At 45.2% G+C, this 69191-nt stretch overlaps 6 protein-coding genes across 17 annotated transcripts; 2 read left to right on the top strand and 4 right to left on the bottom strand.

Moving 5' to 3' along the window:
* Positions 1-1095: 1095 nt before the first annotated feature.
* LOC119227847 (cytosolic 5'-nucleotidase 1A-like) lies at positions 1096-6797 on the top strand. The gene is made up of 6 exons (XM_037487010.2): positions 1096-1982; positions 2676-2843; positions 3053-3182; positions 4780-4902; positions 4992-5176; positions 5505-6797. Exons 1-6 carry the CDS (start codon positions 1875-1877, stop codon positions 5874-5876), a joined length of 1086 nt encoding a protein of 361 aa, XP_037342907.1. The 5' UTR covers positions 1096-1874; the 3' UTR covers positions 5877-6797.
* A 6111-nt stretch (positions 6798-12908) lies between these two features.
* Positions 12909-13875, bottom strand: LOC119227855 (interferon alpha-inducible protein 27-like protein 2A). Its single transcript, XM_037487027.2, has 4 exons — positions 13791-13875; positions 13682-13711; positions 13240-13401; positions 12909-13128 (listed from the first exon to the last, which is right to left on the bottom strand). The coding sequence occupies exons 1-4, from the start codon at positions 13798-13800 to the stop codon at positions 13031-13033; spliced, it is 300 nt and encodes a 99-aa protein (XP_037342924.1). The 5' UTR covers positions 13801-13875; the 3' UTR covers positions 12909-13030.
* An 11050-nt stretch (positions 13876-24925) lies between these two features.
* zfyve21 (zinc finger, FYVE domain containing 21) lies at positions 24926-30611 on the bottom strand. 4 transcript variants are annotated; one of them, XM_037487012.2, is made up of 9 exons: positions 30372-30610; positions 28848-28898; positions 28302-28470; positions 27958-28033; positions 27641-27732; positions 27377-27430; positions 26714-26844; positions 26273-26297; positions 24926-26230 (listed from the first exon to the last, which is right to left on the bottom strand). In XM_037487012.2, the coding sequence occupies exons 1-9, from the start codon at positions 30495-30497 to the stop codon at positions 26046-26048; spliced, it is 909 nt and encodes a 302-aa protein (XP_037342909.1). In that variant the 5' UTR covers positions 30498-30610; the 3' UTR covers positions 24926-26045. The 4 variants fall into 4 exon arrangements, with proteins under 4 accessions (XP_037342909.1, XP_037342910.1, XP_037342912.1 ...); XM_037487013.2 differs by lacking the exon at positions 27377-27430; XM_037487015.2 differs by having other exon boundaries at positions 26089-26297; positions 30372-30611.
* A 580-nt stretch (positions 30612-31191) lies between these two features.
* Positions 31192-54968, bottom strand: klc1a (kinesin light chain 1a). Of its 6 annotated transcripts, none has more exons than XM_037486987.2 (16): positions 54509-54968; positions 50443-50710; positions 49604-49834; positions 49258-49336; positions 47593-47821; positions 46848-46935; positions 45443-45544; positions 43319-43492; positions 43076-43175; positions 42772-42824; positions 42402-42469; positions 42049-42157; positions 41594-41755; positions 37306-37448; positions 35284-35350; positions 31192-34451 (listed from the first exon to the last, which is right to left on the bottom strand). In XM_037486987.2, exons 2-16 carry the CDS (start codon positions 50707-50709, stop codon positions 34356-34358), a joined length of 1968 nt encoding a protein of 655 aa, XP_037342884.2. In that variant the 5' UTR covers position 50710; positions 54509-54968; the 3' UTR covers positions 31192-34355. The 6 variants fall into 6 exon arrangements, with proteins under 6 accessions (XP_037342884.2, XP_037342886.2, XP_037342887.2 ...); XM_037486989.2 differs by having other exon boundaries at positions 41621-41755; XM_037486990.2 differs by lacking the exon at positions 35284-35350 and having other exon boundaries at positions 31193-34451; positions 54509-54967.
* Positions 54969-55646: 678 nt separating this feature from the next.
* Positions 55647-59062, bottom strand: LOC119227853 (cytochrome c oxidase assembly factor 8). The gene is made up of 5 exons (XM_037487022.2): positions 58766-59062; positions 57456-57653; positions 56676-56739; positions 56207-56297; positions 55647-55785 (listed from the first exon to the last, which is right to left on the bottom strand). The coding sequence occupies exons 1-5, from the start codon at positions 58904-58906 to the stop codon at positions 55674-55676; spliced, it is 606 nt and encodes a 201-aa protein (XP_037342919.1). The 5' UTR covers positions 58907-59062; the 3' UTR covers positions 55647-55673.
* Positions 57970-65981, top strand: bag5 (BCL2 associated athanogene 5). Of its 4 annotated transcripts, none has more exons than XM_037487003.2 (3): positions 57970-58125; positions 63194-64084; positions 64731-65981. In XM_037487003.2, exons 2-3 carry the CDS (start codon positions 63228-63230, stop codon positions 65269-65271), a joined length of 1398 nt encoding a protein of 465 aa, XP_037342900.2. In that variant the 5' UTR covers positions 57970-58125; positions 63194-63227; the 3' UTR covers positions 65272-65981. The 4 variants fall into 4 exon arrangements, with proteins under 4 accessions (XP_037342900.2, XP_037342899.2, XP_037342898.2 ...); XM_037487002.2 differs by lacking the exon at positions 57970-58125 and adding an exon at positions 59269-59869; XM_037487001.2 differs by lacking the exon at positions 57970-58125 and adding an exon at positions 59890-60477.
* The last annotated feature ends 3210 nt before the right edge of the window (positions 65982-69191 follow it).

Below are 69191 nucleotides of genomic sequence, written 5' to 3'. Positions count from 1 at the left end.
CGTTTTTTTTAAAGGTGGGAGGCTTAATTCAAACAGAAAAAGTCATATATTTTTTTACCAGTGATAATTCATCTTGATTCCCAATTACACATTCTGTAGAGGAATATATTCACTAGACAGCTCCCATCCCAAATATGAGGTATTTCATAACCCCAAAACTGCTGTTTTCAGATCAACTTCCTCTTTCACATCCTCTTTGTCTGAAACCCCCCCCCCCCCCCCCCAGCAATGAATGAAGCAGTGAGGTCTGCAGGGACGACGGTCCTCCACTTCACTCTAGTGGCTCTGATCGTGTAACGCAGGCTCAACTGGGCTGTTTCAATCAGGGTCACAAATATACATACTTTGAATCTGAAGGGTTTCAGGGTTGTTCGGCTCTCATTCTTTCAAATGGAGCTGCTGAAACACGTGGGTGTTTTATTACTAATTATAATAAAATACTTTTAAAAAACAAGATCCTCAGGTTCCACGCAACAAAAGACACAATCCAGAAAGCGGCCCTCTCTTCAGCGCGAGGTCGCGTCCGAACAAGATCCTGGTGATTTTGCAGCGGCTGTTAAATAGCATGGAACAGACGGGCGTAATGGCCCCCCGGCTGCTTTGTAATTTGATACACTTTCGATGGCGATGCCTAGAAAGAACGCAAAGTACCACAGCAAATCAACACTAAGTAGGAAACAATCTTCATAAAAATAACTGTTTGACATAACCTTGATCTCAACAGTCATTTTACACTAGTTCTGTAATGATACATATAGATTATGGCTGCATGTACCCATCCGGTTAAGTCTTGATTCGTTTTTAGTTCTTTGAGGCCCTGCAGGAATATCTGTTCAGTATCTACTTGCCAGCAAAGTATTTGTAGTTGGTGAATTGCCTGTTTGTTCTTATGAACTCTGACATCATTCATTCCATACGTACGCTCTTCAAAGAGAAGCCTTTCATCTTTGCACCGCGCAACACCGGCCTGTTTCACATTAGCGCCGTATTTGGAGGGCTATGTGTACAGTCTGGTGTCCCCTGCAGGCGAGATGTGGGCGTCCCAGCCAATCTGACTCCCTGGTCGTTGCCTGGCAACTCGGGCCGACGTCACTCATTCAACCCGAAAAGATCCTACAAGGTTTTTATACAAAAAGGGGCGAGAATGAGTGAACGATCGACGCAAATGAGCCGGGACGGACTTCATTTCCCACAAAAAACAAACCAATAACAACCACCGTCCCTTGAAATGATCTATTTTATTGCTCCTACGTTCCAGGACGAGCGACTGCAGCTCTCTGCTCGGCGAGCTGAAGCCCGAGTGCATCGCCGGCATCGTGACTCAGCAGCGCTCTGACGTCGCCCGGCCCTGTTCTGTCCGAAAAGGCTGCGTCGACCAGTTGCCGCAAGCACCGGAGTCACGTGGTCTGCTGCCCTGCTCCAGGAGATTAGACACCGAAAGCGTTAACAAAAGGGGCGGATGCAATACGGCTTGAAGTCATCGGCGTGTGTGTGTGAGTGCCAGGAGAACACAGTAGAAAAAGACCGGCACAGAAAGGGGGCTGAACAAGGGACACAGTGCGCACAATGCTGGATGTAACAGGAAGGGATCCTCTCTGCACACCTCGCTTTTACTCTGCGACATTCACTCGTTCTCTTCCCTTGGCCTGTGAGGGCATCGGGCCCAGTCTCTGCTGCAGTGGGAGTGATCTCATCCTCTCCGTGCATTGAATGCCCAATATGAAGAGCATGGTGAATACAGAAGACTGAGTAAGTGCTTGGACGGCAACTCCTGCTAAGGGGAGATAGAGTGGGAGTGAGAGAGAGAGAGAGAGAGACTACATAAGGTATCAGGGTAAACGCTGGAACTGAGAGCGGTGAGCCCGAGAAGTAAGATGAGTCTGACGGGCCCCCAGGACCTCACCGCCAGCGGCAGCCGGGCCCCCCGTGGAGCCACCGGGACGGAGGCGAAGCCCTCCACCCCCACCAGAAAACCCAAACCGGTGAGTACTGTTGTCAATGTATTAGACGTGAATATAACTTTCTTGTGGAGCAGAATCACGTTGCTCGTACTGCTCGTGAAACGCCTGCAAACACACACACTCCAGGGTAGCAAAAGTTAGCTGGGCGAAACGGGATACGGTGGATCGGCTTCATGGTGCCGGACACACACCGGGTGAAGCTCACGGGGTTCTTGTTTCCGGGTCATCGGCCCCCGGTTCCCCGCGAGGGCAGACACAAACTACCGTGACCATCAGGAACTCACGTTTGCATGAAGTTGTCTTCTGGCAAAATATGACATGAGCTCTTTAAGCAGTTTTAATCCTGTATGTATTTCCTCCCCGCCCCCCCCCATGTATATCCTAGTTTTTGAAGGGTCTATTTTTAAGTTCAGCCCACCAACTATAAGGTATTTCAAAACAACATCAATATTTGTCATAGTTATTGGCGAGTGATTAGCACAGTGTGTTATATCTGTCGTCCGAGCCTCCAAAGAGTTAACGGCCTGGTATGTGGGCCTCCACTATCGCGGCCCTCCAGAGGACCGCGTTTCATGTCACACTGTCGCCTCGATTCTGTTGAGAAGTTACAACTCCGGACGACGAACCCTCTCGCTCAAATCCGTGTCTGTGAGCGGAACAAGTCCGACTGAGGGGGAAAACGTTTATTTTGAACCCTGAAAAAACCCTCCGCAGCCCAAGCCGGAGAACGCCGTCACCATCGGCGTGTCGGCCCGAGTCCTCTTCAACATGGAGACGGAGCAGCAGATCTACGAGCAGCAGGGCCTGGAGGAGTACATCAGGTATCAGGTGGAGCACGAGGCGCAGCCCTTCAGCCCCGGACCCGCCTTCTCCTTCGTGAAGGTCAGAGAAACAGACGCATGGACTCCCTCCAAAAGTGTGTGTGTGTGTGGGGGGGGGGGTCGGTTATTATGTGTTAGGTCTGTGTGTCTCAGTCTGTGTGGCGGCGGTGACGTGATTAATAAGCAGGAAGCGACAACCCACTCACGCACGCACACACTCTCACGCACACAATCCGTCCCCGCTGGCCGTGTGCTTTGTTGTGCCGCCAGGCTCTGGAGGCCGTGAACGCGCAGCTGAGGGAGCTTTACCCCGAGAGCGAGGAGCTCTTTGACGTGGTGCTCATGACAAACAACCACGCGTACGTCGGCCTGAGACTCATCAACACCATCAACCATCACCGTGAGTGACTCGTACAGACCGGTCTGAACGCCGCTATGCTGATGTTGGCTCGTTCCAAAAATCTAAATGTGGCAAAATGTGCAATAAAACATTTGGGGACAGTATTCAGAACATCGATATGAGTCATTCAAGCAGCAGACTTCATCTGGATATTCTGAATTAGGTTTGTGATCTTCACCCCTGTTTAATAAGTACTTTTTTAGCAGTTTAAAAAAAAAACTTTTAAAAACTTGCACAACAACAATAGTCAACGTCAATACACATTGTGCCTCCTTTCATGTGGGCGACAATAATCTTGTTTTCCTCTTCTCATTTTAAGATGTAATGTAGCAGCAATGAACAATTTGACATTGGTGTGGTAAATGCTCTCCTACTGTAATTTTGTGATAACATTGTGTTGCTTGGTGCTGAATTAGTGTTGATGAAGTTGATGCTCCGGCTGCTGTCCGTGGTGCTGAGTGACATCTGGTCAACGTGTGCCGCATGCTGTGAACAAAAAGTTTCCGTCGGCACAAACGCAACAAAGTTGTGGTCTTAAGAACTGGATTTTGTAGTGTGAGAAGTGTAGTTCTTAGTGTCTTTGGGGTTTTAATTAGCTGATTCTGTTATACATTTTCTTGGTAACTGCTTTCAGTCACTGTGCTTTGACTTTAAAGCTTACAGAAACATTAGAGCTGTATAGTAAGCTAACCTGGCCCCTCTGCACCCGAGTCAATAATATGCCCAAATCTACCACTTTACTCAAGACAGATCCTAGTTTTATATTTGAGTAACCCTCACCAGTTCACCTGTCGTACAAAGATCAAAGGTGACACAATGAATACATTAATTAGGACATACATAAGGCAGACTGAGTGGTCAGCGCTTTACATTCCAGGGAAATAGGCTGAATATAAAGGTTTACATTCATAAGTCACACTTCCTCCTTTGGCCTTTGAGCCTCGGAGCGTAAAATAGGCAGCGACACGGATTGTTGTGGTATAAAATAAGCTTTATTTTTTATTGAGTACAATCATTGAGGCTTTTCTCACCTCTTCATGCTGCTCTCTCCATCCGCTCCTCAGTGGCTACTGCTCTTTATTGGGGAGAGATTAAGCACAGCCTGGGGCTGATTGGACCTAATCTGGGAAGCCCCCCCCCCGCCCCCCCTCGCTGGGTTCCCCCTGTGCAGCCGGGAAAACCCCGCCCCACCACCGCGGCCCATTTATGGAGACAGTCAGAAAATAGGCCTGCAAGACGTAGGTCTCCATATAGACACGGGAGGGAGTTGACCCTTGTGACCCGGATGCACCTGTTCTCCCAGAGTTCATCTGTAGATGCCATTACAAAGACAATCATCTGCGCTTGAGACTGCTCGTCGGCTTATAATATTACATCCAATGTCATCAAAACCTGCATCTGCAGGAGATATAACATTTCACCACATCAGACTCCGAGGGTCCACGGGATAAAAATCACTCAGCGCTTTTCTTTCATCTCACTCCGAGTTTCCTCCTCATTCGTCCCGGGTTTTTCTTTTCTTTTTCACCCCTGTGACCGGCTCGTGCGTGTCCTCAAACGTTGGTTTCCCCGATCTTTTACTCCCTCCTCTCCGCAGAGCTGTTCATTGAGCGCTTCTGTATGACGGGAGGGAACAGTCCCATCGGCTACTTGAAGGCGTACCACACCAACCTTTACCTGTCAGCCGACCCGGTCAAAGTTCGGGAAGCTCTGGAAGAAGGTCATTCATTCATTCATTCACCTTCTCCCTTGTCTGCCGTACTTGTGAGACACATTTTTCACACGCGTGTTTCTCCGCAACACATTTAGGAATAGCAGCGGCCACCATGTTCACCCCAGAGAAGATGACGGAGGTGTCCGAGACTCAGCTACGCGTCGCCTTCGACGGCGACGCCGTCCTCTTCTCCGACGAGTCGGAGCGCATTTACAAGGCCCACGGACTGGACAAGTTCTTCGAGCACGAGAAGGCCCACGAGAACAAGCTCCTGGACCATGTACAGTATACACGTTTGCTTTATTTAAATGTATTCATCATTTGGTTTTTTCTTAATTAAACTAATTGTGTTTTACACGGGCCAGACGGCTTATTTCTCGCCCCCGTCTGGCTTCTGTTAGTGATGTCACCACATTTAACAGCACTGTTATTATACCAATAGGAATCACAGCCATTACAATGAAAGTAAGTCCCACGTTGTCATGAAGCAGAACGGCTGCACAGGGAGCACAGCGCGTCGTGATCCGCTTTCGTAGAGAGACCCACAAAAGTGTAGAAGCCACCAAATGGAGAACGCGGGCTCACTCCGCGCCTTCTTCTCCCTGCAGGGGCCGCTGAAAGGTTTCCTGGAGGCTTTGGGAAAGCTGCAGAAGAAGTTTTACGGCAAAGGCCAGCGCATGGAGTGCCCCATCCGGACCTACCTGGTGACGGCTCGCAGCGCGGCCAGCTCCGGTACCAGGGCCCTGAAAACGCTGCGCTCCTGGGGCCTGGAGATCGACGAGGCTCTCTTCCTGGCGGGGGCGCCGAAGGGCCCCATGCTGGAGAAGATCAGGCCGCACATTTTCTTCGACGACCAGATGTTTCACGTGGAGGGGGCAGCAGAGATGGGGACGGTGGCTTGCCACGTGCCCTACGGGGTGGCTCAGAGGGTCACCAGGAGAGAAATGAATGGCGGAGAGACTTCTTCAGCACCCAAGTAGCCTGGAGATCGACGTCTGAAGGCACCGGAGACCGGAGGGAAGGTTTCATTTGGGCCGTCGGCGCATGAAGATGTTTTAACTGCATTTAAAACTACAGGATTCAGACCAAAATGAACTACTTCTTTATTGATTCACTGACATGAAAACATTTGAACTAAATAGAGAGGATGAACCGACATGTGTTCTTAGCCTGTAATTGTCCTTTGAAAGACCTACTAAATTACTTTAAACATTAATAAAGTTATTAGTTAAAGCGTACAAGCCATAACGAAGATGGCCTTATTTGAATCAGTGCAACTCAAAGCTTTTTATAATAATAATTAAATTTTTTACTTGCATATCAGCAGCCCCTTGTATTATTTTCTGTACTTCAATATATGTGTTCCTTTAAAAAACAAAAATGCCAGTAAACACAAAGCATATTCAAGCAGAGCTAAATATTGGGCGTGAAAAGAGTTTAACATAAATGTAACATTTTATTGCTCGTCTGTCTGTCTCAAACCGGTGCCTTTTTCCTCAGTATTGATGGACATTTTGCATCAATCCAGCATGTTAATGGTACACTGTACGTGGTTGATATGAATGCATTTCAAGATAAGAACTTGATTATTTTACTTCTTTATTTACAATTTCTGCTTGAAGACAGTATATATGGTATAATATATGATATAATATATATTTACTAAAATGCTTCATGTGCAATATGTATTTCTGCTACTCGTGCCTAAAGTTCCGAAAGGTTCGATGTCACCTTTTGTTGCCTGTTTGTCTCATTTTGTAATTTAGTTGTGTTGTTATTGGCACTGTAAGATCAACTTTAGATAAAATAATGAGCATTGTGAACTGATGCAATAAAGTTTTTGGGTTTCAAGATTTAAAGTAAAAATGACTAAATTAAATAATAAAATTTGCAACACCGTGGTGTTTATTAAATTTGCTGCAGAGCTGAATTAACTTTCAATCTCTCACAGTCAACAATTAGAAGAAAAATCAAGGGCTAACAAATTAATTTATGAGGGAAAAATAATAATTCCTGACAGCAGGGGGAGACAACACTGAACTGCCCCTTCAACGTTATACTGTTTATTCATTTAGATTTCTTTAAGCATAAAACAAAAACAATGGACATGGTAATGCTTCAAACGAAATATTTACATACGACAGAAGCCGCATGTTCATGAAGGTAGATTTGTGTCTTTATTATGCAAACCAAAAACCAGCAAATTTCTTGCATTGCAAGCAAAAATTAAGTTTGTAAGTAAAAATATTAGGGCTGTAAAATGATCAAAAAATTGTAATCAAATTAATCCGAATTTTCAGTGGATTAATCAGGATTAATCACTATTTGCAATTACACCTGAATCCTAACCATTTTTTCTTTCTGAAATGCATACCAAAGATAGATACATGAATAGATACATGATTTTTACATAAATACATGTTATTGATATTTGACTTGGTTTAATTAATTCCAGAAAATAATGAAAGCAATGTTATTTGATAAGTTACAGACTGATTGCATGGCTCTAGAAGGGTCTCCAGCCTCTGCAGTTTATCCCACTCTGCTGCGGTCGGCAAAACGAGTTTGTGCTGCTGATGGTCCAGGGCTGCGATGACCAGACACGTCAACCCTCCCTATATTTACGGGAGACTCCCGAATTTCAAAGCCCCTCCCAAAAATCTCCCGGACCGACCTTTCTCCCGGATTTCTCCTGATTTCCACCCGAACAACAATATTGCTCCACCATCCGTCACTGGCCGCGCCGTTTCAGACCGAACAATAATAAAGGTTACACCTTGAAGTCGAGCGCGGCAATTAGAACGGAAAAAGATGAGACTGGCGCTGCAAATAAAACCGCTAGCACCCCCCCCCCCCTGCCTGCAGGTGGCAGTAATGTGTTGTATAAGATGAAGTGCATTCCCTAGAGGAAGAGGTTCTTTCCGGACCTGAATAATTTGTCACACTGCGCATGCGTGAAATGTGTTGAAAAAAATGGACGTAATTAACAACAAATAACTAATTAATATCGTTAACTCGCTATTTTTGACAGCCCTAAAAAATATATAAACTAAGAAATAATTATTTGTTAGTTTTGCTTATGAAGCTATTGTTTTTGGTCTCAAAAAAATAACTTTTGCTCTCGAAACAAAAACTATTGGTCTCGAAAAAAAACACTTCTCGTCTCGGATCCAAATTTATTGATTTATTGAACCAAATATTTCAGTGGTCAGAGATGAAAAACTTGATGTTGGAGCAAATGAAGTGGTGAGGTTTTCCAACACGAATTGGCAAAACTTGTTTGGCCAGAGTTCCTGCGACTCCTGCCCCGGCTGCAGCCACCGGGCCAGCTGGCCCCAGACCAGCCGCACCTGTAGAGCAGGGGATTACGTCACCATTATGACACACGTCATGGCTGGACCATACCCAGTGAGCACAAGATGTAATTTCAACGTTGAAATATGGTTGAAATCGGGTTGAAATGAGGTCTGAACGTCCAAGGCCTCATTTCGTCTTTTCAACCGGCCAAAAAGTGTGTGAAACATCAACGTGCTAGAAAAGGGTACATTTCTTGATTATGTGTCATGTTGTAACGTAAGGTTGAAAGAGAGACGATAATATCATTAAGATTATCATAATAATGAATGAACTGGTCGGCGAAATTTGGTCTACGCAAAGACGTGATTTCAATGCATTTAAGAGGTTTCTTAAAACGTCATGAATATGGAAATACGGAGTGTTTCGTTGTTTCAACGTCTATTCGTAGACGTTGAAAAGACGTCTATGTTTAGACCCGTTTTCAACGTGATTTTTAATATCGGTGGTAAACGTACAAATGTGGACGTAATTTCTTTTTGAACCAATAAAATGATGCTATAGCACAAAGTAGAGGACGACATTTTACCGTATTAAAAATCACGTTGATATGTGGTCTAAACATAGACGTCTATTCAACGTCTTTTCCACCAAAAAATGCTCAGTGGGATTGTATAAGTACAGCTGATGCACATTCCTCATTAGGATGTATGGGCATTCTTTATGGGGCAGCAACAACTGATCATATACCCGTTTCTATGTCAATAAATCTCCCGTGGATCTCCCAGAACTAACTAGCAATGGGATAAGTGTCAATGAAGAAAAACTAAACTGGTCAACTCTCACTAAGGAGGACCTGTTGGTCCGCAATGACCACGCAAAGCGAACATTGAGACACAGTGGCGAGAACATACATTTATGAATTCAAGTGTATCAGCGCTTACCTCCAGGCTGCGGAAAAGCCGTGACGCTCCCTGCAGCAACCCCCCCCCCCCCCAGTTGGCCACCAGTTGGCCACTGGGGGTAGGGGGGGTTTGCCATACCTGCGGCCCAGGAGGTGGCCACGGCGACTCCCGCCACGGCAACTCCTGCCGCGGCGACTCCTGCCGCTGCGCACGGACAACACGGACAACACGGCAGAGATGTGCATCATTAGACAGGAATAATGCATGATTTCATGAAATTGCTTGTCTCGTTTCTTGTTATTGAGTCTGTGTCCCTGTGGTTGAAATGCACTTATTGTCGCTTTGGATAAAAGTAGAGCTGCAACTAACGATTATTTTAAAAATCGATTAATCTGTTGATTATTTGTTATTTGTGAATCGGATTAAAAAATGTAAAACATTAATTTCCAACCCTTTATTGAACAAGTAGAACTGACAGTGCAAAACATATTTAGAAAGTGCACAAACAGATTGCTCCTTGAACATCCCTAAGTAAGCAAATAAAATGGACTAACACAAAAAACATACACAGATCGCATGATGTATACTTTATGATACAACAGCATGAATTCCAAACAATTAATAGGTTAAAATGAACTGAGGAACACACCTGCTTAGATATGCGTGTCACTTCAGAAAGACGTAAGAGAGCACATAATGAGCCTGTGAATAGAATTCCAACAGTGACGTCCAGTCATGAGCACTGCCTACCGTGCCAAAATTAAAAGCTAATGTTAGCAGAGATTGTTTGCTCAACGGTGCTAGGCCGAGTTTTATTAATGTACAAAAAACACAAAGTGGAGCATCATGGCTGTTTGCTTGAACTGGGTCGTCTTTATTGAACGCAGGCTCAATTGACCTCTCCTAGGTCACATGCCCATTCAGGGGCATCCTATTGGCTGCCGCTTAACACACAACACTGCATACAGCATATGAATAGAAAAGTAAATACAACAGATTGTGACAATGGAGGGCATATACTCTTACATGTTAACACATATAATTGTATTTAATAAACTTGGGAACACACCTGCGTAGATATGCGTGTCACTTCAGAAAGACGTAAGAGAGCACATAATGAGCCTGTGAATAGAATTCCAACAGTGACGTGCAGTCATTAGCACTGCCTACCGTGATAAATTTAAAACATAAAATTGAATATTAAATAATTGCATTTAATAAGCTGTTTATTGTTGTGGTTTATATATAAAATATGTGTGTTATTTCAATTGTTTTGACGTTACTCACCAAATACAAAAGAAATGGTAGAATAAGCATTGTTTTTACTGTCCGTTCACTGCGGACGAGTGAAAATATGTAAATAAATTACGTTATATAACGTAATCGATCAACGTTACGTAGCAAACATGGACAAAAAATGAGATGTTACTGGACATTTGCGCAGCTGACGTCAATACATCAGTTACGTATGAAGGTAGATTTGTGTGTATTGTGTATAAAAAAATGGCCGCTGCTGTACGCTCCTCCTCCACCTTCTTCACCTCCTCCTCCACCTTTCCTGAGCCGATTGAAAAACTTTATTTACCCACTTATGACAGCGTCCCCTTGTGTAGCTACAGCGGCTAGCTAGCCATCTACCTTCTACTGACGTTTATTTAAGTCCGTGTTTCCAGGGTTCGAAATGAGGGAGGTCTGGGGGGGTCCCGGACCCCCCATAAGCCATTGGGGACCCCCCATAAGAATTTATTTTTAGATTTTGGGGAGTCCCCGAAAAAATATTTTTAACATATCTCCATAATAATTGCTTATTATAGTAAAATATTTGGAGGTGGTGTTCCTATATCAAAAGTTGCATTAACTTAGATGATAAGAAGAGTGCGTTTGTCAACGTTTCTTGCTGTACGTGTATGAGCCAAACAAACTGCCAGCTAACAGCAGACATGTAGCAGTTAGCTAGACTTGTTATTCAAAGCTAGCAAACTAACCTAATGGTCCAGTCAGTGATTACGAAAGATAGCGAGACCCGGTGCTAATACGGTACAGGTGTCTTAACGGCCGTTATCTACCAGACCGAATAGTAACTCTGATTTCGGAGCCTTATTTAGATGCCACTTAAATGCCTCCCGCTTCTCCCTGATGCTCCGAAAACGGACGTTAGAGGGAAGTGACACAGCGCCGCACGGGACGCTAGTAAACACTACACTAGACAGCAGGTAACGTAGCCTACCGTTAGCTAGCAGCTGAAGTATATATATATTTTAAACCACGGTTAAAATACTGACAGCTAAACGGTGTAAAGGTGTGTCTGTGTTTCACTGAACAGTCTGTAGCTGCCGTTGTCTGAAAAACACAGATGTTGCGTTCACTTAGCGCTTGTTCGCCTCGCCAGACTTGTGCTGCATTCGAAGTTGTTGTAAAATAACCTTTTCCCATTGTTTTTGTCGTTTAACAGTAATTTACTGGTGAAATACGTTTTTGTTATAAGTTATTGTTATTACATTATTAATATATTCATTTAATGTTGAGCTCACTATCGTTTCCTTTTTTTTTACTAACTAAAAAAAAAGAAGCAGCGGTGCCCTGTAGGTCTTCTGTCACGGTTTGGGTCTGCTTGTCTTATTTTGTAGTTTTCTTGTGTCTCGTGTCTCTGGGTGAGCTTCACTTCCTGTCCTGTGATTGCCTGATTGCTTCCACCTGTGTCCAATCACCTGCACCTCCCTTGTGTATTTAAGCCCTGTGTGCCTGTTGTCCCTTGTCGCGTCATGGTCCTTGTCTAGTGTTTGTCTAGTTGTTTTCCACTTTGTCATGTCAGGGATTTATATAAGGTGCTGTAACTTTGTTGCTCCAGAATTTTAGGGTTACCTGTTTGATTATAGCCAATCCACTTCTCCAGACACCACTACACTACTGGGACCAGCCCAAACCATGAAAAACATCCCAAGACCATTATCTCACCTTCAAAATATGTCAATATAATTTTGCCTGCAGTATATAGTGTAGCAAGGTAGTCTTCAGTATTTTTTATAGGTACATTTTAGGGGACCCCCCAAGAGTCCAATGTCATTGTTATGACCCTGGTCATTTGTGTACGGCCGGGTGCCCTGTGTATTTCCTTTTTGGGTTTCTTTCCTTGGTTTGTGTTTTTCCCTATGTAGATCGGGCTGTGCCACCGCCATGTGCTGATTGGCCGAAGATCCTCGCCGGGCCCTGGTTGGCTGCAGCGGGACTCCTGGGAGATAAAAGGAGCCAAGATGGCGTACTTTGCGAGAGAGGGGAAGGCAGCAGCAGCACGCCGTTCTCGTCCTCCTCGTGTCCCAACTGGCCACCCTGAGGGGTTGTGTGCGAAATTGTTCATATATGTTCCCACTGAGGTTGTTTTTCTCCTGTTTTGTGATAGTTAGGCAGGTAAGCTTCTCCTGTCTTTCTTTTCCTTTTTTGGTTGGCAGGTCAGCTGTTTTTCGTTTCTAGGTAAGATTACTGATATATTTGTTATTTACACCCTTGGCGTGAGTACACAATCTATTTTTGTTTCTAGAAATAAATAACCTTACATGTCAACAGAGTTGGGTTTGTGGCTACTTGGGGGACGGGGAAGATGGGGCCTGTTTATGTTGGGTCCTAGGCACCCCTAGACTGGGGCGTAACAGTCATTTCGAACCCTTCCCCCCCCCCCTCTTTCTCCCAGTTGGTGGAGCGTTGCCCAAATCGCCCCTATATACACCACCCGCCCCCGGCTTTCTTTAAGCATAAAACAAAAACGATGGACATGGTAATACTTCAAATGAAATATTTACAGAAGACAGAAGCCGCATGTTCATCAGGTTAGCCGATTTATTGAACCAAACATGTCAGTGGTCTAAGATGACAAACTTGACGTTGGATCGAATGATGTGGCAAATGAACTGTTCCTAGTTGGCAAAGCTTAAGAAAAATGTTTAAATGATGATGGCAGCCAGGCTGGCCAGAGTTCCTGCGACTCCTGCCCCCGCGCCGGCTGCAGCCGCCGTGCCAGCTGCGCCCAGACCAGCCGCACCTATGGAGCAGGGGATTACGTCACCATTATGACACGCGTCATGGCTGGACCATTGTATAAGTACAGCTGATGAAAACATACCGTTATGAACTCAAGTGTATCGGCGCTTACCTGCAGCCTGCAGAATAGCCACGGTGCTCCCTGCAGCCACCGCCCCCCCGTTGGCCACCGCCGCGGCGGACATCATACCTGCGGCCCAGGAGCCTGCGGTGATCCCCGCCGCGGTGAAACCTACGGCTCCCAGAATGAGGGGGGCCGCGGCGACTCCCCCCGCTGCGCGCGCACAACGCGGCAGAGATGTGCATCATTAGACAGGAATAATGCATGATTTCATGAAATTGCACGGTCTCGTTTCTTGTTCTTTTGAGTCTGTGTCCCTGTGGTTGAAATGCACTTCGCTTTGAATAAAAGCGACTTAGAATAATAGGTGCATGTAATGTAACGTAACGATAGGAGATTTAACACGCAAAAACAATAGTAACAATCGGACTGGAAATCTGAGAGAAACGTAAACATCGTTATTCCATCAAGGCTGTGCGGTACGAGGTCTCACCTGCTCCTGCTCCAAGCGCGATGTACGTCACTGAAAAGAGGAAAAACAGAAGCAACATTTACAGATTACACATTTACCTTTATGCTGCAAAAGCAACGGTGATACTCACATATTCCCATCCTCTAGTCTGGGTGAGACTGAATGAGCATGGATGAGCCTACGCTCCCCGGCTTTTATAGGCTAAAGGGTGGGGGGGGGGGGGGGGGGGGGGGGGGGGGGGGGCATTTCTCAGGAAATGAAACCATAACAAGTTCTAAACACTGGACAGCGCTGCGTTATTTCTCCAAAAACGAAACTTAACGACAGGGGGCGTCACGAAGTGTTTATCATTCCCGAGGTGGTTCGTCATCAGGGCCGGCGCTAGCCATTTGGGTGCCCTAAGCACAAATGCTTGGTGGTGCCCCCCCCCCCCCCCCCCCCCCCCCAAACCAACGAACCACCACCACCAAAGGAATAACAACCATTCAGAATGTCTTAGTTAGGTTCTCTTTATTCCCCAAATAACTTCTAAACATAAATAATTTACATAAACAAACATGAAAAGAAATAAATTATATAAAAGATAAAATTATAAATGATAAATACCAAATACCACCACAATTACCAAAAACACCGATTTGGAACTGAACATTGTAAACGCAGAAAGTATTCAAGTATACATGTTCTCATCTCAATGAAGCCTCTATTGTTGTTGTTTTTTTTAAAGTATTGTAGCGTGTCTTAAGTTCTTAAATGTGTATTTGGCCTGATTACTTACTCTGTTACTTGGGCCAGGGTTGGGGTACCGCCCCTTTCCGGGGTAATGTGTGTAGTTTTTGGGGAACACAGGAAGTGGGAATTGCGGGGAGTTGTAGTTCTTACTGGTGTGTAAAAGCCGTGGTGTTTTTGGATGGTGTGTTTTTGGATGGCGTGTTTTTGGATGGCGTGTTTTTGGATGGCGTGGCTGTGGCCGACGACAGTCAACAATAAACCCGGGTAATGATAAACTGGCTCTTTATTGGCACAGAACGTTACGGTATAAATTACAAACCGCTGTTTGAAACGATGGAGGATCTGTCAGAGAAAAGAAGGAACCTGCTTATGATGAGAAATTCATATATTTGGCAAACAAAAGACTGAAACAGCATGAATTCCAAACAATTAACAGGTTAAAAGGAACTGAGGAACACACCTGCGTAGATATGCGTGTCACTTCAGAAAGACGTATAAAATATGTGTGTTATTCCAATTGTTTTGACGTGACTCACCAAATACAAAAGAAATGGTAGAATAAGATTAGATTAGATTAGATTAGATTCCACTTTATTGTCATTGCACAGGGTACAAGTACTGAGGCAACGAAATGCAGTTTAACATCCAACCAGAAGTGCAAAATAGCAAAAAGTGCAGAGTATGTGCAAATGTAAAGTGTAGTAGTGAATAAATAGATATGTACAGTAAGAAATAGTTGTGCGATAACAGTGCAGGTGTTCAGAAGGTGTGTGTCAGTCAAGCCAGGGTGGAGGGGGGGGGGGGGTGTACAGTCACTGGGGGAGATGTGGGTGGGGGGCAGAGTTCTGCCATAGCATACAGAGATGCGGTTTGTGAGGATGCTCTCTATGGTACAGCGGTAGAAATTCTCTAGAATCTGAGGAGACAGATGGGCCTTCTTCAGTCTCCTCAGGAAGAAGAGACGCTGCTGGGCTTTCTTTACCATTAAGCATTGCTTTTACTGTCCATTCACTGCGGACCCATTTCTGTATTCTGTATCCGATCAACCTCCATGTAGCAAACACGTGGACAAAAAATGAGATGTTGCTGGACATTTGCGCAGCTGACGTCAGTTACGTATGAAGGTAGATTTGTGTCTTTATTATGCAAACAAAAAAATGTTGAAGAATCTAACGAACTTTACCGAACTGCTTCAGTACACGTTGGACTCTAAACAGGTAAAATGAGTTGGACAACGAGGGGGAAAAACAATCATTTAACTGCAGAAATCTGCCCCAATGTTTTAAAATGGGGAGAGAAAATCACCCATCGATCCCCATCTTCTACATTTTAGCCAGAGATCAAGTTAAGAGAATAATGAGAATAGTTCGTGAGAATAAGTAGAATAGATTTGATGTGTAAACTACGCAGTAACAATAGCTGAAAAACAACCTGCGTCACGAGAAGCAGAGTAAACTATTGTAACCACGCCCACGTGCTGCTCTTACTCAAAACAACTGGATTAACAACTTAAAGCTACAGTGTCGGAAATAAGTAGAAAGAAATATACTGTATATATATACATGTCGATAAATATTTACTTACTCATTGTCCTTTCATGCAGTGTTGTACTTCTACTCCACATCTGAGACATAATATATTGTACCTTGTAGTTTATACCTTATACTTCTCTATTTATACCTGATATAAAACACGAGAAGAGCTATTTAAACATACTTATATTATGTCATAATAAACTACTCGACATGATTCACAAGCAGAGCTGAAAAGATTAGTTGATAAATAGATTTGATGAAATAGAAATTCTTTTGATATTGAAGGAAAAATATTCAAACTTTTTATGTTGAGCTTCTAAATGTGAGGATTTAAACATTCAGGTGATTTGTTTTGATTAGTCGTTTTTCATCTTCTTCTTCATCCCCCCCCCCCCCTAGTAGTTAAAAGTTCAACCTTTACAACCACATCATTAACATGCTTCCACACGGATGCGTCCGTTCTAATAATCTCATTATGAAGCACAGAACTATCAGCCACTTTCCTCCAGTGACTTCTTTTAATATTTGAAAGACATATAAGTATAAGTATAAGACGTATTTTAACGTTTCTCAGGAAGATCAAAGACTTTATCCTCAGTCGATGTTTCTCTGATAAAATCAACTTTTCCAAAAGACGCAATTGACGCGACAAATATACAAACACTTGATTTTTATTCCCAAGAGAATAATCCAACAACGTGTGCAGAAGAGTTTTAGTAAATGAAGCGCTGATTAAGAGGAGAGTAATCAGGTTGAGCTTTAAAGTGCAGAAACAGAGTCCAACGCTGTTCATCATCCAACGAGTGAAGACCATGTGAGAGCTGCACAGAGATGATCACAGAAGGACCTCAGAGAGTCATCCAGGTCAGAAAGTGTCCCTCACAAACAACCCCGTTAGAGACGTTAAAGCTGCTCAACAGATGCAAGTAGAACATGAATCATATTGTACTGACGAAGTCCTAAACGAAGTCTAGTACTGGTTACCAATAAGGCGGATAGGTTCAGACGTGCGCCCGGTGCGCTCGCACACAGCAAAAACGGAGAGTTCCCCGGTTGTTCCAATCAATTTGTATGTTTATTTTACATGCAAATTTATATAGCGGCAAACTTTGCTCATTATACATTTACCCCAAAATAACAAACCGTATTGCTCCACAAAGGCACATACGCACACTGGCACAGTCGAAAACTGTTTGCTTCCCAAATTGGCAACACCTGTGTCTGGGATGCCTGCAGGTTAAATGGCCTACCTGGGCTGATCTGAGGTCAGCTGAGCCACAAAGCACATACAGCCCCTAGTGGCACAGAGCAAAATTAAATTAAATAGTACCAAATGAATATGGCTCCTACACTCCAGCCCCTAATTGCGTCTGCCAGAGCAATTACCACAAATCAAAAGAGCCATGAACAAAACACAAAAAAAAATGGTTACCAATAGAACCAATTACTCTTTAATTTCATTAAGCAAGCATATTTTGGTTATGGGTCGTTCAATGATGTTTGTCTTGGTCTTCAAACGAACCACACGTACCAGACCCCTCTTATCAGGGAAGGTTTCCAGGACTCTTCCTAGCATCCATGATCCACGTGGTGCTGAGGAGTCCACAACCATGACCAGGTCTCCAGGAAGAAAACTCCTCTTTTCCTGGTTCCATTTTTGACGCTCCTGTAAAAGCGGTAAATATTCGCGGATCCACCTTTTCCAAAAGAGATCCGAGATGTACTGTGTTTGTTTCCACCTTCTCCTTGCGTAAACATCCTCTTTGTCGAACACTCCTGGTGGGAGAACTGGTTTCCCTTTGAGGAGTAGCAAATGGTTCGGCGTCAACGCCTCAATGTCGTTGGGGTCTTCTGACAGCTTTGTGATAGGGCGATCGTTGAGCATAGCTTCAGCCTCACAGAGCACAGTATGGAACCCTTCGTCATCCAAGGTTTGCTGACGGAGCACAGAGCACAAAATCTTCCTGATCATCCGTATCATACGCTCCCAAGCACCACCGTGATGTGACCCACCTGGAGGGTTAAAGCTCCACTTGATTCCCTTCTTGGACAAGGCCTTTTCAATGCGGTCATGATTCAAAGAGGTTAAGGCTTCTCGCAGCTCCTTTTCTGCACCCACAAAGTTGGTGCCATTGTCGGATCTCAAGTGCGAGACTTGTCCTCTTCGACAGATGAACCTTCGCAATGCGTTGATGCATGAGTCTGTGTCCAGAGAATAGGCCACTTCTAGGTGAACGGCCCTGCTTGTCATGCAAGTAAATACTACTCCATACCTTTTCACGATGCTACGCCCTCTTTTCACATCAACTGGCCCAAAGTAATCTACGCCAACGTTAGTAAATGGCGGAAGATCAGGAACCACTCGCTCTTCTGGCAGGTCTGCCATTTTTTGCTCAGCGGTTTTCCTACCATGGAGCTTACAGATGAGGCATCTTAATATAATTTTCCTCACTGCAGTAGGTCCACTTGTGATCCAGTATTTTCTCCTTATAGCAGAAAGAACATGATTTCTGCCTCCATGTCCAAGCTGCAAATGGACATGATGGAGGATAAGGTCGGAAATGTGTTGGTCTTTTGACAAGATGAGGGGGTGTTTAACGTCCTCAGGGATTGCTGCCTTATTCAACCGTCCCCCAACTCGTAGAAGTCCTCCTTTTAGAACTGGATCTAATTTGAGGATGCTGCTACTTCTTGGCACTTGTGGCTTGCCAGAGGTTAGTGCAGCAAATTCAGTGGGAAATCTCTCTTGCTGGCAAAAAGCGATTATGGAGGTCTCAGCCTCCAAGAGATCTTCCAGTGTCACCTTCTGGTTCCCAAGTGATGTTGAGAAAGCTTGCATCTCCTTTTGCACATCAACCCTGGCTGCTCCAGTAGCACTGGTGTTTGCACACTCTAACTCTTTTCTTTTCATCCTTAGTTTGAGCAGAGTTCCTTTTAGCTTAATGAGCCACGCAACTGCAACCTTCAATCTTTGCCAATCAGAGAAATGGGTAATCAGTTGTGATGTGGCGTTGCTGTCAACCAGTATTGCATTGACCGTCAGACTTCGCTTTACTTCTGGGTCGTCGGCAGTGACACTTGAATCCACAGGAAATGTTGGCCATGTTTCTTCAGGTTCCCGTAGGAATTCCGGGCCTTCTATCCATCTTTGCTTCACAAGATCTTCTGCCTTCAATCCACGTGAAGCATCGTCAGCAGGGTTGAGGGATGTGGGAACGTATCTCCACTGATCAACTTCCGAGTTGTCCCTGATGGTGGTTACCCTGTTTGCTACAAAGGTTTGAAATCTTCGGTCCTCATTTTTTATGTACTTAAGAACTGATGTGCTGTCAGTCCAAAAGCAGGTCTTCTTCAGTGGAAGCTGGAGCTCTGATCGAAACATCTTGTCCACTCGTACTGCAACAACGGCAGCAGTGAGCTCCAGCCGGGGAATGGTGACAGGCTTCAGGGGGGACACTCTGGCTTTGCCAAATAAGAAAGCAACATGAACCCTCCCATCCATGTTCTGCATCCTAAGGTAAGTAGCTGTACCATAGCCGTTCTCGCTTGCATCGGCGAAGTGATGCAATTGGGCACTGACAGTCCTACCAAATCCTTCAGGTTTCACACATCTAGGGATCTTGAAATATGCCATCTTCTCAAGATCTGTCAGCCATTTTTTCCACTTCTGCCGGAAAGCTGGAGGTATTGGATCGTCCCACTCACACTTTGTCCTGCATAACTCCTGCAACAGCAGCTTGGCCGGGAGTATTAGAGGTGCCAGGAAACCTAATGGGTCGTAGACGGAACTGATGATGGATAGCATGCCTCGCTTGGTTGGCGGCTTCTCTTTGACTTTCAGCTTGAATTTGAAAGTGTCCGTCTCGATACACCACTGCAAACCCAAAGCTCGGTCCAATGGCAGCTTATCCCTGTCCAGATCAAGCTCATGCAGGTTCTTGGACCGGAGATCCTCTGGGAGGCTTTGAAGCACTCTTCGACTGTTACTAATCCATTGAGTGAGGGTGAACCCCCCTCTGTCGCAAATGGTTGTAAGATTCTTAGCCATGGTAACTGCATCCGCTTCAGAGGGTAGACTCTTCAATAGGTCGTCCATATAGAAGTTTCGGTTAACTGTTTCAATCACTTCTGTTGAAAAGTTGGCCTGATTGTCTTCAGCGGTCTTTCTAAGAGCAAGGCAGGCAACACTGGGTGATGAAACCGCTCCAAATAAATGGACAGTCATGCGATGCTCTACAAGATCTTGTTCCAGGTTACCTTGAGGCCACCATAAGAATCTTAAGTAGTCCCGGTGTTCCTCTGCCACTTTAACCTGGTGGAACATAGCCTTTATGTCCGCCATTATGGCCACTTGTTCCTCCCTGAACCTCACAAGAACTCCAACTAACGAGCTGGTGAGGTTCGGTCCTTGCAAAAGCTGACTGTTGAGCGAGATCCCTTGGTACTCTGCTCCACAGTCAAACACCACCCGTAGCTTTCCCTTCCGTGGATGGTACACGCCGTGGTGCGGGATATACCACACCTTTCCTGTTGGCGTTTCCAACTGATGCTGCGGTACTTCTTCGGCATAGCCATTGCCAATGACATCAGCAAGAAAGTTGTTGTACTCCTCATGAAAGCTAACATCTTTCTGAAGTCTCCTTTTCAGCCCACGAACACGTTGCATGGCAACACAGAGGTTGTTCGGCATGGAAACATCTTTCTCTTTAAAAGGCATTTGAAACACGTAGTGTCCATTCTGAAGCTGAACAGAGCTTTCCATTTTCTCCACAAACTTCTTTTCTTCCCTTGACATTTCTTCCTGTTCTGCAGAAGCTCGCTCATTGAAGTCATAATTGTACTGGCTAGTTAACAGTTCTTCAATTCTGTCAATGGCAATTCTGTTGGCATAAACGGAAGGGTGTTCACTTCCACAGTCACTACTTCCCCGTAACGGACCATTTATTACCCACCCCAGTAGGGTTTTGATCGCGTAGGGTCCATCTTCACCATCGCGACTGTTAATCACCTTCCAAGGCTCCATCAACTTGGAGGCGTTTGTGCCAATTAACAGGTCAACATCAGCGTTTATGCGGGGAATTTTAACATCATCTAAATAAGGCCATTTTCTCAGCTCCCTTTCGCTGATTATGTTGGCTGTAGAGACAGGCATCTCTTTCTGGGTACACACTTTGGGAAGTGGATAGAAGCACTCACCAGTTATACCTGAAATCTCCAGACTGTCAACAACAGAGCTTTCTACTGCGTTATTATGGCCCAAAGTGCGGATATGAATTTTGAATTTGCGTCCTTCCACGTTCAACTTGTCAATGAGCTTCCTGGTGCAGAAAGTTCCTGTACTCCCTGGGTCCAGAAAAGCATTGGTTTCAATAATTTTGTTTCCCTTTGAGCACTTCACCTTAACAGGCAAAATGGGAAGAATTCCATTGCAGTGGCCAGCCCCTGTAAGACCACAAGCGGAGGATGTTGTACAACTGTCTGAAGTATTTGACTTGTCAGTATTCTTCTGCTCGCCATCCTTCTGAGCTTTCGGAGTAATCCTTTCCTTCTCTATGTGCAAAACACTGGGATGCGTTCGGTTACACTTGTTGCATATTATGCGCCTGTCGCAATTCTTGCTTAAGTGTCCTGTGCACAAGCAACTGAAACACAGACCTTTCTCCTTTAGATAGTCCAGTTTCTCCCTGTGTGTCTTTCTTCCCAGTTTAAAACATTGTTCCAAAACATGATTACCAGCAGCACAATAAAGGCAGGAAATAGAATCAGTCTTAGCAAAGGATGTCATTTTGTTCTGAGCCTTTTCCTTCTTGTTACCATCTGGTTTGCTGCATCCATCCTCAATCTTGTGGGCATCTGCTTTGTATCCATCCTCAATGACCACCTGTGTTGCAAAGCTGTTTCTTCTCAGCTGTTGTTTCACCGGTAACTTGCTTGCTTTGGTAGCTCCTTTGATAACAGGTGAAGTGTCCTGTATGTCACCAAAGACTGGATCTGAAGTGATTCTGACCTGGCGCTCGATGTACTTCACAATGTCTGAGAATTGTGCTCTTCGACCAGTTTTCTCCATTATCTCACATGTCTTTGCTCTCCACCTGTCTCTGAGTTTATAAGGAAGCTTCTGACTCAGAATCTTTATGTTTGCTGGCATGTTAAGTTCTTCCAAGTACTGAAGATCATCCATAGCGTTAGAACACTCACGGAGGAAAAGTCCATAAGCTTTCAGCGCTTTGGGGTCCTCAGCTTTGATACTTGGCCATCCTGTGACCTTCTCCATGTAGGCCGCTGTTATGTTAAACTCATTTCCAAAGTGCTCTTTGAGCAATTTTTTAGCAACGGCAAATCCTTTATCTGCAGTCATATGAAGGCAGCTGCGCACAATGTCTCTTGGCTGCCCCCTAGTAAATTGCTCAAGGTAGTACAAACAGTCTCCTTTACAGCTGGTCTTTGCTTCCACGCAGTGCTCAAACGCCTTCATAAATGTATTGAACCTTAGAGGATCTCCATCGTAAATTGGAATTTCTCGGTGTGGCAGCAGTTGCGAGGTTTGCATTTGAACAAGGAGAGCTGTTATGTCATTCTGCTGTTGCAGCAGATTATAGAGATCTGTTGTCTGATTTTGGCCTTGCAGGGGTTGAAACACTTGTTGGCTTAGAGTGGGTTGAAATCCTTGACTGAAGGTTGTCTTTGCTTGTAACGGAGGGGGTTGAGAGCCTTGAATGACGGTTGGCTTTGGCATGATAGTTGGCATGGCTACTTGTGAAGCATTGCTTTGTAGTGGTAGAGATGTGTGTTGCTGTGAGGACTGAGACACAAATATCGAGGCTTGTGGATTGAAAGGGGTGCACGGGAGCTTAGGTCTAGCCCCTTTCCTGATGTAGGAAGCCATTCCATTAGATTGCCTTGAATGGACGCTGCTACCAGCCTGTAGCACTGCTAGCTTAGCAGAAGTGGCAGCTATCTCAGTGTCCAGCTCGAGTTGCTCCCTTTTTCTCCTCAAGATGAGCTCCTGTTGCTCCCTTTTTCTCCTCAAGATGAGCTCCTGCTCCTCCAATGCATGCTTATCCTTTAAAGCGGCAGCTCGAGCCATGAGTGCGGCCTGTTCCGCCTTCGCCCTGCATCTGGCTGAAGAAGTGGAGGATCTTGAGGATCCGCCCTTTGAGCCATGGTGCCTTGACTGCACATTTGAAATGCTATCATGAGGTTGAATCTGATCTTCCTCTTCCTCATCCTTTCCACCAGCAACTCCAATTCCATTGCTGGCATCGGCCTCATTTCCACTTCCAGCATTGCCAGCAACGGTTTGAGGACCATCCATTTCATGCTCCTTTAAAGTGTTGTTAACAACTGTGTGTTTTTCTGTTGGTCCAATTACATTTTGACTTTGCACAGTTTCAGTTTGCTCAGCTTGAATTTCAGTTTGACCTGGCAAATCATCATCATCATCATCATCATCACCTACTTTGGTGGCTGGACATCCTTTAATGTCATACAACCATTGATTTGTACCCACAATAAACTCATGGATATTCAACATTTTAGCCTGGTACCATATTTCATGTTTGCTTGCTTCATCAGCAGGCAATAAACCCAATAAAGATGTATGCACCTGCTGTATTTTGCCACTCAACTCATTAAACATGTTAAATTCATTTTCAACCTCACTTACATTCTCTTTATCACCCATCAATTTAGCAATAGATTCCTTTGCATTCGACAGTTTATTAAATTTAGACTTTCTTTCCTTTTCTAAAATGCTTATTTTTTCCAACAAAGCTTTGGGTGTTAATTTAACCACACGTTTTTTAGTTACAGATTTTACCCCTGCACCCACAAGTTCAGTCTCAAGTCCCAGTTGGCCCTTTTGCTCTTCGGCCATAATGACCACGCAAAGTGAATTGGCAAGCCCGCAAAATTGTTTGTGTTGCGCAACAACTCGTCTAGACGCGTAAAGTTATTTTTAGACGGTTGCGCGTTTGCTACCAATGCATTGGATTTACGCGAATGTGTGCACACAAATTACCATGGCCATTCATAATATCAGCGCTGATCACCACATACCCCAGTCGAGCGTTGGCCGGCTTTGATGAATGTTGTCCCGGTCAGCTGATGCTGGTATTTCTGCCCCTGCAGCTCGCTCCGGTGCAGCTTCACTCAACCATCGGCAACTCCAAACATTTTGCCCACCTCACATCCGTGGTTTCCAAACGAACTCCGTTAATCCACAGTTTAACAGGTCCACGTCGTCTCGATGAATAGTTATCCAAGTCGAAGCAGTTTTCGACCTAAAGTGTACTGACGAAGTCCTAAACGAAGTCTAGTACTGGTTACCAATAAGGCGGATAGGTTCAGACGTGCGCCCGGTGCGCTCGCACACAGCAAAAACGGAGAGTTCCCCGGTTGTTCCAATCAATTTGTATGTTTATTTTACATGCAAATTTATATAGCGGCAAACTTTGCTCATTATACATTTACCCCAAAATAACAAACCGTATTGCTCCACAAAGGCACATACGCACACTGGCACAGTCGAAAACTGTTTGCTTCCCAAATTGGCAACACCTGTGTCTGGGATGCCTGCAGGTTAAATGGCCTACCTGGGCTGATCTGAGGTCAGCTGAGCCACAAAGCACATACAGCCCCTAGTGGCACAGAGCAAAATTAAATTAAATAGTACCAAATGAATATGGCTCCTACACATATTGATTTCAACTGCAAGGCTTCATGGAGAATTGAGTGCTTTCAGATTAAAGGGGCCGATACGGATTAGATGTTAAGAGCTGAAGAAGACGCATCAGACGAACTGTGCGGGAATCAAAGAGATCTTTTTCATTTCTGTCCTCTGTGCAGCCATCAGACACCTTCACGACAAACATCTGGACAACAGAAGAACCTCGAGGAGCTTTCCTCAAACAGAACAACGAGTGGTTTGATTTCTTAGGTGAGCAGCGTATAAAAATAAACTTTATGTGACAAAGAGGAGGTGCAGAATGCGGTCTAGTTTGGGGGGTCAATGACACTAAAAAAGGTCAAATGTCATCAAATCCAAAGCTGTTCTTCATCAAACTGTTTAAGTTGCTTCTTCAAGCCCAAAACTGGGAAGACACATTAAGATTTATAAGAACCAGCCAGCGATACTTGGTCATCACGTAGTGTCAGCGAGGGAAATGCAACCCAGCATTTAAAAATAATCAGCTTTCATCTCACGTCCTCTTCCACCTGAAACATCTAGTGAGACAACACACTTCATGCTTATGTGTCCAACGTTATAAATGGGTTAAGAGACAAAATATTATTCTTCAACGGTTACAAGATACTTAGAGTTAAAACAAATGAGTCACTCAAAAAAACATCCTCCTGGCTTTTTGTGAGGAGCAGAAATGTGTGTTTTCCAGTTTGTGCCGTTACGTCACATGAGAAACAAACAGGAGATGTTTGACTCCGCCCCTCAGCAACGAGCGAATCAGATCGGCTGCAGGGGCAAAGCTCCGCCCCTTCTGGCGCACCCACGTTTCATGAATTTAATTTCGCAGTTTAATACACAAAAGATATTTCTCAATTTGAAATATTATCAGAGTGAAGAAAGTCGTAGTTTTTTTTTGTGAAATATTGAAATGTCATAATAATACTAATAAAAATAATAACAGAGGAAGACACCTGGGTCGACTCTTAGAAACCAGTCAACTGGTCCCAAACAGAATAAACTGTCACAACACGTGACTGGTGCAAGAAGCAGATTTCTCCTCCTGTTTGTTACAACTAACGATAAAAAGTAAGAAAACTCTGTTTGGGGCAAAAACAAAAAAATAACTGTTTACAAATGTTACACAAACTGCGATGTGAGTACGTTCACTCATCGTGTTAAAAAGGAGGAATAGTTGATAAAATAGCTCATACAAAACTCCAATACATGAAACTACATTTAAAGCGTTTATTTATGTGTTTGTGCTTCACTAGAATCAGTGAATAGAAGGTTTAAATCTAAGTAAATAATAATAATAATAATAATAGAACGATTCCAAATACTTTAAATCGGAGATAAAAAGTGTCTCATCACGTCCTCGAGGAAATAAAATCCCAGATGAGACAAAAGATCTGCAGCATATAAAACTATTAAGTGTTCATCCAGCTGAAGTTATGAAAAGGATGAATGAACACATTAAACGTTTGTTATCGAGTGAAAGTTGAGCCGTTTTAAAGGATCCAGACGCAAAAAGCTCAGAGGTAATAAAGTGTTTCCTCTTCAGGAGCACAAAGGAACCGACGCCGAACCAGACCCATGAGTACCAACTCTGCACCTGGTCCCCCCCCCCGCTGCCTGGAGGTCCGGGGGGGGGTCACTGGTCCCGAGCTTCGTACAGCAGCTTTGCCGCCTGAGAGGAGAAGATGAAGATGATGAAACAACAGGTTTACACCACAGAGTCAAACACAAGCTGCAGCTTATAGTTTGTAAAAGCTTTCTATAATAATCACTTAATGAATGACTTATGATACAAAGTTTCTGTCGGGTAGTTATTAGTAGCGTGTATGCTGAGATGAATGAGGTAACACCATGGCGGTTCCGTCTCTCGCCCCCTGGGGGGAAGCTCTTGGGTTTTAGCTAACCGGGGGGCTTGAGGCCTCATTCCAGGAAAAAAACCCACCACGAGCTGTGAGCTCTGGGAGCCTGCGGTTACACCTCGCCGCCACGTGGGCCGCCAAAGACGCCAGAAAAAAAAAGAGCTCGAGAGAAGATCCTGACGTCGGCAGGGAGCCTCAGGACCAACAGACATGAATACAAACACGGCACCTTGTGCATCGCCGCCAGCCACAGGGAGGCCGCCTTCTGGTCGTCTGCGGCCTCCACGCGCAGCTGCCGAGGCTCCTGGGAGCCCGCCGGCTTGAAGTGGAGCAGCATGCCGTTAGCACGCGACGACCCTCCTGCGCGCACACACACACACACACACACACACAAAGATGCAACTGAGGAAGCCTGAGGCTTATATTTTGTGGGTCATGTGTTTCAGCAGGAAGAAGACTTGGGTCTTCAGCTCGGTGACTGAGCTGGTTAATTAATGATTGTTAAACTAAAGAAAAAACAAATGGGTTTGTTAAGTTTCATGTCTTGATTCACGAGAATATCGACAATCTCTTAAATTGCTTTGCTGGAGGAATGTGCTTTATCAATAAACTTTAAAATAATACATGCACAAACACATAGATGCAACGAAATGAATGGATTAGAGAAACAAGAGGAAGCGAGATGTTTTTCAAAATAAAACGACCCATCAAAAAGGATGCAGGGAGTGGAGAAGATGCACCGTGCACTACAGGGGGAATAAAGGGACTCCGCAAAGATACTTTTGGGACAGAGTGAGACTTGAAAACATCAAAGTATTAAACTCCATGCACACGAGATGAAAATAAAAGAACAAGAAGAGGAGGAGGATGACGAGCGCAGTGAGCCGCTGACCTTCGGAGATAAACTGAGTGTCCAGCAGACTGGTGTAAGTGTGAATGTCCTTCTCTAGAGTCCAGAGGAGGACGAGGAGGAGGAGGAAGAGCAGCAGAGGACAAGGAGCTCGTTAGTTAAGACGTTCTCTTTCGGCTGGTTAGTGGACTCAAAACCACGGAGACACGGCGGCTTCCGGCGACTCAAACCTCGTCGCCGCGGCGACGCAAAGAGTCAGCCGACCTTCGCCCCCCCCCCCCCCCCCCCGACTCGCGAACCGCTCACCTGCCGGACTCGAGCCGTCCGTCAGAATCTGCATGCTGGAGATCCGAGACAGCTCCACCTCCAGGTGAGTCTCCCCGTCCAGGAACAGGTACCTGCAGCCGCCACACGGAGTCACGTGACCCGATTCTAAATGGAGTCTTGCTTTTTTTTATACATTATTTATTTAAATACAACACGCAGAACAAAATAAAACCATTTCTATAAAAACGTGTTAGTATTTCTAAACCAAGAAGTGTAAAGTTATGCGTAGAATCAGGGGTCTCGACCCTTTTAAATGGGTTTTTTGTTGTTGTTGTTGTTGTTGTTGTAAAGCTCGCCTGTGGTTGTTGGAGAGGCGACACGTCATCGCTTCGGACTTCTCCGACGCTCCCGCAGTGACGACGAAGCTTCCGCCTGAAAACACGAGCACACGCGTGATGAGCAGAGGGAACGTCTCGGATCTGCTAAAGCAGCAAATGCTTGTAGATGCACATTGTGTTGCTGTAGATGACGTCGTGGCTTTTACACAACCCTCACCAGTAAAGCAGGAGGCTTTAAATCACCCACACTATCAGGGGCTCGTGATGATTTCTATTGCGTTCCTACGTGCTTTTGTCTTTCGTTTGATGAAGGCGTTGCAGATTTCTAAAATAAATGAAATAAAGTGCGCCGAACTTCTCACCCGCCAGGAGCACTTTGACCTGCTTGTCGTAGAACTCGGCCTCCTTCTGGGAGTTCAGGCTGCACTCGGCACACTGACGCACCGGATCCACAAAGCACATGCGGGGCAGCGCCACCTTCTTACTGCAGCATTTGTCACAGAAGCACCGCCCGCACCGCCGGCAGTGATGCTGCAGGGAGAGAGGGGGAGGGGGGGGAGGGAGGGGTCACATATACTGTACTGACCCGGCTGGGTGATAGTGACACATAAAACAGTATCAGCTCCCAGACAGACTTCAGAGTGCCTGACTTTAGTCACAACTTGGGGCAGAAAGTGTTTATTCGACCCAAAGTCTGCAGAAAAATGTGAATCACTGACATCAGATGTGCTGAAGTCATTTGGTGAATTAAAGAGTCCAGAATGTCGTTGGAAAGAAGCGGGACTCGATGCCAAAAGAAAAAAAAAAGAGGGGAAATGAATAAAAGGACTCAAATTCTCCAGTTCAACTGCTTGCTTTGTTCCCAGGAAGATGGAGGTGTGATTTGTCGTGACGGAAACCAAACCGACCTTTCTCCTGATGAAGTCGAACTTGGTGTCACACTGCATGCACCTCGGGCACTGGGAGACGGGAAGAGGACGGACAGGTTACACAACATGCTGAGTTGGCTTATCAGACACACATGTCCCTCCTAAAGTATTTGAATCTATTACAAAACAACGTTGCACAATCATTCAAGGACGACTCACTAAATAATATTTATTTCACTAAATGTTTCAGCTAAGAATCGTTTTACTTTTTTTTTGTTTTACTTAGTTACCACTTACTGCTTCATTTCTATTGTGGGTCAACAGACACTTTTTTTTCTCCAGGTTCTAATGAAAGAGGAGACAATAAAAACTGAACTAAAAGAGACACATGAGTAATACTGTGATAGATCCTGCCCTGTTTAGATCAGAAATGATGTCTGGTGTAGAACATTTACAACCTTAAAACCTTGTTTTACTTTTGGGATTTTGTCATTTCTATCACAATAGTGGGCTGTGGATATAATCCACACCACTTTAGGAACAGTTATACGGGTTTCCATTTGAATATTGAGCAGATAAACCAGCAGCAGAGATGATTAACGTTGTCTGCCCAAAGTGCCTCTTTGTGTTGTTTGTCCAGTTGACGCACGCGCACCGCGCGCTGCTAGCATGTAGCAGCTAGCCGCAACGCTGCTAGCCAACTAACGAACCACTTCGTTCGTAACCATCTACTGGGGAATTACAGCATCGTAGCTCTGCTTGACAGTAAACCAGCAGCTTGTCGTGATAAATAAATGTTAGCTGCCAGGCTAGCTGTGCAACGCCCAGTACCGCGGCCAGCGATGGCCAGCGGCTCGTCTAGTTAGCCACGGTTAGCACGGAGTGAACCGGATGTTAGGGGGCCGTCCCTCGAAAGTAAAAACGCTTTAGCAGCGACACATTGACGTCACATAGTGATTAAAAGCAGTAATAGTACATTTACCCAGGTATTAAACATGTTTAAGATACTAACACTTGACTATTCCAATGGTCTGGTTTGGTAGATATTGTATTTGACTACACAACACAGATTTGTTTAATTATTTTGTTGATTGAAGTTATACATTACATGTCATTTAGCTGATGCTTTTATCCAAAGCGACATATAATGTATTATAACCCATGCATTACATTTTAGCCTGGGGAGCAATTAGGGGTTAGGTGTCTTGCTCAGGAAAACCTCGACAGGGCACATGGGGAAGCAAACACACTACTCCATGGTGTACACCAACCTCTCAAGAGTATTATTCAAATAAGAGGTTTTACGCTTATTGCTTTTACATGTAAAACTTAGAACAAAGTGGAACATTCTGAAATACTTACATAATACAAAACACACAATGTATGTTCTCTATATCACTACCCTTTAGAAATGAAAAGTTTCAATCGTTTAATTTGCTTTATTTTGAAACTCTCAACCGGATTAGCTCTGTTTACGGGCCTAGCAAACATTAGCTTCTCTCCAATGTCTGAAGCTTCGATGCCTTTCTCACTCTAACCCGAATCAGCCCCGCGATGCCTCACCTCTTTGTCCGGGACCCACTGCGGCTCTTCCAGGGAGAAAGGGCTGTGGAAGGCTCCGTTTTCCGGCACCATACGAAGCCCGCTGGGGCTCCGGACGAGCTTCTTTCCATCGGGTACCGCAGACATTTCGCCCCCCCCCCCGGTTAAGCAGCTGTCTGTCTTGTTAAAGTCGGGACTCTGACAGCCACGAAGTCCGGTCTGGACATGCCTCCAGGAATGATTGACAGGGGGTTGGACGAATCGGGGCCACGTCACGTGTGTCTTTACTTGGGTAATTTGGTTTTTACAACTCCTCCCATAAAAACACTGGTGCGAGCCAGAGAATTGGGATTTATTCAGTATTATTCATGCTCATTTTTATTAAACTTATCGAAGTGTTTGTTTTGTTTGATTGATGTTTGAAACTTTCTTTTCCCAATAGAAAAATGAAAATAGTAAAGAAGTATATACAACCTTTTATACTATATTGTACACAGCAGCTTAAGAGCTGCAAGATACAACAAAAATTTTAAAAATTATATTGTGTTTAAAATCAACAATTCCAATGGTTGTTTTTTGGTCACTTAGGTTGTTTAAGGTTGCATAAAAAATATTGCATATAAAAAGTATATATGCAATATTTTGCATTGCATTAGTAAGTATACACTTAACAAGAACTGCCCTAACCTTACTATATACCCACCTCTGATACTTTATTCAATTTCATTCTCTGCTGTCATGAAAGAGTACAATATCCATTTATGAAGTAGATAATAAATCAATCAAAAATAACTCAAATTGAATCAACAGAATTGTTCCACATTAAAATTAAAATCACAGAAGAAACGTCACGAAATTGAGCGTTTTATTGATACACATTTAAACCTAAAAGGACATCAGTTTTTCTGACAAACGTCCTCACGTGAAGGTAGAACACGTTTGCATGTTTCTGCTGAGGTCTGCTGGTGCTCTATTACACTGTTATTACTGTGTAACAACGCCACAGCCAGAGGAATGTGCGGTCAGCCTGCACATCTGGGAGGACGGGTCATGAATGCCAGTTTCATCCCGGAACATTTTCCACGTGGACACGACGGCTCACAAACAATTAACACAAACAATTAAAAAAGCAAGGACGAAACAACCCGACATTCAATCTCGTTGTGCCCGTTTAAAACATGTAGATTTCACAGACTGGACGTCACAGGGCCGGGCCCGATGCGTTGCCATGGTAACTAGGATGCTAAATAAACACGCAAAAGGATCTATGATGTGACCAGAATGATGCTTTCATAAAGTTTAGAATGAAACCGTAAATATTGACTTTAATAACTGACACCTTTTCCGTGGCAGGACGTGAGCAGAACATTACATTTCTCGGGGGGTTGATACTCTTGTTGAGTAAAATATAACGGATGGGCCGAGCGTTTTCTACCCCATAGAGAATCCATAGATTTTAGAAAAGTGTTGTTTGTTCATTGAAAACTGCTTAATAGTCATTTTAAGTTCTTATAGCACAGCATAGTACACACACACACAGTAGGGATATTAAAGATGAAAAAGTTCATACTCTTTTCAACAACTACAAGTTTCTTTAAAACTTCTTTTAAGCCTTTAAAATGTAGAAATGTAAAGCCCTATTTTTACTCTGAATAGGACTTTTGAATAAGTGTAGAAGCAAAAAAGAGCTAAAGAATTTCAATCTTAAAAGAAATTGTATCTATATTGTGAAATTGCTTCAATAGTGAATATTTATGGGAATTTGAATAAAACTGAATTTCTAGCTTTTGAATCTCGTTTTTAAACATTAAATTACGTCTATACATCACTTCATGGCCCTAAAAGTTGCCCGGTTCACCAGAACCAGTCGACGTAGTGAAGTTATGTGCCGCGTTACTTTGTGGACCAAAAAGACAACAATGGTTTAAAAAAGACTGATCAACAGTCAACAAGAAGCTTCAACTCACTCGAATCTGAAACGTTAATAAATTCATCACTATCAGGAATTAAAAAAAAAAAAAAATCACTTTGACTTTGAATTATTGCCGTCACAAAAGTAAATTAATCGGGAACATTTTTCAAGTCATCTTATATATTTACACTTCGGGTCTATTTTTGATCTTCTAATAAAAGGGATTTTTTATAGAATAATATTTTGGACTGAAATTAAATTCTCAACTTCCCTCCAGATATTAATGTATTTTTATTCAGAATCAAAAGAGTTGTTTTCCAAACAAAGGGTGTAAATTAAGGTTTGTGTCTAGATTTGCATCTTTTCTTTCTATTAACTGCTAGTAAATGTAGTATTTATTTGAGTTTTGCACCGTTGCTCTATGTCTGAAGTCTGTTTCGAGTGATGCAAAAATCAACTTTGCCGTTTTGGTTTTGGAGAAACATGTTTTCTTCCTTCTTATTCAGTCAGAAAATTAAATAATGATCTTTTAAACAACACTTTGGATTTCAAAGTGTATCCCTGATATACATTGATATATCTTTGTTAAATTATATCTAATGTAGCTCTAGGAGGAAAAGTCCTGCTTATTTTGGTTAAAGCCAATAGATATTTTTCACATTTGCAACTTAAATCACCGGAATAGTTATTGCGCCATAATGTGTATTTTTTAATAAATCGTAATTTGCACTTTTTGGTTGGATTCTTTTCGACTTTACCAACGTGGTAAAGTGTTGTCTTCAATGAACAATAAAACAGTTGGAAGTACAAATGGAAGCTGTAACAGTTCCTCCAATAATGTGTAAAAGTTTTGAGTGGCTTTAGCTTCATCTTTAGCTATAGCTTTAGCATGAGCTTTAGCATGAGCTTTAGCTTTATCTTTAGCTATAGCATCAGCTTTAGCATGAGCTTCAGTTTCATCTTTAGCTATTGCATCAGCTTTACCTTTAGCTTCAACTGTATCTTTAGCATTAGCTATAGCTTTAGCATGAGCTTAAGCTTCATCTTTAGTTATAGCATCAGCTTTACCTTTAGCTTCATCTTTAGCTATAGCTTTATCATTACCTTCATCTTCATCTTTTGTTTCAGGTTTATCCTTAGCTATAGCTACATGTTTATCTGTAGCTTCAGCTATAGCTTTATCTTCAGTTTCATGTTTATCTTTATCTTCAGCTTTAGCTCAGCTCTAGTTTTAGCTTTAGCATTATCTCTATCTTTAGCTCCAGCGCTCAGTGCATCATGGCTCCTGAGAGCGTCGGTCGTCTCTCCTCCGTTTCTCAACGCGCTGCAATTCTCAAGGGCCATGTTTTGTTTTTACAGGAAGATAGTAAGAGAAAGTCTTCAAAGCAGCGAGAAAAAATAGTAAAACAAAATTTTCAAAAAATAAATTTCAAATGTAAACATAGAACTTCATACAGAAAAAAGCAAAACATTTTGGGAAATAAGTGCGGCTTCCCTCTGCAGGCTTCCAGCGTGTTGATTAAGGGTCAATTAATGCAGAAAATATAGTATTTTGGGAGGATCTTCTTGTCGCAGATCTTATTTTCTCAATTTATTCAAGTAACCCATTTCAGAACTTTCATTGGTTACTCTCCGTATTGAGGGACCAAAAAGAAAACTGGTGGACTACAAACACAAAGATGAATAACGTTGTGAGTGAAATACAGTCAAATGTCACATAAACCTAAACCGAATTTCTAGAGAGTGCAAAAGTTTTCCATCATTTGGAGATTATTGAGATGAACTAACGAGCTCGTTGACGACTTCCACCACTGATCAACCTGACAACGAGCTGAGGGAGACACGCTTATATTTAAAAAGACCGATTGGACCTCACACGTGTAACAGTACATACAGTGCACACACACGCACACACACACACACACACACACACAGCAGCACTGTGCACGCTCCTCTTGTCGTGCGGTCATTTAAGAAACAAAGTGCAGCGACACAGACACCTGTACAGCGAGCACTTGATGGCGTGACGCTGGTTGATGATGAGGAGGAGGAGGAGGGTCTGGGACAGGAAGTGACCTCACAGGCTCCGCCCCTCACAGCCTCCTGGGGTCAAGACGACCTTCAACGCGGCCCAGGTCAGTGTGGCTGGCGCTCAGGTCTCGACTCTTTCTCAGACGATTATTTCGTTCCTGGTGATAAAAAATAACAGAAATTGGATGAAGAACTGATCTCGTAAGACATTTAGTTTCAGCTCAACAAACAAGAATCAGTTAAAATGTTTAAAAACGGCTCTTGTGATGACAGTGACGGCTGTGAGCGATGGTGGAAGAAGTACCCACATCTCAAGTAGTAATACCACGATGTAGAAATACTCAGGATAAAAATAATAATAACATCATATACTGATAAACATTTCCCTTCAGCACATTTTAATGCATTATATTTGTATTTGTTCTCAATACATTTTGAAAACGTTTTGACCCAATCTTAAATAAAAGTAAATCTGTCGTCAAGGTAACTATGGATTGGTGATTAATCATCACACAGATTTCTAGTAAAATTTGTTAAAAAACAAAACCATTATTCCTGTTAATAGTTGGTTAGTTAACAACGATGTGTGTAGTTAGTGTGCGAGTTTCACTCATGTTTTATTAGTGATACAAATACTAAGACACAAAAGTACCTCAACAGATCAGAGAGGAGAGTAAAAGAACCTTTAACTGTTAAGTATAAGTAGTGTTTTGTGATTCATTTTTAAATGTTAGTTTGGTTCTTTGTTTTCTAATTAGCAAAATTATTATTTGGTTTGCAAAACTTAAGAATTCTCACAGTATTTCGCAGCATATATGTCGTCTTTAAAACACAACAGCGTTCCTGTGACCTTACATCATTAAAATTGGCTTTCCCCCCTTAAATAGTCAAGTTTCTGAGGCATGAACTTTGACCTCTTCCCTGACAGCTTGTCATCGCCGCGGTAACCAGCAGGTCACACACACTGAGGGGTACCGGTGGACGTCTTACTTGCTGGAGGTCGGTCGCAGCCTCGTCCGCCACGTTAAGAACCCCCAGAGAGCTGGCTCGCTTCATGCTGCACCAGAGCAGTGACATGCGGGGGGGGGGGGGGGGGAGGGGGGTGAAGGGTGAGGAGGGGGGGGAGAGGTCAGGGGTCAAGGGGGGGGGGGGGGGGGGGGGAGAGTCGGTTGTTTAGCTCTAATGGAGATGGTTGGGTTTGTTAATAACATCCATGATATCTTACACACAAACGTTAGTTTAAAAAAAAAAAAACGTCCTGTTTTTTAGAAATTTAGAAAGCTTGGTACCAGTTTCTAATATACTGATAATTTATAATTGTACTTTTTGGTCTATTAATTAGAAACTAGAAGAATCAAACTTTAGAAGCTGTGTGTTTGTAAAGGAGGAAACGCGTCAACAGATGAACAACAAATAAAGAAACTGGTACCAACATTCTCCTGTTTAGTTCATGCAGGAACAAAAACTTTAGACCAGTGAAGAAATGTCGTCCAGATCGTTCTATAATAATTATTATTATTATAATAAGATTGATTCGGTTGCTTATATTTCCAGTCAAACAAAACAAAACACAAACTATTTGTGCCAGTTGAACAAATGATGAAGATTTTAAATGATTATTTTCTTGCAAACTCTTTTCTATTTCTTCTCTTTATTATAATCAACGAATAAGCTCCTAAAGTGGAGGGTTAGTTTGGGGACTCACCTGGAAAAATGTTTTTTAACTCTCACATCTCAAATCAAAACGACTTAATTTGCTGGCGAGAAGATTCAACTTCAATTCTCGAGAAAACTTTGAGTAGATGTTGGTTTGTTCAATAAAAAGATACTTAATGACCAATCAGGGATTCAGCATCACTGATTGATCCTGATGGAGGCGAATCCTGATGATGATGATGTCATCATTATGATGTCATCATGGCCTCCATCAGCCACAGAGGAGAAGAACACCGAGAGGAGAACGGAAACCGGGCTCACACAGACGAGGCATGCAAACATTCAAATGAATCAATTTATTCATAAATAAAAAAAATTCAACAACAACAAAAACTGCCATGCAGACAAGTTGTTTTTCAAAGTAAAATTCACAAAGGAAAAAAAATGATAATAATATAATCCAAAAAAAGTAAAACTGAATTTTTCAAAACAAAATGTTTGAAAGCCACATAATACAATAAATAGATAAATCTATTAGTTCAAATAAAAACGGAAAATTAGTTCAGGCAGCATTCCAGAAGCATTTCTCAAAAGTAGTTGCATTATTTTCACATTCCATCAGTACAGTTCAAGTACGGCTACTTTGGTTTTTCTGCCGAATGTGTTCAGATTTGGTCGTTACGACAGAACATTAAGAAAGCTGAAGGAAAAAGATTGAGACTAAAGCTTTTATTATTTAAAATGGAAAGGAATATGTCCATGTGAAAAGGTTGTGATATTTAAAGAATTAAGTAGTAATGCTTTGAGAATGAAGCAGCAAACAATTGTAACAATTGTTAAATTACAGCTGTACAATGGAAATTGGCAATATTCTTCCCTTTAAAATATTGCAATGTTTTATTTTAAAATATTAAGTATTTCTCTACAAATATTGGAACCATTTCGCTTAAAATACTGCAACATTTTCCTCAAAATATTAAGCATTTCTCATAAAATGTTGCAACTTTTTTATTAATATATACAATTATTTTTACCTGAAATATTCAGTTATTTCCTTTAAACGAAAGCATTTCTCTTAAAATAATGCAACCTCTTGCAATTTTCTGGGATTATTTCCCCCAAACCGTTTCCCTCACAAACCAAACCAAAGCAGGAAGAAGAGAAGCGGCGCCGTGAGGACAGGAAACCAGTGCGACGGCGGCTAGAGGACCAGTGAAAGTTGGCTCCGTCATTTCAAGTGCAAACAGCTTCAGAGTTACTTCACCGTCCCTCCTTCACTCTGGATGGTTCCTCCGGGCCTCCGGCGCCTAAAGTCAGAGTCACCCGGCTGGGCCAGGTGCATGATGGGATAGTTACCCGGGGTTTTTGGGCTCGCTGTCTCGGGACGCGCCGCCGCCGCCGCCGCCCTTCAGCTTGCGGACGAGTTTCTCGCTGCTGCGTCGGATGGAGGCGCGAAGCTTGCTGAAGGAGCCGCTCCTCTTCAGAGCGCCGGAGCCGTCCTGATGGGAGACCCCACAGCGTTACACACACACACACACACACCTGTAGAGTTGTCTTCTACTCCCATGATGCACTGCTTCACTGCATCCACTCTAGTGCTCAGGTAAGCAGAAATAACTTCTAACACCTGAGTGGTTGTGCAAAAGCTTTAATTGACTAATTTAAAGTCCGATGTATGAACTGAACCTGGACCAGATGTAACGGGACATTTGGAATAAGATCCTCAACTTCTTGGTCGTCTTTGACTTCACTTCCCCCCCCCCCCCAAGTATTGTTTTGTTTTCTCCAAATAAGCAGACCGTTTCCCACCCCAAGAGAAGTCTCACAATATTACACTTAATATTTGTACATTCTTTTAGTTGTTCAAATGAATAAATGAAACCTCAAAGACGAGTGATGTTAGTCCCGTGAAAAGGTCAAAGAGCGGAAGAGGAAAGAGCGATAATGAAGCAGAGCATGCTGGGTAATTACGGATTTCATCTCAAACGCTGTGATGGAAGAAGTTCTTTTATTTAAGTAAAACCATTCAAACCAGAGTAAAAAGGTAAAAGTCCTGCATGAAAGTATATTTATCATAATACATATTTGAGTACTCATTGTGCACAAAGGGCTTAAGAATATTACATCAGATTATAATTGACGGATTGGAAGCATCATTAAAGAGAACCACATAAAACCTAAATTAAACCGTATTCATTAGTTGACTGTTAATCTTTTATTCATCTCAGCAGAATAAATAGTAAATAAGTGGAATAGAGATAAGTGGATTCCCTATATTGTGAAATAATATTTACTCAGAACATTTTATCAAGTTTTTCACTTGATGACAACGTGGATCCTAAATGACTTTAAATCAATGTTCTTTTAGGATTTCTTGCAACTGACAGTACGGATCCATTCATACACATACATGACACATACATACAGCGATTGATTGATGACATCAAACAGGGAGGTGGTTTCGGGTTCAGTTGTTATGGTGATAATGTAGAGATAATAAAGTCTGTGTGCGTGTTAGTAAGTAAACTAAATGACTTGATGCGAACGTCTTTAATGTGAATCCACCACCTCCCGCGTGCCTCGTGGAACCTGAATGTGCACCTGGTGGTGACAGAGAGCTTTGGAGCTGCTGACGTGTAGAGAGAAGAAGAGCAGGGACACAAAGAGGCGACAGGCTGCAGCTTTCAGGTGAGCAGAGAGTTGAGCTTTTATTAGAAGTTAAGAAAGACAAGCCGTCAGATGCACAAAGACAAAAAGGACACGCAGAGAGATTATTAGCAAGGAGCCGAGAACAGAGACCACCTCCACCCCCCCCCCACCCCCCCCTCTCACATCTATACACAGAGGTGGACACGAGGTTACAGGCTGGATGCACCAACAGCTTCACGGACACTCAGAGGAAAAAGAGGTCGATGTCGCCACTGTAGGACGATCTCTCTGCTGTTAAAGGGTCCTGTGACCTTCTGACCTTCAACGTGACCTTCAACGTGACCTTTAACGTGACTAAAGTCTAACAGCCACACGCGGCTTCTCGCTCATGCTGACGAGACGTTATTTACAGGCGTTAAGAATCACGAGAGCTTTGAGTTTAACCGTCACCTTCTCACAGCTGGAGCCGGTTCATTTCTATCAGCTGACTTTACATTTCTCCTCTGGATCAATGATATCAAAATCTGAGGAGTCCAACGTTGCCTTTTTCCCCCTCAAAGTATGTGGATAAATAAAAGGACTGAATATTCACACAAATATAATTTGTTTAAAAGGGGAATATATTTATTCGTTTATCTATCTTTTTATAACAGGATGTAAAATCTTCACATTTATTCATTATTTGAATTTGCCATTTTAAATCCTACCGATCATTATTGTTATGAACTTGATCTTATTCCATGATATTAGGGCTGCAATTAATGATTAATCTGCTGTTCATTTATGGACGGTTTCGTCTGAATACAGTGACAAATACAAAATAAAAAACATAAATCCTGACACTTGAGAAACTTGAAATGAGCGGATGCTTGATACGTTTTATCTGTTGGTCGACTAATCGTTTCCTTTAATTTCTACATGCGACACGTCACCGTTTCGTTTGTACATTATTCTAGCAGCTGGCAAAGAGAGAAGCAACGTAAACACTTTGATTTAAAGAAAAAGATCGGAAGGTTTGATTTCATTTCATCATGCTGCTTTTTTCCAAGAAAGAAATGAACTTAAAAGTGTTAATCTGGTTAAGTTATTACGTTAGGGTGAGAATGTTAAGAGCGCCGGTTTAAATGGATTGTTCTGCTTTAAAGAACAAAGTTTAACGGTGAACCCCCCCCCAACAAAAAAAATAATAATACCAACCTATTAAATCTACAGGCAAAGTACAGTTTACAGACAGCGAGTAGAGACGTGTTAGAAGACAGCAGAAACAACATGATTCATCACACACACGTTTCTAAAAGCAACGTTATCGCTGTGGTTTGACCCGCCGTGAAGAATCCCCCCCCCACAGGTGGAGGAAAGAGAGAGAGAGAGAGAGAGAGAGCTAAGCTGGAAGGGCGGAGGCGAGGTGGAGGCGAGGTGGAGCCAGGCGAGGCGTCCGTCATGCAGGAGACGAGTGTTTAAGGACCATTAGAAGGCATCTGGAGTTACGCCTGCCGGTCGGACGCAGACAGAAGGACACACACACACACACACACACACAGAGTGGAAGAGAGGCGAGTCATCAAGGAGAGAAGTGAGGGAAGGGAAGAGGAAAGGAGACAGAAGATTAAAGAGGCCGACATGGTCATCCGGAGCAGCCACCGTACTTCTCCACCAGCTAAATTACACCAAAAGTATACATTTCTATAAACTTTTCAGGCTGGTTTACATAATACAAGAGGCTCTGTATGTTATGGATGGAACAGTCCTTCTGCTGTTTAAGTACCTTAATTAGTAAATTCTAATGTACACATAGCAAGTCACTTCATGTGTGATGCAGCTGACATAGTTCTCCACCAGGTGGCGCTAACGTAGTGGAGAGGTAACGCGTCTGTTCCTGGGACATTAGTTTGCACACTGAGCATCAAGTAGAAGGTTAAACTTTGTTAGAGCAACACAGAATAAAAACACAAAGCAGAATAACAAAAAACACGAGAGCAGCCAGACGGAGAGTTTGTTGATTTATTTCTGGAGGTTTAAGGGGATTTTGAGGCTAAAGAGGAGGATTTTAGTTAATCTAACATCAAGTGAGGAGAGTTTGGACTGAAGATGAAGTCATCGAAGGATAACATCCATCCATCAACATCCTCTTCCTCTCTGGCTGCCGACGAAGCAAAACGAAGGATCAGAGGGGAAATCCTCACAAGCGTACAGTACAGAGCCCACGTGACAGACGAGCACACCGAAGAGTCACAGCGATCCTTCTTATTCACAAATGGAGCCTGAAGAGGAAGTGAGGATTCAGTCTGACAGCTGCAGGGAAGCAGTGACGCTTCTCATGTACAAGTGATTGACAGCTGTATTAAGCAGCAATCTAACAGCACCGTAATTACGTTTATGTATTAGGACAACGTCAAAGTCTGCTGTTATCCCATATTTGGGGAGCCGATGATGTCATAATAAATGACATGTGAAGCTTCCTTAGAAAACCCGTTAAATTAAGTTTATTCTTAAACCGAATTCCTAATTAATTGAGTCGTTGGAATCTGATTCATCCACATGTTTGTTGAACAGCATCTTTGTCGTTACAGAGCCGGTGATGTCACACCGTCCAAGCAGACCTCCCACAGACGCAATGATTGGTTGTTCAGGGCGCTATGACTACTGTTGCTATGTAAGCAGGCAGCAGTAAACGAGGGGGGGGGCTCTGAATGAGGTGCTGCAGTACCTGTGAGATGTCAGTTAGTGAGAGTGGTGTCTTACTGACAAAGAGCGGCAGAAGGTAGATGTTAAACACTACGTGGACATCGCAGTCATTAGTAAAAGCACAAGCTGCTGCGGGGGGGACCGGTCTCATTAAGAGGAAAAGCAACAATCTCAGAAACCACTGGAACCCGAAAATTGTTTAAGGTCGACTGTTAGAGCTAAAACATGGAGGATCTAATCTCAAGATGTCGTCATTGAGACTTCGAGGTGTGTGCGGACTCTGTGTGGGGGGGCTGTGTACTGTACTTACCTCGTTCCACTCCACGCTCATACTCACTTCCTCGCCGCCGTCCGGCCCGCTCTCGTACTTCACCGTGTCGGAGGTCAGGCTCTCGCGGCTCCGCTGCTTCTCGCGGACCTCCGGCTCGCTGAGGACCTCCGCCACGCGCTGCTTGTGCACGGTGTCCAGACCCTGACACACACACGCACACACACGCATTAAATGCCAATGCAACTAATCCATTTAAAGCCGAGCAGCTCTGCCACCTGCAGCTTGAGTACAGTCGCACACAGGCAGCTGTGCAGCCGACAGGAAGTAGAACCAATTCATCCAAAACAATAAATGTTAAAGACAGAGTTTTACCACATGTGCAAAATTAACGTTTTACCAGAAGATCCTGCAATTCCATTTTTTTTAAATCTATACATTTCCTCATCTTCTCAGAACTTAATCTGCGGCTGAGTGACATCACACGGAGACCACACCTGCTTTCTGGAGCGCATGGCGGCTTCCTCCAGAGTCTCAGCCGCCTCGAACTTGCCCTGCCGCCTGTAGAGGGCGCCGAGGTTCTTCAGGGTGGTCGTCACTGTGGGGCTGCAATACACAAGAGGGGTGGGGGGGATATGTAACCATGGTGAATCTACCTGAGAGGGGAGGAGTGGATGCCCTCTAAGAACACACTGATTAATGTTCTCCATATTTCTTTTGATATGTTAACAAGTCAACAACACTTTCCAGCATAAGCAACGTGAGGAAGCGCTTCTGAAGGCTCTTGGGATCGTTGGGATCTCGTTACTCTTGCTGTAGATAAGCATTGTCCTCCCTCACACAAACTGACCTGTCCACTTTGCAGGCCTTGTACCAGCCTCCATACTCTCCAAACGCTGAGCCGTCCTTCTGCTTCCCCTACGAGACAAAAAGACCCGTTTCATCTACGTACGACACCAGTGGGAATCGGTATTTGAAGTGACGTGACTTGTGCGTTTAAAGGGTGAAAATCAAGCCGTTTCACACGATGAAGGGGATGTTCAGTGGTGGGATTAAAGTCACATGATCTGGCAGAGACTAAATCTACTAGTCCAACTCTGAAGTAAATTACATGTTAAATGTGGTAATAAGACATATTAAAGCAGCCGTGGGTCTCAGATCTCTTTCACAAGCGACTCATCATTAAAAATAAAGCGTATCACTAGAATAACAGGACTCACCTTGCTTTGCTCCTCTCTCTCCTCGGCGTGCATCCATATCGGTTTGTTTTCATCTGCAGAGGAACACAGAGACGTCAGAGCTGATGGGCTCAGACAAACAGCAGCAGGAGGACGAGATTTAAGAACCCCCCCCCCCCACCACAGTTCTGAAGTGCATTAGCTTTTTAGCTTAAAGGTGATTCTTGTTTACGGCCATCAGAATGTTTGAAAATATAAACCTTTCCATGAGAAAAAGAGACCAGCAGGATGCCCAAGAAGTACAGGTGTGTGTGTGTGTGTGTGTGTGTGTGTGTGTGTCTCGTACCATCCACGGAGCCGAACTCCCTCTCGTGAGCGCGGGTGAGGATTTCTTTGTACAGAGTTTCAGCCTGCTTGAACTTGCCCTGTTTCAGGTAACAGGACGCCTGAAGAACACGAGAGAAACAGAAAGGTCGAGAGTCAGCGTGACGTTCGTCCTCCGCGTCGCCCTCGGAGGGCCCCACGTTGTCCTGAATACGAGATGTTTCACTTTCATCCTCCACAGGTACCCGTTGCTGGGACCTCTCACCAGGTTGTTCTTGGTCTTGGCCACGTTGGGGTCGTCGGGGCCCAGTTTGCTCTGGTAGATCTCCAGCGCTCTCATGTAGTAGTACTCCACCTCGTCGTACTTGCCCTGGTTCTGACACAGCAGGGCCAGGTTGTTCAGCTGCTTGGCCACATCTGGGTGCTCCTTCCCCAGCACCTGGGACGGAAGCAGGACAGGAGGTGAAGCTACAGTCATTACAGCAGAGACAATGGACTTTAGGGGCCACTTGGTTTGTCCGCAGGCGCTGCAGCTGGTCCTCCATCAGCCCTCGCTTCCGCTAAGTGGCCATAAAACTCCCCAAGTGACTACTCAGTAACACGTCTCCCTTCCATTTGGGATGTTCCCTCCGGTCTAGTTTGGTCATTGGTCGTAGTTTTAGATTTAGAAGCCGTCTGCCACTCTACTGCATCTCAGGCCAGGTCGCGTTGATGTCTCCAGTTTATAAGAAACGATGCCCAATAATTAGCAAGTCAGCTGTGTTCGCTTCACTTTGATATTATGAGCTTTTTTAGACCAATAATATCAGGATGGAAATTAAATCCGTAGCTGGTGAAACGAAGCTGACGTGCGGACTGTGGACCTGCTCGATGAGTTCAAAGCAGCGAAGGCTTGCTTCCTACACTGAATGAGGATATGAGAGAGCTGGGAGCTTTTCCTGTGGCCTGAGCGGCTTAAAGCCATGAAAGGAGAGTGTAGCGAGCGAGGAGGAGATGCAAAAAGGACCATTAGAGACGAGGGGGACCAGACGTAGAAAAACCGCAGTGAGGGTTTTTTAATGGGAGTCTGACGAGCAGCAACGGAGCGAGATCAGAGGGAGGAGGAGGGAACAAAGGAAAGGAGGAGAGGAGACAGGCTGAGATGTTGAAGCTCTTCTTCCTTCTTGCCAAAAGAAGGATGAGAGAAACGGACATTCAGCAAGAGAAAGCTCGTACTTCCTGCTGGTCTGCTGCGTATAGAAAGAACTTCATCAACAACAGATGAGAAGGAGGGGTCGGGGGGGGGCGACTCATCAGTCAGATGAGACTTAAAGTTTAAGTCTGAGATCAAACGTCAGAGGGATCCTCTGCCGGCGTGTCGGTGTCTGTGATGCACCGGGTGGTGCAGAGCTCTCTACCTCCAGCATCCGCCCACTCCACCTCCACCTCGACTTCCTCACACATCTGACAGCTGCCCTGTAAACATCACTAGCTGGAAAAGGATTTGCATAAGCTGTGCAACGACGGCGAGGTGAGTATTGATCGTGTTTATTGATGGTACCAAGGCAACGAGGAGCTCTTAGAAACACCACATCCCTCTAATTACAAAGAACAAAATGAATCCATATTTCATCCAAATGTTAGGGGCTTTGGTGGTGCATCACAATGTTTTCATTTCCTTTCATATAAACTGAATAGTCAGAAGCTTCTTCACCAGTTTAAAATATTCATCCCCCCTCTTCTCCCTGATGCCGACCAAACTCACCCAGAAGCAGAGCTTCCATAAAAAAAGACAAAATAAATGCAGGGAAAAGCAAATCCTCATGAATTATTAACTGTGCAGCAGGGAAACCTAAAGCTGAAGCCCGTCCAAGTAGCATAACATAATAAAAGAGATGCTGAGCTTAACCAAAGCTGACATCTCATCTCACAGTGGAAGATTGCTGAGCAGCAGCTCAGTGAGACCCGAACTAAACGTCAGGATACATCTTTGAACAATGGGACTCATCTCAGGGGACATCCTGGCACAAAGTAGAACTTTCTACACCTACTTTGTGTGTTCCGTACGATTGTCCAATCAGCGCTTAGCAGGAGGAACTAAATGACCTTCATCCGGGGCTCGCGTTCTTCTGCTTTGTTTAATATTAAAATCGCGGCGTCCTGCGATCATTCCCAACACAGAAATGTTACAGAGCTCTTGAGGTGAAAAGTGCCGGCACACATCGCCCTGAATATTAAAATCTCTCCCATTCACACCGGAGGGAAAATGTTCCACAAGGAGACAGACTGCTGGTTTCAAAATGGTACTTTCGCATTTGGAAGTAGACTTTTGTTTGAAAGCTTGAAGTCTGGGGAAGGTTAAAGAAGAGACTGCTGCTTGTGAATCAGTGTTTGATGACCTTTGACCTACCTTTTCCCGAATCTCCAGCGCCCTCTTGCACAGAGGCTCCGCCTCCTTGTACTTTCCTCTCTTCCCATACAGGACAGCCAGGTTGTTGAGGGTGGCGGCGACCTGACAGGAACACAGACACATGCGTTATTTCATTTCAGTCACTTTTGGTGACGCAACGCTTGGCCTCAGCAGCAGGAGGCCATCGATCCGGTGAAAAAGTAATCATGGGGGGGGGGGGGGGGGGGTTGGACGCAGGAAGTGATTTTTGGGGGTCGGTAATTTGATTGTACTATAGCAGCTGGCTAATGGGGGCAGCGATACCCTCTATTTAGCAGGGGGTACCTGCAGACTACCTACAGCACAGGTCCATAGTAACCTGAGTCTGAGTCAACAAGAGGAATTCAAGACCGCGTTTTTTAGGAGTCTCTTTCAGCCAAAGATTCAGAAAAAAGGGAGAAAAGACCAGGTAGAGATTGAGAATTTCTGAAATAATAAGAGGAGGAAGGAACCATTTAGTGAGAGGAATCACTGTTGGATAACAGGTCTATATTAATGACACAACTAGGATTGGATGATTATAAATCACATCCTCATTTAAAGAGAAATGCAGCGGGTGGATGGAGGTGGGAGAGCTGACCTCAGCTTCACGTGGAGCGAGGTGGAGGTCCACACAGTGGAGACACAGGCCTGCTGGGGTCAACACAGTTAGTCCACCAGCTGGATGTTTACGCTCACAGCGACAAACAGAAACTCACAGGGGTCTGAGGACAGTGGGGGGAGGGGGGGGGGGGGTCGATGGACTGTGAAACTCCCTCGGAGCCTTGCAGGCTCTTTAACGGTGATAAATGCCTCTAACACAAATAATGGCTGCACTTTGATTCCAGCTGTTACCTGAAGTCCCCTTCAGGTAACCTGTGTAACAGCAGTTCGGTCAAATGTCTCTCAGTGAACTTTATTGATCTCCTGAGGGGAGAAATCGAGACACTGCAGCGACCACAAATAGGAGCAGATCAAAGAATAGAGGGTGATAACTGTGGTAGTCCAACAAGATATTATACTATTACTATTATTATACTTCTCCATTAAATGTAACCTCAAGTTAAAGTTTTTATTATATTAAAGCTAGGATACTAGCTTTTTAAATTAAAAAGGAAATGTTTCACTTTTAGTGAAATACATTCATAGGAATCAATAGAGAGGATCAATACCAGTCTGTACTGTAAATGTGAAGCTGCTGCCAATAGCTGGGTTAGCTTAGCATAAAAACAGCTAGCCTGGCTCTCGCCAAGATTAACGTGAGCGGCAGCCTCTCATTTGTCATCTTTAAGATGTGCTATAATACCACTTTCTGCACCTGTCTGCAAACACCACCAACCATTACATTTAAGACACAAGACTCATCTCTAGAATTAAAGCAACTCACAGCCGGATGGTCCCTGCCCAGAGTCTTCTCCCTGATGGCCAGAGCGTCGTTCAGCAGACTCGCCGCCTCCTTGTATTTGTTCTGATCCCTGAAAGGGACCCAAACAAAGCGGAGTCAGACGGGGACACACGGATGACTCGTTGTCTTCAGGGGGACGGGGTCCTAACAGCTTGCCACCTGTGCCCCTGGCCTCTCATTCCCGGCACCAGACTATTCACTGCACGGGATTTATGGGGGTGAGAAACGTGGGTTTTTCTGTGAAATGAACACTTTCTCCGGTTCTACTACTGTACGGTCAATCTTTGTTCCATGTCTGACCTACAAAGGTATTCAGCTATAATTTGGGAGTTCGGGGACATAACGTTTTAAGGGTTGTTGCCCAAAGTGAGTTGTGATGGTCACAAAAAGACTGCTGGAAACATTATTACAGACTTCTCTGGAAAAAAAGCCCTTTTCTTGCAGAAACAATAACTTTAACTGACAACTTTTACTGAAGCGCTGTGGCAGCGTTCACATGCCTCGACTCTTCCTGGGAAAGCTCATAAAAGCCCTGTAAAGATGTTTGTTTTCATGCTGCCAGCAGTGTGACTTAGGAACCAAAAGGAGGAACTGTATAGTAGTCCTGCCAGTTAATTGTGACATCAAGTAGAAAAAGGAGAACTGTCTCCCTCCTCGGTGGCTCGGACACTGTTTGAGCTGCCGTTGTGGTTCCTTAGAGCCCAGCTTAGGTATCTGGAGGACGCACCTGTAGACCAGGGCCAGGATGTTGAGCATGGTGGCCACATCTGGGTGGTCGTGTCCAGAGGTCTTCTCCAGGTCTTCCAGGGCCTGTTTGCAGAGGGGCACAGCCACCTCGTACCTGCCCTGGGAGGCGTACTGGATCACCAGGTTGTGGAGGGTCCTCAGGCGGGCCGGGATCTCGTAGCCCCCCTGCTGGGCCGCCGCCGCCGCCGCGCTGCCGTGGGTCGGCTGGACTGGAGACACGCAGAGGAGAGGATGAGACACTCCCCCCTTTGTCCCTGACCTCTTCACTCATGATGCATTTGGGTGTAATGTATGTATTTTACACTAGAAATGTGAAATACATACAGTACTTGTTTTTGTGGTCATTTTTTTTCTACATTGTGTTTTTAGATCTTACGCAGAAAAAGCCATCACATTGCATTATGGGCCTTTTTTCCTGGTACTAAAAGTGAAGCAACCGTAAAAATGTTGGGAGCTTTTAGGGAGGAGCAACTTCTCCTCCTCTGGTTTGAAGACACTGCAGCTTCTACTGAAACCACACAAGCAGCCGCTCGCTGAGGCGGACAAATAGCGTCTCAGCGTCCACTCAACCGTCCAGCGTCTCCACGCAGAGGCCTTTGAGCACCGCAGCCATCTAGGAGTCTGCTCATCAACACATGGGATTCATGTTCCCACTTTTATCCGATGCCATGCAGGAGCGAGACGGGTCTTGGAGACACGGAAACCATAAACCTCCTCCTCCTTCTCCCCCCCCCAGGCTTTCAGCCATCTGTTTGTGGTTCTTTAGTCCTTTGAGGGTTGTGTACACCATCCTCAAAAGTAGCTTCCTTGTATTTACTGTTAGGACTGATGTAGGTGTGAGCGGTAACGTGTGGGTGTGTAACACTGAGAAACGTCTGTGTGTAAATGGGCGTGGGTGCATGATGCATTATTACTTTAAGAATAAATAAGGCTAATCTCAAGTTTATTTGCAGATGGCTGAGAAGGACTCAGATTTTTATTTCAATCTTTCCTTCAATCGCAAATCTGAAATATTTAGGCTGCAATTGTTTCTAAAATGTGAGGTTACATGGACAAATGGATATGAAGAAGGACTAACGTGTAACTTGGATTTAACTGTAATTGAGTCATGGCCTAAAGGTCCCAAATATTTCATTCTCATTTACAGCCAAAGTTCTTAGCAACACCACTGTGGTCTTCTGCCAAACATTATTTCACCCAACTACAGCGACACAAAAAGAACTCGCTGTAGAAACACTCTTTATGACTCCACACTGGTCAGGAGCTTTTCACCCCATTTGGCCCCCCCTCCAGGCTGAACTAGGTCCTGACTAATGGGCCTTCACAGCCAACACGACTTTACTGCTGAGCGACTGAAAGACCATCAAACACCGAGGGACGGGGTGGACATGAAGAGTGGGAGAGTGAGAGAGAGGGAAGAAAGGTTAAACAACGGATGAAAGAATCGAGGGACATCCAGAGACTAGACTTTAGTTTTCAGAGGCTCCGTGCACTTATTCATTTCAAAGACAAATCTGCACATCATCAGTCAGAACCAAAGAAGCAGAAGTTAAGTCCTTAACTATTGCATAACACGCTGCAGGAAGCGATCTCTCCACATGATAAGAACACCTCACAATAAGGAGGAGGAAGGGGGGACACTTACTGCCTGGGGGCTGGTCGTCCTGGTCATCAGGGAAGAGATCGTCCAGAGTCTCTTTACTGGAATCAGAGTCCTTCTCCTCCTGAGAGGGGGAGAAAGAGAGAGAGGAAATGAACTGACTCCATATTTACTACATTGTGTCCTGGGCTCAGGCTAGCACGGCTTAAAAGTGTTGGACTATTGGATATTATTAACATTGACTGTGCTGCTGATGGGGAGTGCAGGGAAGTGACATAAAAACTAACAATACAGGAGGAATAAACCAAGTTTACTCGTTTAAAGGCAGAACTTCCAGGGCTCAGCACAAGAGGCGTCTCGTTAGCACCCTGAAGAGGACCCGGGGACTCACCGATGGGGACAAGTCCTCGTCGTACTTCTTCAGCTGGTTCATGAACTCCAGGTGCTTCTTCTCCTCCTCCAGCTGGGCGACGCTCTGCTCGCTCTTCTGCAGTTTCTGCTGCGTCCCGGCCAGCTCGTCCCTCAGCCACTGGTTCTCCTGGCAGAGCCGGCGTACCTGAGCCCGCAGCTTCTGCTTCTCCGACTCCACCGAGCTCAGGTGGCCCGACAGCGCCATCATCACCTGGACAAAGACAAGTAGGGGGCGGGGGTCGTACTTAACGCACTACAGTTGCTTCGAAGGTCAACAGTTATTTCACTTCGCTAGTTCCCAGTCCCTCCTGGCCACAATCATGGGGGGCTGATGTGCATACCAACATCAGAGTCACTGATACATAACGTGCTATATTCTTAATACAATGCACGAGGGACATTCAGCATTTGATTCTGAGGTGGCAGCATCATGAGTAACTACTCATATAGCACACTGCCCACCAGCACTAGATATGTGCACACGTGCTACTGTGAGGCCCTCCGGGTAAAAGCAGGGGTCTAATTAGAGAGTGAGGGGCATAGAGATACTTTGGGAGTTAGAGTCTGACAATTATGCAGAGAAATATGAATCACACTACTTCACAGTAAGTGCTGATGGTGGGTATTGGAGTAGCTTGGTGCAGTGGTGTATATTTAATAGGCAGGGCCTGCTGCGAGATGAGGGGCTAAAGCACCAACAGTGACTCATCATCTGAGCAACATCACGACCGACTTCATGTTTATTTTCTCTATTAAATTAGTTTATTGCCCTTGTTTTGTTAATATTCAGGATAAGCTTTCACCAATGACTGACGGTACCTGCGCCTCACTCAGCCCGAGCTCCAGCATCTCCATGGACTTGCGGATCATGTGGGACTTCTCCTCCACCAGGACGCTCTCCTCGTCCTGCTTGAGGCAGCGCAGCGTTCCCAGCAGGCCGTCCAGGATGGAGTGGTGCTCCTGCTTCAGGGCATCCAGGCCCTGGATCACCTGCTTGGTCCGGGAGATGATCTCATCCTGGGACAGCTTCTCCCCGGGGTCCTCCTCCTCCTTCACGCACACCGTGGTGGACATGTCCTCACGCATCCTGCACATCAAAGTCAACATGGCGTATTAACTCATTCTGATTCTTTACATTTAACACAACAGATTCATGCAGAGGGAATGTTTCCTGCTGGTAATAACCAACAGTAAAGAGACATATTGATTAAATCATCTTTCACGTTGTTTAGGTTGAGTGAGAAAAGTTTGTGCTTCCCTCTCCAGCTACTCTCAAGGGGCGTTTGAGCCAGGCACTGCGGCAGCGGCGTGTTGCAGCTTGGTAAACAAAAGTTACACGTAATGTTTGTGACAATCTCCTAAAAAATGAGCCGTTGCTGCTGAAGATGCTTTCTCTTCTGGGGCCGCTGTGCTGAGGAGTTGAACCTAAACCTCGAGCGCTAAAGCTGCTGCATGATGACGGGTCGAATCCCGACCAGGGGCTTGGGGGCCGCGTGTGCTTTAAAGATAACGACAGATATGAGGTGAGAGCGGATTGTTAGGGAAGCTCTATGGGGGGGGGGGGGGGGTGCACAGCTGCAATAAATGATGAGTGGCAGCAGGCTTTTCTTTGATGTTAAAGTCCTGTCACTTTAGCCGGTGTCTATTAGCTTTCCACATATCGATTCAGTCGTAATCTCTGAATAAAAGCCTGCTGAAATGGGCCAAATTTGAGAAAGCACACACAGACACACACCAAAGAGGATTATGACTGAGCGCTTGAGCAGCATCTGTAGCGAGCTCCCCAGTAAACGTCTGCGAGCCCTGCAGACTGAAACCGCTCTCGGAACCGTCACAGATACAACGACTGGCAACGGTACAACCGGAGAATGAAAGCTGCTTCGGCACCAGATGAAATCAGATATCTGTGGCATGTGCATGTGACTCAGCAGCCGGCCTGCAGCGCGTCAGCTGACAGCCGGCATGAAGATGGGAACACAGCAGGTCCAGGTGAGCTGAGCAGTAGATCATCGTAACTTCAGACTGCTCAACTGATTTGCGAATATTGAAGGCAAACTAATAAAGTAATGTTAGTTGTATTTGTCCTGCTGATGGTATGGATGTTTTACTTGTTTCTCAAATTCAGTGTCAAATCTGAGGGGGGGGGGGGGGGGGGGGGGGTAATTATGCTGGGAGGTTTCAGCAGTAACAACGGGCTGCTGTGGCCAGTAATTAGCAAAATGCACATCATGTAAACGCCAGTGTTCCCATCACATCCATTCAGCTACAAGTGTGACACAGTTAGCGGGGCAACAAGTTGGAACGAGACTACGGCTCCGACCGCAGGCGCAGAAACACAGAAGTGAAAGTGACAGCGGTGGCTTTTTTTCCTGCTCGGTTCCAACAGGCTTTTATTTTTGGCAGTCTCAAAAAAAAAAAAAAAAAGCACCACAGAGGGAACAGCACAGAAACTACTTCGGATGTTTGGTGTTTGCGCGCCGGGGGAACACTACAGCTCCTCCTGTTCTTGGTGGATTGGGACCAACGGGGAAGAGGAAGAGCAGCACCAACCAGAAACATCCTTAGTCAGCAAACAGGGCCGACAGCGCTGACTCACATCAGCATTTAAGGAGAGGCGAAGGCTGAAAGAGTCTCCACAAGAATGAACAAAACCATACTGATAGATGTGTTTCCTCTCTCAATAGATCCATTGTTGGTATAAAAAGACTAAAGCTGCTTACATACATCTGTTTCTTTGGCAAGTCAACACAGTGGAGTCTCTGATTTCACTTTTCTTCAGGCTCAACAATCAAGCCGTTACTAATGAGTCATTTGAGACAACATAAGACATTAGCTGCAGGGACCGGGAGAAGGACGAAGACATCAGACGCTCACAAGACACGACAGCACGGCTGAAACGCAGGAAGCGAACCGCAACGTCTACTCTAACCCGATTGCCTGATTCCTACGTGTCGGCTCCTGAAAGAGTGGGAGGCTCACTTCTGGTGAGGCCTCACATGGCCATGGGCGAGAGATTAAGTGTATCGTTGCAATCAGAGACGGAGACAGTAGTGGCCCCCCGAGGGCAGAAAGACCAGCGATACGAGTTGTTTTCTTATACAGGGAGTGACTCTGATAGAGGATAAACAATCTCTAAATCTAAAATCAGGAGGAACTCGTGGCCAGTATGTATGCCGTTTAATACATTAAAACAACCCAAGAATTACTTATTAATTACTGCATTTTCTATCCTCAGAAATCAGAAGAAACATTTCATGAGTATGTCAAAAAATGCACATTATAATATCTTTAAGCCAGTATTCAAATTGCTCGTTTTTCCCCCCACAAACCTTCCAGAACCCAAAGCTGTTTAGTTAACGATAATATAGAACACAGCAGGGAAACAAAATGATGCCATGTGAGAAAAAGATGTACGGTTTCTCTGTTTGCTGCATGACTGAAGACATTTCGCCTATTTGATCATCACCAAATACATAGAAATGCATCAAAACAACAAACAAAAAGATCACACCGTTGAATGGACACATTCCAAAACGCACATTACAACCGTCATGCAGGATTCACAACACAATGAGACTGCATTACTTTTAGCTTGGTCAACCTTATAAACTGGCCACTGAGTATTCAGAATCCAAAGCACTTCATCATATGCGTCTAATGAGGCAGGCTGATATTGATCGCATGACATCCGTACGCAGATTAATCAATACAGGTTAATAAGTAATGAGACAGTAAAGCGCAGAAATAACTAAAGATGTCTTAAGGACTTTGAATACAAGTGTCAGAGGAACACTTTAACAATATGACTGTTTTCAGCTTCAAATATTTGGATTGGTAGGTATATAAATATGTATGAATCAAATGTTCTGGAAGTACCGCGTGTAAAAGTACAGCCCAGTTGGATAGACACTTGACATCTGCAGTGCGTTCAGCACGCGTTGTGTTTTAGTTGTTTTAGTTAGTAGACTCCGCTTTACGTGCTTCACCTGCAGAAGAGCTCCATGCAGCTCAGAACAAACCCTGCAGCATGGCAACCAAAACAAGCAGTGAAGACACATAATCACCATTTCCCACCAACAGTGACAACTCCAGAGAAGGTACACACACACACACACACACACACACACACACAGACAGAGACACACACACGCCCAATAAACAACAGCAGGCTGCACCAGGAGAGCAGAGGGTGTTCTCCTGGGTGTTCCCGAGGGGGAGGGGCCCGGCAGGCTGTCATGAGCGCTCCTTGGGCTGGATCAAACATGAAGGACCACGGTGCCCGGGGAACCGGTGTGTCTGTCTGTGTCTGTGATTTCAAATATTCACAGACCCCCCTCGAGTGTTTCCCAGCTGTGGGTCCCCACACTGAGATCCACTGTCCCTTCCCAAGCGGTGCCCCTGAACACAGGCGGCTTTCACACCGCTCCTCTCCCGCAGGGAATATCAATGAAAAAAGGGGAGAGGGGACCAAACATGTCACGTGACCAAACATCAAGACCTAAAAAGGTGGCTGCGGTGGCCCCTCGTTAAGTGCGTCTTTAGCCAGCCACCTCGCTTGGGATGGATTAACCTGAAGAACCAGTTAGCCGGTTCCTTCCTGCACACACACGCAGAGGAGCCACTGCTAGCTTGTTAGCTCTGAGCTACCGAGGCTCCTCTCAGTGACAGTTAAGGTGCTTAAAGCGTCTAATTCCTGCAATTAACGTAAAAACGGACCACACGTCAAAGAGCCCCAACTTTAAAACATGTATCAAAGTGGATAGAAACGTAGATTTAAATGCGTATTGTTGGACTAGCTGAAACGTAACGGGCATTTCTGTCAACGCGGTTAATTAGTTAGTTACCAAATGATACAACTCCAAGAATTACACGGAGCCATTCCTACCGTTCTCTAGGACATCCGTTGCCAATGTATTAGCTTCCCTGTAACGTCCGTTTATCTCTCCTTTCCGTCTTCTCTTAATCAGAGGTGCTGTTCTTTTGGCCCAAAACCTTTAGCGGATTTGTGTCCAAAAAAAATAAAACAACAAACGTTATAGAACTCAATATTCAAAAACGGTGTCCGGCTGAGATTACGTTTCGCCGACTGACGCTTCAGCGCATCAACCGCCGCTAATGATGACCAGCTAGCTCCATAGCTAGCCTCCTAACTGTCAAAAACACAGGCTTTAGTCGGAGCCATTGGGGAAAAGCCTGTTTATCATTTCCGTTCCACTGCGACTCGACAGCGGCTTCATGGGGCTCGAAGGGGGACCAGTGGCCCGAGGAGTGACAGCTCGCTGGTCCTTCTGGCTCGGGCACTGACTGGATGCGGTGCGGTGCGTGAAAATGGCGTTACCCGGCGCGCGCGCGCGCGCCTCCCCCCCCGGTGATGATGTCATCCCTCTCCGGTTAAAGGGGAAGCTGCGGTGCTATTGAGCTGCCAGATTTATTTTGATGCATTCGTTCCACAGTAAGCACGTATAGTTACGCTCAAGAATTGCTATGATTCCCAACCATTTTAAACATATAATATAGTGTATGAACTTACATCTGCAGACACTGAATCATATTTTATGAGCTGGGGTTTTGTAATAAAAAAAGATCCTAAAATGTACAGTAACTATAGTTGTCAGCTCAACACAGTGGGACAGAAAATATATTCTACACACAAACAAATGTGATATATGTCAGCTTTTGTACCATAATTTGCCTCAACAGATCTACAAGAAAAGTTGATATGAACCAAGGTGTCCAATAACAAAGTAAATGGAGGAAATCTTTCTGATTTATAGCGAGAGTGATGCATTGGTTTAATTCATATTCATGCGGATTAGAAACTCCTCGAAAGCAATATGGAGGCTGAAGAAATCAAAGGAGCAGCTCTTAACATATCTCAGTACCGGAAGGCGGGTTTCCTTGAATGAAGTACACATCAGAAATAGAGAAGAGATTTAAATCTTCCATCAGATACGAGAGGAGGGTTTCGAATTCTTGGAAGTGAGCAATAAAATAAATCAGTACACAACAAAGCACAATGGAGATATGACTGCGGGTGAATAATTTATTAGTTATGAGCTGGAAGGAGGTCTGTTGTATCTTTCAATAACTGTTGTCCACATCTGCTTCAGGGCCACGCGGGCCATGAGCAAGGTGATGGTGAAGTTACGTCGGTACCATTCCCTGAACACCAGGAAGGGGGGAGGATCAGAGGAAGTGGGCTCAGGTTAAACCAGTATGACTTTACAAATGTGAAATACAGTTTTAATGAAACACGTTTAGCTTATTTTACTGCTGTGGATTTCTATATTATAGGAGGGGAGACAAGAAAGAGAAAAAAAACAAAAAGAGGGAAAGAATGGAAAGGCCAAGAGGGAGGTGGGGAAGAAAAGAGGAAGAAGAAAGGAGACAGTAAACGGTAAAAAGGTGAGGAAGGACAGGATGATGGGGGAGGGGGGATAAGGAGGAGACAAGACAGACGTTATTGGGTGAGGGAGCAAGGAAGGGTGGAGAGGAAGGAGAGGAAGATGAAGGAGAGGAGGGAGACACAAAGCATTTTAAAGATTTTGATTTAAAGCCCAGCGGCATCATGGGAGAAACTCACCGGTTATAATCTCCGTGTCGTATTCGGTTTGTATCCAGGAAGCGTTTGTAAAACACGGCCATTTCCTCACTGCTCAGGGACCGCCGGCGTCCTGGGGGGGGGGGGGGGGAAACACGATGGGACAACTTTGTTTTCCCATTAGGACTCATTTACTTCTTCAATCTCCAGATTTTCCATAAATAAACATTATTTAATGTGTATTTGACAGGGTGAGAGAAAAGTGAAGAGGGAGCATGGGAAAGAAGGGGGGGGGGGGGGGGTCAGGGAAGAGGAAACGGTATGAAGGAAGGAAGGAAGGAAGATTAGACGAAGAAGGGACGGAGGGAAATGAATAAGACAGAAGAAGGAAAAAAGAAGGAAGGACGGAGGAAAGGAGACGGGACATCATGAATTCCTCCTCTTCCTCAGAGGCTGTAGGTGGATCCATGTGTAACATCTAACATACATGTGTAGAAGAGCTCGTCCTCACCTTCCTCGTCACGCATTGTCAAGCCTTTTCTGTTCAGTTGTGAAAAGATAAACTCTTCTTTTTCCTGCAGGAAGTAAAAATATGTAAAGATTAGATTAGATATAGATGACATCACAATGGCAATCTTCTTTGTTTGCCTTTTTCTCATTCAGAGTTCATTAGAATTGTTTAATCAATGCATAGCACATCATGATTGAATATATATTATGTTGTTGCTGCTGCTGAGGCAGATTGCCCAGAAACCTCATTATACAAAAGTACACTTTATACACAAACCAAAACATTCGAAAAGTCACATATTTTTTATTCCAAGAAAATATAAATACTTACAATTTTTTTAACATCTTTGCTGTTAAATAGTATCAAATAATTTAAGAACTCATTGAACTCCTTGTTAGTTTTTTTTTTTGAAGAAAGATGAATAAAGTCTCCTTATTTATCTGAAACTAACAGCAACCTTGTGTTGTGCGGTGCTGCTCTCTGCTGGTGGAATTAAGAACTGCTGTAAGAGCTCAGCATGCAGCGAAGCACTAACGGTGATCAGCGACAACGTGATACTATGACCTCCATTGAGAGGTCAAAGGTCAAGAAGGACCAAGAAAAAGTACAAAGTATAATGGCGAGGAAGGAAGGAAGGTAGAAAAGTAAGAAAACAGGAGGGCCTCGGGGAAGGTGATGAGACGGAAGGAGGTGACGAGAACACTTTGAAGGTCTTTAACTCGTCCCTTAACATTAAATGCATCACTCGTGTGCCGATGTCACGCTGCCCTCCAGGGCTACCTGGCTGAAGCTGATGTTCTGCTTGGTCCAGAAGTCGTGGTTCCAGTCCTCGGTCTCCTGCCTCAGGTGTCTCAGGCGTCTCTCCAGCTCCGACTCGTTCTCGGGAACGTGGTAAACGATGGGCCGGATGTTGGAGAGAGGGTTCGGTGGTCCGATCCAGTCGTGTGTGGTGCTGGGTGCTGGTCTGAATGGAGATCTCTGCATAGAGAGAACAGCTGATCAAAGGCTATGCTACTTTATCTGCTACATTATTTACTGTATCTGCTGGTGGGAAATTTAAGGTTTTAAATGACAAAATAAGAGTAAAGCCAAATAAGAGGAAAAAGGGCAGTTAAAAACAATTCTTCTACTGAAATAAATATAGTTTTGTTTATGTTAGTAAACTAAAATTGTATTATTTCTAATAATTTCACTGGAAAAATAAATATTGGCCTATAATTTAACCACTAATACCACTTCACTACAAATGTTAAGTTGGCTTTTAGCATTGGAGGGTGAAAGCAGGCAGCGCCTCTGCAGGAAACAACGTAGTAGAACAAGAATAAACATTGGAAACAGAAACGAGGGCCACGTTGCTCAAACCAACCAGCTGAGCGACAGGAACCAGCTTATCAGTTCTACCCAGACTGCAGCAGAGGAGCAGAAGACACCATCCAGAGGCCCAAACCAGGTACACACTGCACTGGCACCACGGGTCACCAGTCAGCTGACTACTAACCCAATTTACTAAATGGTTGCGGTAAGATATACATTGTTTGATCCAAGGGTACAGGTGTTGATAGATGTACTCTACTGAAGTATATGACAGTGGTGGAGTAGATGCATATTTGTGTATTTTATGGTTCTTTATGGATCTTCTCGTCCACTCCATCTTAGAGACCTATAGCACTTTTTTACCTCTCTACATTCATTTAACACTTAAGCTATTAGTTTTAAATCATATATTATGATGTACAGATTAAAAACACCCAGGAGCAGCTTTAACACTTCGAACATTAAAACGATGAACATGTTCATGCGCAAACTTTTTACTGCACAATAAGTACTTTTACTTTGGATGTTTTTTTGTAGTATTTTTACGTGGTGGCATATTTGCTTTCCCTCACATATGTTAGTACCACCAGCAGCATCAGCTACTGTAATAACACGATCACCGGAGACCACGGAACCACGGCAACCACCCCAGCAACCGTATCATAGCAACGCTTAACGTGCCGGTGACGCAGTTACTTCCTGTAAGCCCATTACTCAACGCGGTGAAGCCTCCCGCAGGAGTTAACTTAACTTAGATGGTGGATCACTGTACGAACCTTGGTTTTTTCATCCCGCTCGGTTGCCAGTTCGGAGCTGCACTGCCGCGTTTTCAGTGCCGTCAGGCTGCGTGGAGCCCGGAGGGTGAACGCACCGAACGCCCCCCGCGCCAGGAGGCCCGCTGCCGCCGTGGCCGCCATATTTTGAATTGACGGAACGCTACCCGGTGTTTCACCGGGACGCTACGGGGCAGGGACTCCCGGTGTTGAGGGTAATCCTCCTTCTTAGGAGTTCGTGTTGGTGTCCTTCTGCGAGCAGGACACAGCCGTCTGGTCACGTGAATCTCAGAAGAAAAAAGTGGCGCTTAAAAACATTATCGGCACAGCCCCGGTTTGAGCGACTCGGGCGGGGTTTCCTTGCTATTCGTTAGTGGTGGAAGAAGTATTTGAGTATTTACTTACGTAAAAGTAAAAACTTCAAAACTAGACTTACTTAAAGTACCAAAAGTCTAAGTTATATATAAAAACCCATGTTTGAATATTTTGTATTATATTACTGTATTATAACTATTATGTATTTATGAGTTCATTTTGTTGCTGCTGAAGATGGGACAGATTCTTTTTTTAGTAGTAGGGTTATTGACCCTACATCAACATCTCATTATAAAATATGAATACACTAAGTGAATCCGAAAACAATCTAATCTGACATTGTACAACGTGAACCAATATTTACGCATTGCTGCTTATCATTTCTTCGGATGAATTCGAAGGGAGCGTCACACCCGCCCTCGCCCTTAAAATCAAACGGCACGACCAAAAGAGAAATGGAGCGCTCTCGAAAATGGACAACCAAAACTTGCACTACGTTAAAAATAGTAAAGTCAAACAACGGTAAAATGGCGTTTATTCTACTTCAACATACATTTATCACAGGATAAATTAACATCACTTGACACCTCCGTATCTTAAGTTAAACAAATGCCGGTAAACCAATTTCTATTTCTCCCCAAAACGAGCGAAGATAAACTCCGCGTTAGTTCCCAGGCGTGAGCCGGAAAGTAACTACTAGAAGGTTGCTAGATAGGCTAATGTTTGAACACAAACAGGGGGAGGTGCGCACTTTTTCGCGACCTTTCAGATGGCTGTACGCTGGCTATGCAGGTAAGGATGAACCCGTTGAAGTGACGAGCCGATGTTTGTGTATTTAGCTCCAACTCCAAAGGAAGCGGGGACTCATCCGGCCCAAGGTGGGGCTGAGTCAGGTGATGTGGCGCTAGCTTAACGCTCAACACAATGGCTTTCACGCAGTGCTGCGCGCGGGGAGCGGCGGCTCGAGCTCCACTTGGTTTAAATCACCCCCAGCTTCAGGGAGATATGTGTTGGAGGAGTACGTAGTGTAATAGCGAGAGTCGGCGGAGGGAAGCCCCTCTTGGGGGGTCAGTGGGAGGGGCGACACTAGCCCGACCGCAGTCAGTCAGTCAGTCAGTCGGTCGGTGCTGAGGCTGACCGGAATCTCTCTCTACGTCTCTATTCATCTCTCTCACTCACCCCCCCCTCCCCTCTTTCTCTTTCCCTCTTTCGCTCTCTCTCTCTCCCTGTCTCTGGTGTTTTCTTTTTGGGGGCCGGGGAGGGCGGAGGGTGGGTGTAAAGGCTGCTTTGGCTTTGGCTCTCCATCTGGGTGCCACTTGGCTCCACGACCCGCCCTGCCGTGGCCGATGGAAACAGACATCCGTTAAAATGTGCGCGAATGTGTTCGGAGTTTTGAAAAGGTGAGACCATATGTCCATGTGTGTAAATGTGTATCCAAACGTATTTGTCGACGGCCCCGCTCGTGTGTGCGGCGAGGATGCATCTGTCCGGAGCGGCTCGGAGGTGTGCTGTGCCGCAGGTGTGTTGGCTGCGCGTGCTGCAGGGGATGCAGATGTTTAAACGTTACCTTCGCGAGCCAGCTGTGCCAGACGGTTTATTTTTCTTCATGTGGTGACATAATGCGCAAAGTCGTGCAGGACCGGTGCATGCAGCCGTGCAGGAGAGGTGCTGGTGCGTTTATATGTATATATATATATATATATATATATATATTTATATATATTTTTTGGGGGGGGGGGGGGGGGGGGGTCGTTGCATGTAGAAGCAGCAGCACCTTGATGCTGTGTGACTCGTGGGAGGGGAGATTGTTACTATGAAACCTGGTCTCCGCTTCAGCACTGCTCCCTTATTTGCGTTTCCTTCTCGTGTCTCCTGGATGGCATTAAAGGACGAGGTGCTCCAGTGGGGGTTTTTCGCTGAGATCATCCTATTAAATGCTCCAGCTCCGGCATGCGTCCGTCCACTGCTCTGCGAATGCTCGGCCCTCTTTGCCCTGTTACATAAAAGTACCGATAACCTCATCCTGTCTATTCCAATAAGTGTCATTGATGCGGCGAACAACAAACCATCACATTTTGGGCTTTGTGTTCACATGCAACCATCGCCTCGTGCGTGCAGGGCGCCTGTCTCGTGATGCACGCTTAGCTTCCCTCGAGCTGCGTTCTGCTGCTAAACCTACAATAGGTTCCTAATCTTAAACTGCTGTATCACAGCGCACCCTGCAGAGGGAGAGGGGCGTCCACCCAACGCTGGTGAAATGTGGAGAAGAATTCACTGTTTCACGAAATCCTTTTTGTGGAATTAATTTGAATCCGGGTGGTTGTTCTTGGCTCCAGCAGACTAGAGGTTTGCATGGTGAACTCTGATGGATTACTGACTGGACGAAGGCCTCGGAGGTCAAGAGGTCAGATCCTGCGTCTAAAGTGACTGATATTCAAAGTTCAACAACATCCAGCTCAAAGTCTACTTCTATAAAGTATCTTCTCCACGCATCCAATCCTGTATACGTTCATTTTCCATTTCATCTTGAAGTTTCGACATGATGTTGTGTCTGAATGCTGTAGTGTTGTGTATAAAATCTCTGCTGAGGGTCAGTGTGGTTCTGATTGGCACGAAGCTTTGGGACCGGATAGCCTGTCGTCAGCTTCAGATGAGTCCTTCAAACAGCAACCGCAGTAAAACTCTGAATTTCAGCAACATTTGGCAGGTGACTCAAAGAGAACCAACAAGAGGCAAAATGACTACAGAAAGGGACACGACACAAAGAGGAAGATGCACAAAACTAGAGAGTCGCAAATCGATAAAAATAAAAAAAACCAACTAGAACGAGACGACACGAAGATGCTAAACAACCACAAACGGCTAAAGGTTGCCTTCAAACAGATGCAAAGCATCTGCAAGTTTACTCAGTGAGAAGAGACTCGACTTCACAGAGATGTCAACGGGAAGATGCTAAATGACAAACCCCAGATTAATGCAAAAGTGCACAATGGTGTTAAAATGACGACACAAAATCAAGATGCAAATTAACTGTAAAGAACTGTCGCACAATGACTAACAAGAGATTAACAGTTTACCAAGAAATGTGAAAGAGCCACAAAGAGACGTCCTCAAGGTTAGGGTTAGACGTCACTCGGTTCATCACGCAGCGATCTGCCACTTCTCCTCCGCGTCAACGAGGCGCCGGAGTCCACGAAGCGTCACACTCCCCCTAATATTTTAGAGTTAAATAAAGTTAATGTTACATTTATTATTATCGCTGCGATTTAACACAAGGTCGTCATGTTGTGATGTTTAAACCGATGACTCTAGTCTGACACGTTTAGGATGACTGACCTGCCGGAAAATGGAAGACACAACACTTCATCCTTTGCTTCTTGATTCTTGCCCTAGTTTATAAGCTTGGTGATATCAGGAGGACTTAGCTGACGCTTTTATCCAAAGCGACTTACATCGCATTATAACCCATGCCTTACATTTTGCCCGCGCGCCACGCTGCTCCATGCGCCACCATCACCAGAGTGTCATCACAGGAGCCACACTTGCTACTGAGTGACACCGTTCAGCCGAGGTCGCCGGGCGGCTCCGTGGCAGCGGCTCTGGCAGCGATCCAGACATTAGTCGGAGGTCTCGTTGCACCAGCGTGGGCTGTGAACGAATCCCCTCCAAACAACGATGTTTACATGCACCAGTTTCTTGCTCTAGTAAGCCGTGTGAAGGTGGCTAATGAACGTTGCCATGGTGATGCCGATTCGCCGCTGTGTTGGACCCGTTGAAAACGTGTAATTTAAGGAACTTTGGACACTCGGCGTTGTTTCAATGTGATATTTGTGCGTATCCAACCAGAGGGGCCTTTTCTTCTGGGTAAACTATGGGCTCTTTGGGCCGAGTCCAGCCGCACGCTGCTTGTAATGTACGGAGTTAATATTCTGAATGCTGTGTCGAAGGAAGGTTTCTAATATCCGCATGTGTTGATCTATTATCCGTTTTAAAGTCTTAATTCGGCATCCAATTCTATATTATACACATCGGGAATAAAGAGCGTTTTAAGCGAACGTATCGGAGGCGCCGCTCTGGTCTTCTGACTTCCTGCTTCCTCCCCCCCGTCTCCTGCAGCCTGTTTGGGAAGCCCTTTGATGGTGGGAAGAGGATGGACCATGGCGGGCCGCAGCAGCATCAGCATCCGACGGAGCAGCAGCAGCCGTATCACCAGCAGCACCCCGCCATGACGCGGCTGTACGAGGTGCACAACGAGGTGACGTCTCTGGGGCCCCAGGTGTGCACCTTCAGCGGCCTGCAGGACGACCGCGACTACAAGCGCCTGGAGCGCGAGCTGACGCGCCTGCTGCTGCAGGTGGACCAGGTGGACACGGAGGGCAAGCCGGAGCTGCAGGGGGCGCGGAAGAGAGCGGCGCAGGAGGTGGAGGGCCTCCTGCGCTACCTGGAGGAGAACGCCACCCACCCGTCCCGCGCCGTCATCGAGGAGGTGAGCAACGAGGCGCGGCAGCTGGTGAACGACCGCGTGGTGGCGCCGCAGCGGACCGGCGGCGCGGCCGAGATCAACGACGAGCTGGTGGACGCCCTGCAGGTGATGGTGCTGCGGCTCACGCAGGTGAAGACGGAGGGGAGGGTGCCGCTGCGCAAGGCGCGCTACCGGGCGCTGACGCGCCTGTGCGCCGTGCAGGACGTGATCGAGGGGCGCACGGAGCAGCAGACGCTCTCGCTGCCGCTGCCGGGGGAGACCCACGAGGCCGTGCACCGCATCAACCAGGTGATGGCCAAGGTGAGCGTGGCGCGCGGCCAGCTGGTGGCGCTGCTCATGGGCCTCAGCGGCAGGGACAGCTGCGCCCACCTGTCGCGCCTCCTGACGGAGATGCAGGCGGAGCTGGACGCGATGGATGTATCCGGCGACGCGGCCATCCGAAACTACAGGAAGCAGGTCGTGGAGGAGATAAACGGGCTGCTGAAGCACCTGGACCTGGAGGGGGAGGGAGAGGACACGCGCAGGTAGGCGTCACTCAAAAGGGGGGTGGGGGGGGGCTAAATGTTGGATTAGAAGACATAGAACTAAACAGACACCCTCTATTCGCTTAAAGTGTGACGCTCGCTGCAGTGCACTCGAGCTGATGATGCGTTCCCAGTAGCTGGGGGGTGGGGGGGGGGGGGGGGGGGGTTTGATTTGACACCGTCCAGAGTGAATAACACTCTCATCCTTTAGAGAAGCTCTCAGAGCAACAACACGCCTACCGGGTGCTCGGCCGCGTGCGAGCACCACTTCACTCACGTGTTTGTCTTTGTGCCGCATGGATTCAATTATGATTAAAAAAAGGTTGTTTAGTAAAGTGTGCACTAGAAATGAACATCTCGAAGGAAAGAAGAGTAGTAAAAAGGAAGTGATTGACTCCTGAGCATCCCATCGATTTATAACCATGCTTCTTGACTCGTGCTTTTATTTTGGTGGGATTCTTTTGTGAGTTTTTTTTCCAACCGTTCATCATGAGGCTGAGTGGCGTCATGAAACCAAGTGTGACTCATATTTAGAATTCTTCATATTGATATCCGCAAGTATCCACATCAGTACAGAGGGTGTGATCATGGGCTCTCAGGTACCATTACTTCAGTCGCACTGATTGAGTCTTTTTTGTTTCTTCAGGTACGACCTGGGTCAGAATAACTCCATCCGGGAGATCGAGGCGGTGCGAGCTCACGTCTCCCACCTGCGAGACGGCGTCCTGCGGCACTGCGTGATGGGCGACCTGAGCTTCCGGCCCAAAGCCGAGCTGCAGGGCCTCCTCTCCCACCTGGACCAAGTGGACACGGCCAAGAACCCGTGCATCCGGGAGGCCCGCCGCCGCGCCGTGGTGGAGGTCCAGGCCATCATCACCTTCCTGGACCTCCGCGAGGCCCTGGCTCGCCGCCAGCCGGGCCCCGGCGAGCACCCGGCGCACCGGGCCGTGTGGCTGGTCCTGGGGAGCCTCTCGGACCTCCAGGCCCAGGCGCTGGGCTTCGACGGCAAGCGGGTCGACAAGAGCTACATCCTGCTGGAGGAGCTGCTGACCAAGCAGCTGCTGGCGCTGGACGCCGTGGACCCGCAGGGCGACGACACCACCAAGATGGCGCGGAAGCAGGCGGTGAAGTTCGCCCAGAACATTCTCAACTACCTGGACATGAAGACGGACGAGTGGGAGTACTGAGGAGGAGCTAATAACCTGTATATAAAAGACCAACTAAACTCTAACTGGTATGCTATCATTCCATGGGCTGTACATACGGACTCTAATCCCCAGAATGCACTGCAGCAGCGCTTTCCTTTCGTCCCTTTTTTGTGGTAGATGTTCTGAGGAGAACAAAGAACTGCTTTTGTGGAACACACAAAGATGGAAGATTTAGTTTCTTCTATAATCTCCCAGGTGTGTGCGATGTGTTGTCTGTCATTGTGTGTGTGTGTGTGTGTGTGGTTGTTGCAGCCTGCAGCCAAAGCACTAAAGTGAGTGGTCCTGTCCTCAGGGCGCTCTGCATATCGATGAAGGGCGATGCGTCGCTCGGTTTGTGGCTGTCGCGTCTGGCCTGATGCCTCGTGGAGGCGACCTAATTAGGGAGAGCCTCGTTGTCCGCGGCAACCGCCCCGCCGTGGGTGGCGGACCGCGCCCACTTACTTTGATTTTTCTTGCCGTTTTGTGCAGATCAAATCAAACGTGGTCCGTTTCTGTTTTAGAAGCAACGTGAAAAGAAGAAAAAAAGAGGAGGCGGAGCTGAAGGCGTGTCCACACAAACAGTCGGACCCCATGAGTCAGCTGACCAGGGAGGAGACGAGAGGACGCTGGAGGAGACGGGGGGGGGGGGGGGGGTGTTTTTTAATTCCTGCTGCTGCTTTTAGTTCCTGCACACCGCTTTGTACCGAGTGGGGGAGGGAGGAAGGCGGCGATATCCTCCTGATTGACACATCGAGGCTGAAGCCCACAGGGCCGTGTCCTGGTGTGGGGCGGGGGGGGGGGGGGGTCGATGTGTTGATCGTGATCGCAGTCGACAGAGCCTTCTAGAAACCTCTCGGGGGGGGGGGGGGGAGGAGAGGGAGTCCAAATTCTCTGTGCCTTTATTTTCACCCTTTCATTTAAACAAGAGCAATGAGACTGAGAGAAGTGGAGACGAGGCTTCTCTTCTGAGTCATTGATTCCTGCAGAACTTTCAAAGCTCCCTTTTTGACCTTTTTGAAAAACAGTAGTTGACAAAACAAAAAGATAAAAGAAGAGAAAATGTTACGCTGGTTCACAGAAATTGGACATTTTTCAACAAAATATTATTTGACTTATGGACCTATTTGTTATTTTCCAAGACATATTTCCACCTAATATTTTTTCAGAACATATTTTGAAATCTGCCCTTTCTTAAATCTGCCCACAGTTATTTATGTGGTATTTATATTTAGTGAAATTATAAAGTTTTGGAAAAAAAAGGTAAAAAATTAACACAATTTTTAAGCTACTGGGAAGGAATCAGACATTTGAAGTGCAGATTAAAAACCATGCTGAAGCTCCACAACACAAAGAAGTAATAAATGAAGTATCTTTACAGATTAAACTACCGGGCAGAATGTAAAGCAGTTAAAAGCAGCTCCACCTTTACCGGCTGCAACATTAAAGCGATGAACACAACAACGCAACAATGATCCAATAATCCAGTAACTCCAGTATTCCGTATAATAAAAAGCTGGGAGGGGGAGCAGCACCTTCTAAAGGTTTGCGTCTTTCTCAGATACAGGTGTGATGAAGGAGGACTCGTTTATTTTTTACAGACATCCCTCAAATAAAAGGGAAATAGTTTATTTTTGGGGACTATTTTCAGCGGTGGATGAATCCACATCTGCTCTCAGAGAGTCTTTGACAAGTCGGCTCGGAGGAAGAAGAAAAGCCGGAGCGACACCGCCCCCCCCTTTTTCAGAAAGTGGCATTTAATAAATCTCCAATCCTAAAATAGAATAACTCTGTCTTCTCCACCCGGACGTCTCGTATTATCACACACACACACACACACACACACACACAGCTCAGCGTCTCTGAACCTGAAGTGGAGTCCATTAGTGAGACCCGGGGGGGGGGGGGGGGGTGACCTCCATCCGTCCTTCCCGATGCAGGTTTTGACATTTTATTTGAATGTACTCGTCCAGGAATGTTTCGTCTTTGTTCATCGTACCAAAGTCGATTCCAGGGAGCTTAGGAATGAGGTGGAGGCTCCTCCACCCAAAGACACCTTTGAGGTCGTTGAGCTGCAGTTTAAAGATCGGCAGCCGGTCGCTGAGGTTTGATTGTACAACGACGCATTTATACATCACTTTAATATTAATACATTCTTCAAAATGATGAAATAGTCAGAAAGACATTGTCCAACGATGGAGTCGTTCACTGGATAATCCACATATTGAGCACTTTTTTTTGTTGCTAATCTTTACTTTGATGACTTAATGCAGTATTTCTACACATATATTGGTACTTTTACTTAAACTGGCTTGAATACTACTTCCACCACTGAACTAATGCCAAACCTCCATATTTCCAAATCTTCACTACATTGTTTTTGTTTTTTTGAGCGGGCCATGCTCGCCATATGCAATCTCTATGCTAAGCTAAGTTAGCTGGCTGCTAACGGTGGCTCTCTTCTTATTGGATCACGCAGACGGCCCCGAGAGCGGCGGCCATCTTCTCGGCTGACTGCAAACGCGCATTCTTTCCGAAATATCGAACTGTCGCCTTTTTAATTCAGCCCGGGCCCGGTTTTTTTTCACGAAGTCGCGGAGGTTTCCCTCGCTGCGTTTTTTTTTTCTCTCCCGACTTCCCGCCTCCGGCGGCTGCAACGTGGCGCCCGATCCGGCGCCGCGGAGGTCGATGGTTCAGACGCGGTGAAGTGAGGACGCGAGAAGGCAGAAATCGATCTTCCGTTGCCTCTTCCTGGCGCGACTCGTCCGTGTTCCTGAGTGTGCGCTGTTTGACGCTGTTTGTCGCTGCTTCGCCTTCCTTTCCGCCCAACGACAGGAAAACGTGTCGTTGGGGGGGGGGGGGGGAGGTTTGTTTTTTTCCAAATAGGTTTTCTTAAGTCGCCTTTGACTGCATCGATTGTGAAGCGCTTCAGCGAAGAAAATTAAAGAAGCACACTAAAAAAAAAAAAAGTGTTTTGTGTGAATGCCCCATGGATGGTTGTGTATTGAATTTGTATTCCCACTACAAAATAAAGACGCCGTGTCTTGAACCGTGTTTGTTTCATTTCGGTTGCTGAATTCCTCGCGGCTCTCCAGAGAAAACTAAAACCTTCTTTTAAAAGAAGCTTTGAAAAAAAAAAAACACAAAGCGGGGTTATTCTAAGAAAAAACAAGCAACAGCTCAGCCGGATGGAAATCATCTTCACGCACCACCAGGTCCCTCTGTGAGGAAGAGGAGGAGGAGGAGGAGCATTCAGGGCCTTTTAATGGCGGTCTGAGGGGTTTCAGTCACTTTAATAAAGGATTTGATTCTAAAGCGCTGCGGTTTAAAGATTTAACAGAAACGGTCTGCAGCCGGTTTATTGAGGAGGCAACACGTCGATTGATTGAAAGTATTATAATATTTGTGTTTGCAGTATGAAAATGAGTTTTTCTGAATGAGAAACTGCTGACTGATATCTGAAGGTTGACTCCTTAACGTCCAAATATTTTATATAAAGTGACGACTATTTTCTCAATTTAATTCGACCCATTAGTACCAATTCTTTGGTCTGTAAAAATATGATAAATAGTAACACATATTTATATTGTCTGAACCTGTAATAATAAATTATTAACAATATTATAAAGAGAAAACAGCAAACATTTGGCAAGTTGGAAAGGTGAAAAAATTAATAAAGTAATAGTGAAGTAAAAAAGTACTATATTCCCCACGGAAATACGCAACATGAGATGGAAAAACAGATAATAAATACATATCGTACAAATACCTCAGAGAGGAATAAATTAAATACATATTTCACTTTGCGTGGAAAGGACGTAGGAAGTAACATGAGAATAAAACATTAACAAAAAAAAGGATCCGCACCACGTGGCACGTCCCTGTTCCACGTGCGGCCACCAGAGGGCGCCACGTGCTCGGCT

The sequence above is a fragment of the Pungitius pungitius genome, chromosome 14, assembly GCF_949316345.1.
Source record: "Pungitius pungitius chromosome 14, fPunPun2.1, whole genome shotgun sequence".
Taxonomy (NCBI): Eukaryota; Metazoa; Chordata; class Actinopteri; order Perciformes; family Gasterosteidae; genus Pungitius; species Pungitius pungitius.
Note: the sequence above shows the minus strand (reverse complement) of the source record. Positions and strands in the feature narration are given on the sequence as shown.

Excerpts from the sequence above, each read along its gene's own strand:
- bag5 (XM_037487001.2), top strand. The coding sequence starts at position 60,446 with ATGTGCGCGAATGTGTTCGGAGTTTTGAAAAG. Across the intron at positions 60,478-63,193 it reads GTGTTCGGAGTTTTGAAAAG|CCTGTTTGGGAAGCCCTTTG; the intron begins GTGAGACCATAT and ends CGTCTCCTGCAG. Across the intron at positions 64,085-64,730 it reads GAGGGAGAGGACACGCGCAG|GTACGACCTGGGTCAGAATA; the intron begins GTAGGCGTCACT and ends TTGTTTCTTCAG.
- klc1a (XM_037486987.2), bottom strand. The coding sequence starts at position 50,709 with ATGCGTGAGGACATGTCCACCACGGTGTGCGTGAAGGAGGAGGAGGAC. Across the intron at positions 49,337-49,603 it reads ACGAGGACTTGTCCCCATCG|GAGGAGAAGGACTCTGATTC; the intron begins GTGAGTCCCCGG and ends TCCCCCTCTCAG. Across the intron at positions 37,449-41,593 it reads TGAGCGTGGAGTGGAACGAG|GACGGCTCCGGCGCTCTGAA; the intron begins GTAAGTACAGTA and ends GTCTCCCATCAG.
- LOC119227847 (XM_037487010.2), top strand. The coding sequence starts at position 1,875 with ATGAGTCTGACGGGCCCCCAGGACCTCACCGCCAGCGGCAGCCGGGCC. Across the intron at positions 1,983-2,675 it reads CCACCAGAAAACCCAAACCG|CCCAAGCCGGAGAACGCCGT; the intron begins GTGAGTACTGTT and ends AACCCTCCGCAG. Across the intron at positions 3,183-4,779 it reads CAACACCATCAACCATCACC|AGCTGTTCATTGAGCGCTTC; the intron begins GTGAGTGACTCG and ends TCCTCTCCGCAG.
- LOC119227853 (XM_037487022.2), bottom strand. The coding sequence starts at position 58,906 with ATGGCGGCCACGGCGGCAGCGGGCCTCCTGGCGCGGGGGGCGTTCGGT. Across the intron at positions 57,654-58,765 it reads AGCGGGATGAAAAAACCAAG|AGATCTCCATTCAGACCAGC; the intron begins GTTCGTACAGTG and ends CTCTCTATGCAG. Across the intron at positions 56,740-57,455 it reads AGAACATCAGCTTCAGCCAG|GAAAAAGAAGAGTTTATCTT; the intron begins GTAGCCCTGGAG and ends TACTTCCTGCAG.
- LOC119227855 (XM_037487027.2), bottom strand. Across the intron at positions 13,402-13,681 it reads CGCGCTTGGAGCAGGAGCAG|CGGGGGGAGTCGCCGCGGCC; the intron begins GTGAGACCTCGT and ends GTGCGCGCGCAG. Across the intron at positions 13,129-13,239 it reads GGCTATTCTGCAGGCTGCAG|GTGCGGCTGGTCTGGGCGCA; the intron begins GTAAGCGCCGAT and ends CCTGCTCCATAG.
- zfyve21 (XM_037487012.2), bottom strand. The coding sequence starts at position 30,497 with ATGTCTGCGGTACCCGATGGAAAGAAGCTCGTCCGGAGCCCCAGCGGG. Across the intron at positions 27,733-27,957 it reads CGCCTCTCCAACAACCACAG|GTACCTGTTCCTGGACGGGG; the intron begins GCGAGCTTTACA and ends TGGCGGCTGCAG. Across the intron at positions 26,298-26,713 it reads GGCTGGCGGCGATGCACAAG|GCGGCAAAGCTGCTGTACGA; the intron begins GTGCCGTGTTTG and ends TTCTCCTCTCAG.